The 57,790-nt window shown below is 35.1% G+C and overlaps 2 protein-coding genes across 2 annotated transcripts; both read right to left on the bottom strand.

Moving 5' to 3' along the window:
• Positions 1-5,004: 5,004 nt before the first annotated feature.
• On the bottom strand, positions 5,005-7,102 carry LOC124372636 (protein amnionless-like). The gene is made up of 3 exons (XM_046831039.1): positions 6,756-7,102; positions 6,154-6,414; positions 5,005-5,246 (listed from the first exon to the last, which is right to left on the bottom strand). The coding sequence occupies exons 1-3, from the start codon at positions 6,793-6,795 to the stop codon at positions 5,005-5,007; spliced, it is 543 nt and encodes a 180-aa protein (XP_046686995.1). The 5' UTR covers positions 6,796-7,102.
• A 14,553-nt stretch (positions 7,103-21,655) lies between these two features.
• Positions 21,656-52,667, bottom strand: LOC124372637 (polyphosphoinositide phosphatase-like; the record flags this gene model as incomplete). The annotated part of the gene is given in 13 exon segments (XM_046831040.1): positions 21,656-22,504; positions 23,666-23,848; positions 30,546-30,701; positions 31,674-31,877; positions 33,473-33,599; positions 34,020-34,245; positions 35,169-35,406; positions 38,561-38,759; positions 45,450-45,645; positions 49,768-50,038; positions 51,974-52,052; positions 52,566-52,626; positions 52,628-52,667. Coding segments are annotated over 13 exon segments (2,242 nt in total), but the record flags the coding sequence as incomplete, so codon positions are not given.
• Positions 52,668-57,790: the final 5,123 nt, after the last annotated feature.

The following is a 57,790-nucleotide window of genomic DNA, read 5'->3' as shown; positions in this document are numbered from 1 at the left end:
AACGCTCCGGACACCGCAACACATCAAAAGAAAACAGGGAAAAAGTGAATGAAATGATTATGAACAATCACCATATTACGATCAGAGAAGACACTTTTTGAACAAAAAAACAGCAGTAAATGAAAGTTGCTCAGGAGTCACTATAAATGAAGTTAACGACGATGCAGAATTACTGAAACGTGTTATAACAGGTGATGACACATGGGTTTATAGATATGACGTTGAAATCACTCCAGTAGAGGCATTTCTGGAGTTGCCAAGACCGAAAAAGACTCGACAAGTGCAGTTGAACGTTAAGGGTTTTGCTAACTGTGTTGTTCTTTATCGATTTTAATGACCAAGGTTAATAAGTTCAACAACGTTTGTGTGAAAAAATCTGAAAAAAACACCTGGATTTATGGCTAAATAATTCTCACTTCAACTTCGATTCTTTTGGGAATACAAAATGTTGAGGTCTGATGTGTAAAGTTAACATTGAACCAAGTCTACCGACTTCGTAGTTTGTCAGTCGACGTCTTATTTTAAGAAAAATGAATTCTAGTATTTTTTTTTTTAATGATTAAGTTTAATAGTAAACATTCGAGAGAACATTAGACCACTACGTCCACCTCGAGATAAAATTTGAGTTCATTCTTATTCTATTTTGGCAGCAAGGTGGCACAGTTTTATTTTTATTAAGAACTCGGAGTTGATGCATGTTAGTAACTTGTCACAATGAAACTTGCATGTGACCTTTCCAATTTCAAGTATTTATTACTACGACCTCAGACATCTCCAGCCCATGTGTTTCGTCCATTCATTACAATTTGAATTAGTATTATTTTATTAATATTACAAGTTTTTATTGAGGCTGACAGTGGTTTGAGGAGAGGGGATGGTTATTTTGTAGAAGTAAGGGAAGGAGAGCAAGCCAATTCAACTGTTTCAGTTATGCAGTGAGGTACTCTACGACAAACTGTCATAACTGTTGTTTATTTGTGCTTGGTGGCAGGCACAGTAACAACTCAAATCCTGACTTGTAACTGACAAATAGTTGTCTGTATAACATTATTAGCAGGACATTCCTGGCACTAAAACACACAACATTCATTCACCCTATAATAATACAAGAACCTTCAATGTATTGAATTTAATTTTTCTTTCTGAATAGAACGTATTGTAATTGTATTAGTCTCAACAAAGTTTTGCTGAGGTTCGGGATTGTGTGGTTAATTTCTTCTACATACTACAAGATTACCACATTAATGGCTGATTGCAGAACTATATGGTCAGAATCAGAAATGTATTGTCACGTAACGTAACATAATTGTAGTAGAAAGATCTACGATGAACAGGTGACTCATCAATATAATTTGAAATATACTTATCCTAAAAAAATCGCACAAAACAGTGATCCAGTATGTATATATATATATATATATATATATATATATATATATATATATAATTTCAATAAACATTGAATCCATTCCACCACAGAGCGCTTACTTTTTCCGGTTCAATTTATTATGTATTTGACCGTATCTGTCACATATGTGTTTAAATAAGCAAAACTAACATATGATTGGATACCTGTCAAACGACTTTTATTTACATTAAATTGTATAAATGGCAGTAGCCTTATTTAATTTCAATAAACATTGAATCACAAAAAGTACTTGCTCCGCCAGGAGTCGTACCCGGATCTGTCACTTGCCTGGTGAATGTGCTACCAACAGAGCCCTTACTTTTTCCGATTCAATTATTTTGTATTTGGCCGTATCTGTCACATATGTGTTTAAAATAAGTTTTAAATATATTAAACAATATATATTTATATATATATATATATATATAGTTTTATATATATTATATATATATATAATATATTAAACAATATATATATATATTGTTTTTGTATATATATATATTATATAATATATATATATATATATATATATAATATGTACCATTAGTATATATATATACAGGGTGTAACTGAAATACACCGACAAACTTCAGGAGGTTGTTCCTGAGGTCAAAACGAACCAAAAAGTTCCTATAAATGTATGTTCTAAAATGCATCGTTTTCCGTCTGTCCCGTCTGTTTGTGTTTATTACATTAATTTTTTTTTCTAAACAACCATTAAAGGTACAAAGTTAAACTTTTCAACATATGCTAATCTAGTAAAGATTGTCAATTTAAAAAAAATTGAAAATTTTTACTCCACAAAATTCAATATGGCGGCTAGTTAAAATCTTTGATGGTGAATTTCTCAAAAACTACTTTCTGTATAAAAAATTTACTAGAATATAAAAAAATATAAACTTATTTATAAAACGAACGGTACCTCATTTTTTGAAATCGCTCAAGAAATAAAAAAGTTATGGCATTTTTCTTAACCTAGTAACATATCACATTTATAAGTTTTTTTTCTTGTTTCAAAAGTTAATGTAAGTATTTAGGCAGTATAAAAATAAAACGATATTTTGGGTTAAAAACTTTAAACATGATATATAGTATTAAATTTTAAAAACGACATTGTAACAAGCAATCTACATGACTCAACTTTCATGGTTTAAACAGCTGAATATGTTTCATGTTGAGACACAGCTGATTAGAACAACAATGAATTCAGATAAGTAAGTCATTTCCTTGTTTATTTTTGACAAGATAAGATCTGTTACTTTCACTTGTAGAAACATTATTAGTCGACAGTGCTCTTATTCTATTGAAGATGGCAGGTTACCCATTTAGCCATCAAGTTGACATGATATTTATGTATGGAAAAGCTAACGGTAATAGTCGCCTAGCATCCCGCCTGTATTACGAATCATTTCCAAATCGACAACAACCTACTCATTCAACATTTGCTGCTGTTTTCAACCGACTTCATGAGACTGGCACTTTGTTACCTTCTACTGCAGACCGAGGTGTACAGAGACAGCGTTAGAATTCCTGATTTGGAAGAAAACATCTTACAGCGAGTAGATGAAGATCCAGGCGTAAGTACTAGGCAGTTAGGAGCAATACTCAACGTAGACCACATGACAGTATGGCGAGTTCTACATGAGCAGATGTTATACCCGTACCATTATCAGCGTGTACAAGCCCTTGGTCCAGCTGACTTTCCATTACGTTTACAGTTTTGCCAATGGTTTTATCGGCAAGCTAACAAACCCTGGTTTTACATCATTAGTTGTGTATACAGATGAAGCTTGTTTTAATCGAGATGGAATAACCAACTACCACAATATGCATCAATGGCTGATGAAAACCCACAAGCCATTCATGAAGGGAGACATCAACAGCAGTTTAAAATAAATGTTTGGGCAGGCATCATTGGAGACTGTTTATTAGGTCCTTTTGTATTACCTGACATACTAAATGGTGAAAACTACAGACATTTCTTACAACACGAATTGCCTGAAATTTTAGATGATGTTCCCTTGGGTGTGAGAGAGCACTGTTTGGTTCATGCATGATGGAGCTCCCGCGCATTTCAGACTAAATGTCAGGCAATTTCTGGACCAAACTTATGGGGAAAGATGGATAGGCAGAGGGGGACCTGTATCATGGCCGCCTCGGTCGCCAGATCTAAATCCAATCGATTTCTTCCTTTGGGGCCACTTGAAAACTCTAGTTTTATGAAAGACCAGTTAATACCAGGGATGACCTTTTATAGCGTATCACTGCAGCCTGTAACACTGTAAGGAATACACCAGGAATACTTGAAAGAACTCGGCAATCAATGACCAGACGTGTTAATGCATGCATCGCATCAAATGGAAGGCATATTGAACATTTGTTGTAAAGTGATCCCTAATATTTTGAAATAAATGTTGCTCTGTTAAGTTATTCCGTATTTCTTAATAATGACAGCTTAAAACTCTTTTGTTTAATGTGAGATATTTTTGTTTAATGTGAGATATTTTTGTTTAATGTGAGATATTTTTGTTGAATGTTCTAAACAATTGTAGGCTACTGTAGTTTTTTGAAACAAGAAAAAAACTTGTAAATGTGATATGTTACTAGGTTAAGAAAAATGCCATAACTTTTTTATTTCTTGAGCGATTTCAAAAAATGAGGTACCGTTCGTTTTATAAATAAATTTATATTTTTTTTATATTCTAGTAAATTGTTTATACAGGAAGTAGTTTTTGAGAAATTCACCATCAAAGATTTTAACTAGCCGCCATTTTGAATTTTGTTGAGTAAAAATGTTCAATTTTTTTAAAATTGACAATCTTTACTAGATTAGCATATGTTGAAAAGTTTAACTTTGTACCTTTAATGGTTGTTTAGAAAAAAATTTAATGTAATAAACACAAACAGACGGACAGACGGAAAACGATGCATTTTAGGACATACATTTATAGGAACTTTTTGGTTCGTTTTGACCTCAGGAACAACCTCCTGAAGTTTGTCGGTGTATTTCAGTTACACCCTGTATATATATATATATATATATATATATATATATATATATATATATATATATATATATGTATATATATATATGCTAATGTACTAATGGTACAGGTACAGGTATGGTACGTCACTCCTACAATTGGTTAATACTACTAAAGCTGGACACCACAGTTTAAGAGTATTCTCAGGATACACTCCACTAAATCATACTTTCTACAAGATAACATTTAATTCAGTGAATAAGATTATGAGAAAATTCAAAGGCAAAGGCAGGGAGCTTTCTTAAAAAGAGATATGGAAACTTGTAAAATGTCTTTTAGAAATCAAAGGCAAGCAGTATAAACCTGACTATCAGAGTACACCAACTGCTAAACCAGCCTCTGCTAAAAACATCAATAAATTGGTAGCAATCACATAACTTAGCAATCATAGAGCTGTGCTGATGATGTAAAAAGAGAAAAGATGGCAAAATCTCTTGAAAAGAAAACTGCTTAAGACCTTTCCAAGTGTATTTGATACAACACAATCATTTTATGTTATCTTAAAATATCTCATAAAATGATTTTTAATGTAGTGCCAAAAGTAGAACCGGATCATCTCTTATTGTAATAATTTTTATTTAACGTAAAATTGAGAAATCTTACCCTTCCGTCAATGCTGAAGCTTCCAACTCTAACAACATCAGGCATTATGACTCTGTAGGTGCCACCAGGTGGAAAGATCACATGATCAGAAGCACACGGTATCCTCTCCAAATCAGGAGTAGCAGCATTCCAGCCATCCCAGTTGTGTGGGTCTATCCAACTTAGTGATTTGGTTGGTTTGAACACCGCATCTTACAAAATTAAATGTTGAATGAGATGGGAAATATTTTATAGATAAGGCGGGAGTATGCCACACCGTGTCGTGTAACAGGCTTCGCTAAGGTTGCATGGAAAAATTCAAATCTATAAAGCTTATGTTCCAGAAGTCCTGCAGACAGACAGACAGACAAGCAATCATACAGAAAAGAAATGTTTACATACTCCCAGCAGACAAAAGAGAAATTGTGTTTCTACTGATTCATAAGCATCAATGATGCTCAGCCTAATTCAATGGTTGGACACGGACCATAACAGAACTCATTCTTGCCTATGTAAAAATAAATTTTCATGCAAAAATCAAAGTGTACAGATGAAATCTTTCTGAAGATATCTTGCCACATGATACATTCACATTTTTGTTCAATAAGTTAGGTTTTTGTTATAGCAGTGTTAAAATCAAAGTTATGGTAAGCTAATGATGTTACTACAACGTAAGAGTATTATTATAATAGTATAAATATTATCAATGACTTTTAACATTGACCTCATCCAGTCTATTATATTTTCTTTTTACTCTATGAGTAAAAGTGCTGATTGTTCAATTTCATATAATTGTAAACAGTTAGTTTACAAATTTATTTGTCCAACTATTTTCTTTTTTTCATCATTGTTACCAATAAATATTACCAATGTAAAATATTCATTAACGCTCAGCCAAATCCCATGTAGTGATATGCACCATCATTGAATTCAGTGTTCCTCATATACAAATGCAAAGTTTCAAGCCTATGGGTCAGTTCATCTTAGAGATATTGTCTGGGGAGGCAAAAATGAAATTTTTCTAGCCCCATGAGTAATAAACTTTGCTAAAGCTCAGCCAACAAGAAATAGAGGAAGAGAAAAAAAATTTAAGAACTGAAAACAAGAAAACTATTGTACCTTGTCCATTGCAAGCATCTGTATTTTTCTTCCCAGTAAATTGAAGAACTCCATTTGCGGGAAGCAACACTTCTGTGTAAGAATCCAAGATGAGAGCTTGCAGAGAAGTAGTGCCTACAGGGAGCTGAAGGACAGCAGACTCGAGGACAGCTCTGTCAGCAGCGCAAGGCACTCGTCCGATGTTCCAATTATGGGAGTTGTTATAGCTGAGGTTGCTCAGCCAGGTGCGGCCACACAAGCCACTCTCGGTAAGCAACAGTGCTGCAACAACATATCCATTGGGTGCACAAATTTGGAATTGTAATGTTATTATATTTATCTGTCAAAATTAAAACTGAAGAAAACACAATAAGTCTGTTTAAGATGATGCTTTTATTATTTTATTTGTCTTAAGAGATGAATTTTAAATAAATGTAACTAAAATTTGTATTTACCTGAGTTAAATTAAAATAAATACTATGAAAATTAATTCTTTATTTTTAACAGTAGTAAAGATTTTTTATGATAAATAAAACTGGTTTATCAATACAAAAATCTTAGTTTTTGATTATAATGACAAATTATATACCAGTATCTAAGACTGAAGAAACAAAATACTAAACTGAGAAACGGTAGGGTCCACAGCAGTTGTTTGGCTTCCATGACTGTTCAGACTGACTGTAATCAGACATCTGGATTGTTGGATATCACCCTGGGGAGTTACAGTACCAATCTCCACCAACATGTGGCAGTCAGGGAACTAACAGAGTAGAGATAGTGCCTTACTGTAACAGAATATCCATGACACCATTCCATCCCAAAACATGCTTATCTTGAATATGTTATGTAACCATTAGTTTGGTATGAGAAAGATCATTTAATAAGAACCCATTGCTAAAATGAATCATAAGACAACATATTGCACAAACTGGCAAAATTATGGTGGCCTCATTGTAATGGACATTTAGAAGTAATAGAATATCATATTACACATGATTTACTTTCCTTGTAAAAAAAATAAAAGTATATTCTTTAAAAAATTGATGAAGATTCAATTACTATTTTATTTGTTTATTGGAGTATAAATGGTGAAAATTCCAACAAATTCCCAAGAGCTCTTCTTAAAAAAATTTCTTCTTGACAAAAATACATGACTTTTTTGTCAAACCTTATGATTCATGAGTTCTAAAATCAAAATATTAACAGTTGATCTGGAGATATTCATAAATAATGTACATGCATGTTTAATGTTGCATCAATTAGCCAATGGCAATGGATGACACAAAACTATGATTGATACGAAAATGTGAAAACATGTTGCAAGCCAAAAACCAAAAACTAATTAATTCTAGGTATAATTTTATTTATACTTATTTTTACTTCCTATATCCCACATAATTTTCCAGAATATTTATTGATATTGAATCAGGTTGTTACCTATTATTATCAACCAAGGTAGATGTGACACTGCATAATCAGGAGTTGATTTTATAACAAAAATAAGTTTTTGTGTAAACATCACTTACTTTTAAGTTCTGACAAAACAAATGTCATTCTTCATTCATCTAAACAAAATAGAAGTTCAAATCAACCAGATATTTTTATTCACCATTTTGCGGTAACTCAAACCAACTACTAAATATTTTTGGGATTGATATCAATGAAAATCTTAGCTGGGACAAACATGTTGACCATGTCATAAAAAAGAATTACCTCAGGAATTTATACCCTCTATAGATTATTAAAAATTTGTTCAAGAGAAACATTACTCACACTATTATTTTGCATTCATACATTCTGCTATCTCTTTTGGAATTAGCATATATTGGGCAACCTCAAGGGAAACTTTAAACAGAATATTAATTTTTCAAAAATGAGCATTAATAATAATAATTATAATGAATTTAGATTATTCTACGTCTGTCAGGTGTCATTTTAAAGAACAAAGAATAATGACTTTTAGCACACTTTATATATATTAAACAATTTTGGTATCCCACAATTCATAACAGAATTTAACACTTCTGGGGAACTTCAAAAACTATCTTACCCAAAACAGGGAAGAATATTACAATAGCTTATCACAATTTATAGTTTTTAAGAAGAGACTTACCTACCACGGAAGCATATTTTTTAATAAACTGCCACAATATATAACAATAAAAAAAGGATTAAAAAATTACCTAATTTAACATCCATTGTACACCATTGATGAGTTTTTTAGTAGATGATAATCTAAAACATATGCATTTAGATCTTATAACACAACTTAAAATTATACAACAGTTTTAATTGAGAGCTTACCTATTAAGATAAACATGCTATGTTACCTATGATAAATATTTATATATGTCCGATAGTTTCTTAAATACTGACATTTAACAAAAGAACTTGACAACATTCTTGTAGATAATTTACTTCGATGAATAAAAACTTTTCCTTTCAATTCAGTATCCAAACAGCTTTCATAAATAATTAAAAAACCGACAATAGAACATTTTTTAATTTATATTTTTATATCTCCTGTTTTTCTACATAATTATGTCAATCAAGACATGTTTAGTACCTAGTAAAAAATGTTTTGTTTCATCATTCACAAAGAATTGACCTTCAAGATCATGTTTGAGCTCTGGGAAAACATGAAAGTTATAAGAATTGTTATACACATTCCATGCAGTAATTCTTATGGATCTCGGTCTTGATGATCAATGATATCAACAAGGCATAAGTTCATCGGCATACTACTATACTCTCATGATGCAATTTTACTCTTACCTCAATAAACAAAGCACACCAATTTGTCATTACTTCATCACCATAAATGCTACATATCTAATTATATGGTTTATATCACATTCAATCAATCAATCAATCAAAGAGAACTTTATTCATATACATCGAGTACAGAATATGTGTCAATATGTATGTAAAAATTTTATCTAGTTTAAAAACATAGATCAAGATAAAAATGTCATGTCCAGTTTAAAAATTCCTCGATGGAGTAAAACGTCCTGTCAGCAAGCCATGCACTGAGATTCCTCTTCAACGCTGACTCTCTTGTTATACTCTTGAGGTGTCTTGGTAGGAGATTGTAAAATTTTGCACCTGCTTAAGATGGCTTCTTGGTAGTCATGGTGAGTCGATGAGGTTGTAAGACGAAGTCTGTCACATTGCGGGTTCCATAATGAATGAATTTTCGCCCAGTCTATTGTAATCAGTGTTAAATACATGTAGAATGGTTTGTTGTATGTAAAGAGCCACCACTGTCTGAATTCCAAGGTCTTTGAAAGCACTTCTGCACGAGTCAAGATGATTTAGACCTGCCAATATTCTTACCGCTTTCTTTGAAGTTTTAGAAACTTTAGTCATATTTCCTATACTTGACCCTCCCATATTATCAAAACCATACCTCACAACAGACTCAAATAGGGCAAAATAAGCAACCTGGCCGTTGACAGATCTGCAACAGACCTTATTTTCTTTTTACAACATACAGGGCAGTACTCAGTTTCCTGCACACCATGTCCACATGAGGGGTCAGGGACAGATGTTGGTCAATGATCACTCCTAGGTATTTGGTCTCGTCCTCTACTTCCACCATTGGCAACCCCTCGGTTAAGTTTGCAGCTCTTGTAAACAGGATTTGTTTAGTTTTGCTGTCATTTAGTGCAAGATCGTTCTCTTGACAATATTGTTTTGCCATATTGAAAGCAATGAAGGCCTGACAATCTAAATCATTAGGGCCTTTTTCAGCAAGTATAAGAGCTGTGTCATCAGCGTACATTGTGGTGTGGGCTTGCTCCTTTAGGTAATCTGGGAGGTCATTTGTTACCAATACATACAATACTGGACCCAGTACTGAGCCTTGAGGGACCCCTCTTGTTATATTGAGGGGTTTTGACCTAGCATGGTAAAACTGTGTTATTAGCTGTATATTTCAGCTCTACTAGTTGAGTCCTGTTCTTCAAATAACTATTAAACCAGTTTATTGCATTGCCTTGGATTCTAAAGTCATCAGCTTAGTAAGAAAGTAAATTATGTCCCAGTGTGTCGAAAGCTTTACTTAGATCAAGAAAATAGCAGATACTATTTTCCAGTTTCAATTTGGTCAATTACATTCTCAAAGAAGTCAGTGATAGCTGTGGTTGTAGATTTAGAGGATAAAAATCCCGTGTGCTGATGTTTACTGAGCAAATTATTGTCCATGAGGTGGGTTTTTAATCTTGTTAAAACGATTTTTTTCAAATATCTTGGAGATGGTTGATACAAGAGATATTGGTCTAAAGTGGCCAGCTTCTGTGCTTTGTGGTTGTTTCTTAATAGGGATTATTTTTGGCAATCTTGAGGTCAGCTGGAAAAAATACCCTGAGCTAAAGGACTTGTTCATAATATCAGTCAGAGGCAGTGTAATTTCATCAAACACAGTGCTTAAGTAAGATAGATGAGACATCATCTATGCCTGCTGATGGGCTTTGATTTCATTGCCATGATGGTTTTCTTAACTTCTGCCTGTGTAGTGCTATGAATAACAAATCAGGTGCATTGGTGGTGCATTGAGGCTTCTTGAGATATCTGAAGTTTGACCTGCTTCTTTTAGTGTTATCTCAGCTATAGTTGTAAAATAAGTATTTAGGTGCTCAGCTATTTCGAATGGATTGTTTAAATTTGTTGCCATTGACTGTCAATTCAAGTGGAGTGTCCTGTTTCTTCTTATGGCGTTCATTATTAATTGTGTCCCAGACTGCTTTTGACCTGTTTTCTGAGTTGCTTATGCGGTTCTACTATTGCTTGCCTTTTTAGATATTTCAGTCTCATATCATAGGCTTTTTTCTTTTCTGCTGTTTGGGTTTTAGCAGCTACGCAACCTGTGGTTTCTTCTCTATTTAAGGCTTCTAAAAACTCGGTCTTCAGTCTTTGAGCTTCTGGATCATTAAAGTGACAAGCTCTTGCATTACGCTTTGCTTTGATTTTTTTATAAGGACATGTTAGGTTCATTGCAGAGTTAAGTATTTGGCTAAAATTTCTAAAAGCAGTGTCCACAGCTGGTGCATTAAGCACTAATCCCCAGTTTAAGTCCCTTTAAGTAGTCACTCAAGCTGTCAAGGTTATTTTTATTAAGATGTCTTCTAATTGAATAAGTTGTGGGAACAGGTGATTTCTTCAGATTCGTTGAACACAGTGAGCGGGGCTCAGTTTGGACAATTTATTTTTGTCTTTTATATTTTGCCCACCTCGGCCACTCTTGTCAGTCGGTGGGGGAGTCACTCCGTCAGAGTATTGATTTTCTGCCTGGTTGAGGTCAGCTGGTTGACCTTGACTAGTTTACCGACCAGCTGTTCACCGGCACCGGCACTGGCTCTGGCTACTGTTCGGAGAGCGGTCAGACACGTTCGGAGAGCTTACTGTGTTCTGGCTGTTCTCTGTTCTTCTCGTTTCTCCATGGCTGGCTTATTCACCGACTTTCGGCAGGTAATTGTCTTTTTCACTCTCTTAACTTATTTAGTTGGCGGTTTTTTCTCTCCCACCCAGACATATATTATCGTAGATTAGTTATAAGTAATTTATATATTTTTATTTTGTAACTTGTGTTCCTCGTGTACGTGTTCGTGTCGCAAAGTGTTTCGTTCCTGTCTTTCGTACGTTCTAAAATTTGTTAATTTATTTACTTGCAAGTTAAGTTTTTATTTTTGCTCTAGTGCTTTCTAACTGAATCCGTTTGAGCGAACGGAAAATTATTTATTCCGTGTACACACCTTGTTTTTTATTTAGTGTAAGCGAGACGGTACCAGACTTTGCAAAATTTTTGTTACCTCGTGTTTTGTGTTGCGTGCAAATTTGGGTGGCAACATCCATGATTTCAATTTTATTATTTAATTATTGCCTTTATAGTAGCGTGAAACTGATTAGAATTTAATTATTGTTATTTGGGAAATAATGTATTGTTTATTATTTGTAAATTATATAATTATTATTATGCCTACCTTACAATTAATATTTATAGCAAAATGTAAATTATTATAATATTATAATAGAATGATTAAAAATCCAGCGAATTATAGTTACAAGTAATTGTTATCACGCTTAATCATTTTAGTATGGCTGTTCTAGCCTATAAGTAAATGTTTATATATTTGAAAATTTGTTTTGTTTGTAATATTTAATATTGTCACCAAGTAAGTGTATCTTTTAAATACTTGGTGTCTTGAGGTATTTTTGGGAAATCGTCTTCTGATACTTAAAAGGTACTGTTAGTTACAGATTGTTATTTTTTTTTAATTGTTAAATTTTAAATATTTTATTATACTTTGTGGCAAACATAATTAAGTTTTTATTATTTCTCGGGTTGTAGTAGAGTTGTTCTGAATATCTACTGGTTATGTTGGGATTCTTTAGGGTCCCCGTGAGTGCCGTCAGCGGGACTGGTGCGGCGAGTCTGCCCGAACAACTGAATAATTGAATGCCCGCGCCCTGCCAGCGCTATTGGACCGGCATCCAACCGGAGTGTAGTGCTCCCATTCATTTCTTCTGGAAACAAGGTTGGATTAAAAATGTGTTTTTTACTTCTTATTACTGAACTTGCGAGGACTGGGGTGCAGGGAGCGCTGCCAGATGTTAGATCTGGAGGAGGGCCAGTACCTAGCCAGTATTTATTTTTAGTTAGTTACATGACCTGAAGGGGAGGATTTCATCTTTAATTCGGATTCGTGGAGGCAAACTAAGCCCCCCGCCTCCTTCGAAAATTGGCTTTAAATATATTTTTTTTAAATTTCGGCTACAAACTTGAAACAAAATTACTTTTCAAAAATAGTGGGCCTAGAAATTCTACAACCTTTTTCCTCCCCTCAGTTCATAAAAATTACCAGTTAAAATTTTGCTGCTACTGCCGTACCTGATATATGTTATTTATAGACCAAATTTCTATTATTGTGTTATTATTATATTATTTATTTATTATGTTTTTGTCATTATTGGAATTATATTTATTGTTGTTATTTAGTTTTTAAGTTACGCGGTGCACCGTGGTGCTGCATAATTGTATTTTGCATGGAAATGTTTGCCACCTACTAATTATATTTCTTGTACTCGAAATCTTGTCTCGTTTTTGTCTCTTCCCACTAGTGGCATGTGATTGTTTTTTTTTATGATTTGCTCCGAGTTTGGGAGGGGCACGCTTCCGAGGCCTCCTGTATTTTTCACTAACTCGGAACAACAGCTGTGCGTTGTGATCCGAAAGCCCTGTGGTCAAGACATCTACTGTGACTTCTGGTAAAGGGATGTTGGAGCAGACACAGTCAATTGATGTTGATGTAGTGCTGGTTACTCTAGTAGGTGGCAGTGATAATCTCCTAACACCATCTTGTGCAAGAGCGTCATTAAGTTTCAAACAGGGGACTGTCTTGAACTAGGTTGTCCACGTTTATGTCGCCAATTATAATGCTTTGTTGAAAGGGGATTGTGTTCAAGATCTCTGTTAAGTGATCGATTGCCTCATCCAAGTTCCAGATGGTGGTCTATAAAACACCCAACAAATAGATGCACTTTTGACCTTCTTTGATTTTGATAAGTTGGGTCTCACATATCATCTCTAGTGCTGGAATTGTATCAATCCTGTCCACTTCATTTCCCAGATTTAAGTGTTTATATATGGCTACACCTCCTTTTTGATGATGCATCCTAGAGAAACTTTCCTACAGTTCATAGTTAGGAATTTTGGCATTTTCAAGAGCATCATGTTTTTAGTCCGTGCTCTGTTAGCACAACAATACTAGGGAGGAATTCGTCTAACAAGTGGTTTAGTCTGTTCACTTTATTTGACATGGAGTTGATGTTCTGATGTAATATAGTCAGTTTTACTTGTGTCATTAAATTTCTCCCTGTGTTTCTGTGCACAGAGACTATTTTGTTTTTAGTTTTACTTTTATCTTTTGGCAGAGGTCTAAAAAACTTTGATTTGCACCATTACCACGTATAATGTTTAATGGGCTCTTGTAGCTCATTTTCTGTTGCGTAGGATAGAGAGTTGTGGTTCAGTTTTTTGGTAAAGGGAGTTTGGCTGACTCTCCCTATGTCTTGGTCGGGTATTTGTCCATTTTGTAATGAAATGTTGTAGTTCAGTTTTTTGCTAAAGGAGTTTGGCTGACTTCCCTATGTCTTGGTTGGGTATTTGTCCATCTTGAGGTAAAAATATCGTGGTTCAGTTTTTTGTTAAAGGGAGTTTGGCTGACTCTTCCTATGTCTTGGTCGGGTATTTGTCCATTTTGTAATAAAATGTTGTAGTTCAGTTTTTTTGCTAAAGGGAGTTTGGCTGACTCTCCCTATGTCTTGGTTTGGGTATTTGTCCATCTTGAGGTAAAATATCGTGGTTCAGTTTTTTGTTAAAGGGAGTTTGGCTGACTCTCCCTATGTCTTGGTTTGGGTATTTGTCCATCTTGAGGTAAAATATCGTGGTTCTGTTTTTTTGTTAAAGGGAGTTTGGCTGACTCTCCCTATATCATTTCCATAATAACTGTTGGAAAAAGAAGTCTTACTTAAGTTTTTTAAGTAGTCTTTTATGTTATTATTAAAGAAGTCGATGAAAGTTTCATCTTTGTCCAATTTGTAGGCTGTGCAAGGGGGCTGGAGCTGAGATGTACCGAAGGAGATGAATGCACTTTTTAGTGTTGGTTCAATAACATATTTCTCTGCTGTGGTGTTGCAATGCTGGTCCAATTCCTGTGGTGTTTGCTTATTACGTTTGTGGTATGCAGAGTTTTAAAAAGATTCTTGATTTCTTGCCGTTTTTGTCCTTCCCTATGGGGTTTAAGATTTTGTTCTGCATTTATGGTTTTTGGATGGTAGGTTTTTATTTTGCGGATTGCGGAGTTCCATTACTTCTTCAGCCCGAGTTTTCCTCAATTCCGTATATGTCCGCGGTTATTGCTTTGTGGTTATCTTCTAAGAAGTTTCCCCCCTGTTTCTTGTCCCTGAGCACTGGGTAGGATCCATCAAAGAGTAGCGGTTGTATCATGGGCTCAACTATAATAATCTTCTCGGAGACAGAGGTCTGAGAGTTAATTCGGTCTTCACTTTCTTTCAATAACACACTGTTGATGTTCCCTCATTGTCAGCTAAAAGTGGAGATAAGGTTTTAGGTTGGTTATCAGGTTGTTGTAGAGTTTTATCAAACTTCTCACCAGGTATTTCTTTGAAAAGTCCTTGGCTTGTACATGAAACATCTTCATCTGGAGGAAAGCAACATGAATGGTAGGTGGAAGGTACACTATTAAGTACGTTAATGTGGTTTTCATTATTGCTAGCTTCATTCTTGTTTGGCTTGGTGTGTAAGGATAGGGTGAGCTCAAGAAATTGAATTCTTGCCTCCAGTTCAGTATTACAAGTTTACAGGTTATCTTTTACAAGCTGAAAATTGGTTGATATTAAACTCTTTTTCTTCCCTTAACGATTTTACTGTATCTCTCAGGGTGTCTATTTCTTTCTTTTAATTTTTCAGTAATGTCTGTATGCATTTTTATCATTATTTCATTGGTTTTTGTTGCCTTATGGTAATCCTCTTCAGTTTTCTTAAAAGAGGAATGGTCAAGCTTACTTTTGTTATGGCATCTTGAAGGTCTTTTATCTTCCTTTCAAGCATGTTTTGGTCTATTTCTGATTGTTCCTCAAACATCTTTTAGCATTTGTTCTTTATCATTAATTTTCCTAAGAAGATAGGCTTTTTCTATACTATGGTCATTATTATTATTAAAATAAAAAACTAATTTCCTTATAAATCTCACAACTGGTGATAATGTGAAATAAGAGACTCCATTGTGATTGGTTTTGTACAGAACAAATCAGCTGAAAACCAATGATTCAATGATTTCAGTAGCACACCCTTAATAAAGTACCTCATTGTAGGGCAAGTACTTATTTTAGAAGAATGACTAAGGTTTACTGTTTAGATGACTCTTGCATGTTTTATTCATACGATTTTTAGAGGATCTAACTGTGTTAGTAATAATCAAATCCATCAGTTTCTGATATGATTTTAAAATTTTCATCAGTACTATTGACTTATACTGGTGGAGGGGGGTTTACAATCGTCTAAGTGAATGCAAATTTCCATTGTGTAAACGCAATCTAAGTTTTTGTGAAACTGACTGTAGAATTTACCTAATGGAAATTAATTAATTTTTAGCTGGTGGCTTTGGTGGAAGTTGAATTAACAGGGATTTGAAAGCATTAAAATACCATTTATTAAACAAGAATAAATTTTTTTTCTCAAAGAAATATTTTTTAAATATTATACACAATATATTCTTTACAAATCTGGTAAATTAAATAACAAACATAAAACTAATATTGTCTTAACACGTAAATTTACAAAGTTAATATTTACAATAAAAATGCACATTAATGTTTTTATTAATAATAGAGCCTCAGGGGGCAAATTCCTGTTTTGAGGTTCCTTAAAAAAATTAAATTAACTTTTAAGCACTAAAGAACAACATATAATTTAACTTAAACCTAACACCCGATTTTACTTAAAAATTAGAAACTAATACTGCTGTAGATACTCTAGCTAATCGAAACCTTCATTAACAATCAAATAAAAGTAGAGAGATATAAACCTAATTTCTGAATTGCAATTTAATCAAACCTGTATTTTAATAATTGAATAAATGTATTCAAAATTGGTTAGCCATAGCTTAACCCTCTTTGTAAATTGATATACACTTTTACAATTTTTAATGTTATTGGCAAGTTTATTATACAATAGACAATAGACAATAGACAATAGACAATATTCTTTATTTGCAATTTCTTTAAGAAATACAATGGCGTCAACATGTGATAATCTTGCTTTACAATTTTATGTATCTATTTGTTTATTAATTTTGTGCAATGTTTTGTCATCTTATAAAAGGTCAAAAAACTCCTTGGTCGAGTATAAGGGTCGCTCCACTAGCCAGTTCTGAAGTTCATTTTTTAACTGGTTTCCTCTCTTGTCCTTAAGGTTTTGTGGCAATGAGTTGATGATTTTGCGGCCAATGTATGAAGGTTTTTTTGCTAAATGTTGTTGTGTGGTGAATAGGAAGACTGTAGTCGGCTGCTCTCCTGGTGTTGTATGAGTGTATGTCTTCATTTCTTGGAAGGTCCAGCTGATTGGTGTAGATGACAACTGCAAGTATGTAGAGTGATGTGACGGTTAAGATCTTAAGTGACTTGAACGCTTCTCTGCAGCTATCTGTAGGGCCTAGGCCTGCAAGTGTTCTAATAGCTTTTTTTTGGAGGATCAGGATTTTGTTTAAGGTTGGCCTCGGATGTTGAGCCCCAAGAAATTAATCCATATCGAATGTGAGATTCCACCATCGCGTAGTAGGCTGTTTTGGCTAATTCCGGGCCTCCCATCCACATCATTCTTTTGACTACAAATATCCCAGATGAGAGTTTCTTGGTCAGTGCATTAATATGATCTCCCCAAGAAAGGTCAGCATCAATTGTGAGCCCCAGTAGTTTTGTCTTTTGTTCTGTCGAAATATTGGGAATATCTGGTATTTGTTCATGTCTTCTGCTAAAATTGGATATGTGTGGTTTTGGATGGATTGATAGCTAAGTCGTTTTGAAGACAGTATTGGAGTGCTTTGTCTGTAGATGATAAAATGCTAGTTACTAATTCATGTGTTGTGTCATTTGCAAATAGAAGAGTTGTATCGTCTGCGTACATTATAGTCTCTAACATTGTCATCATTGATAAAAACAGAAAAGTCGTTGGTGAAAAGAATAAATAAAAAGGGGCCCAATAACTGAGCCTTGAGGCACTCCTCTTCTCACTGGCAGTGGCTTTGATCTGTATACACATTTTTTTTCCATTCAGATTTTGTTGAATTTCAGTAATTTGTGTGCGATCTTTCAGGTAGCTAGCCACCCAATCTTTTGCTAGGCCGTCAATACCTAAAGCCAAGAGTTTTCTCAGGATGAGGTCATGACCCAAGCTGTTGGGCCTAAAAATTCAAAAGATTCTGTGTAAAATGTAAAATTAGGTTTAGGTTCATGTACACTTTCTGAACTTATTTTTGTAAATATTTGTTTTCTCAGGTAAATTACCCGACAATAAATAATGTAATTTTAAAACCTTGAAAATAAACATATTTTAGAGGAAACATTTTTTTGTTAAAAAAGGGTTGGGATGGCTCGATCTGCATTTTATTGCAATAATCAACAAATTTTTTTGCTGTACATAAATTGAATTGAAGGTAGTCCTCAAATGTCTCGCCCCAGCAAAACAGACCATATTCTATTCTGCTGTGAACAAGTGAGAAATATAAGGAACGCAATATTGCATTGCTACATAAATCTTTAAGGAAATAAAAATATCCAAGAACATTATTTAATTTGAATTTTAAGTTGTAAACATGTTTTTTTTTTCAATTGATTTCTTGATCTAATATTGTTTTTGTTGGCATAAGCATTTAACGCATTCATATGTAACTGAGTCACTTAAACTGACTTTTCTTCTAAGACTAAAATTTATAAATTTTGTCTTTTTCAGGCTCAGAAGCATATGAATGTTTGTAAACCACCACTGTAGTACATTTAAATCTTGTTGCATATCCTGTTTTACTTCTTCCCAATCACTTTTTATGTACTTAAAGCAGTGTCGTCAGCAAAAGAACACTAAATGTAATGTGCTACTAGATCTAAAAAAATGTTTGCAATGTAACGAATCAAAATTTCCTGGTTTATTGGTATTGATATTTAATTCATTACCAGCAGAAAAAAGTTATTAAACTCATTCGATACAAGTGCAGGGTCACTTGTTAGATCACCATTAATTTTTAGACGTATAATGGACTGTTTCTTTGTCTTTTGGTCTGTTACTTCATTGACTACTTTCCATAATTTTGTTGAGTTTCCTTTACAATTTTTAAACTGTTTAGAATAGTAGGAATTTTTTAACGAACGTAAGGTTTATAGCACACCTCCAACCAGTCAACGATATCCAGGAGCGCATTTATTGTTGAGTAGTCAATGCGATAAGCTGCAGGTTCAGTGTCAGCTGACCCAACCGCTCGCCAGGCACACCACCACACACATGCATACTCACCCGAGTCATTGCATGGTCAGTGATGTTTGTATGAATCACACACACACACACACACACACATATCAACCTCTGTCTCTTCCTTACTTACTACCTTTGGAAAAACATGATCAATACAAGAGCTCATGATATTTGTAACTCTTGTTGATTCTGTTACTAAACATTCTAATCCGTTAAGTGATAACAATAAATTGTAATTATCTGTCACGTTGTTGTCCAAAATATTAATGTTGACATCTCCAATCCAAAGTACAATAATGTACTTTGGTATAAGCTTATTCAATTGTTGTAATAAGTATAAAACATATTTAATTAATTTAAAACAATTTCTTTTGTGAAATCTATAAACTGCTAGAAAAATGAATGTTTTATAATCAATTTATATTTTAAATTTATATCTGCTGTTTGAAATTTTACAGGTTCACAATTTATGAGTAAACTTGGTTTTATATAAAATATAATACCACCGGCTTGTTGAGTCTCGATGGAATTGATCTAACTGAAATAATTTGGCATTTCATAAAATTGCTTTCATCTTTTCAAATCCACTCTTGTGTTAAAATAATTATATGTGATAAAAGTCATTAGTTCAGCTAGAAAACTATAGCATATTTGTTTATCTTTTGAGCAGAATAAGACTTAAAAGGTCCTCCTTAGGAGGTTAAAGACCTCTCCTTTTTATAAATAATTAAAAATATATCGTGTGGTAGTTTTTAACCATTTCCAGTGCTGCCATCTCAACCCCTATCAAAACTAACGTGGCTGACAGCTAAACAGATCTCATACAAAATTAAGGTTGTTCTTATACAATAAAAATTCTTATATACTCACCTCCCAGACTAGAATATCCCCTGTAGGTCAGTGGCCCAGAGGGGTGGGAAAAAAATGGTCACCAACCCATAATTATAAAAAATAAACAATTATATTTTCATTCTGTTTACTACAAGTACTTGTCTTTTCTATACCCCTGTGGAAAATGCCTTAAATAATATTATTTCCAACATAAAATGTGCTTAAATGACATACTGAGCATTATTTTAACTTGATCTCTAAAATAATACATCATTGCAATAAAATGATTAAAAATTGTATATTTTTAGACTAAAATTCTAAAAATTTGACTTAATTGTCTCAGTAAATGTAAAAATCAAAATACTATTGACTTATGACAATCTCTGATAACCCAATAGGCACCAAGACTTCCTCAGGTGGTTACTTACTTACTTTATGTGTCCAGATCTAAACTTCTGACTTTCAAAAATTAGCTACCAAGATTGATTTGTCATTTGCATCTAAAAGGTTTTTTCATGTTGCAAGGCTGGTCCAGCTGAGGGCAAACGAACAGGTGGCCAGTATACTGGACACACAATGCTCTCATCCACTGGCAGGAGACATCATCTCTGTAAGTTTGTCTCACACTTCGGTATTTCTACCCTCATTCTATTTAGTATCTTTCTTCCACACTATATAAGGTTGTTCTCCGCCAGGTGCCAGTTCCTCCTTGTGTGATATAGATAGGTTTGTAAGAGAGGATTCCCACCTCGGGTGGTTCAAATATTAAGGGTATTTAGATTCCAAAAAAGAATTGTTCGCATTATGTCTGCAGCAGGTAATCGTGCTCACTGTAAGCCTTTTTTCAGCAACTGAATCTCCTCACTCTTCCAAGCATCTATATACTTGAAGTTTTGACTTTCTTCAAAAATAACCCACATCTTTTTGCAGAGAACACTTTTAATCATCAGTACGATACCCGCCACAGGGGTAATATGGTCTACCCGATCCATAGATTGACAATTTTCGAAAGGGGCATGCACTATTCAGCTCTACGGCTCTATAACGCGCTGCCTCGGCACCTGAAAAAACATAACCAGCTCACAAATTTTTCTAAAAAACATTAAAACTATTTTGCTTGAAAAATGCCCATATTCTGTTCAAGAATTCCTGTCATATTGCACAAACATGTGAAATAACCTATGTTGACTATTTGATTGTTGATTTTATTTAATTGTTATTGTTATATTTATATACGTACTATTTTATCTATGACTTATTTCATGTAACTTTATGTTATTAACGAAATAAATTATTTCTGATTCTGATTCTGATTCTATCATTATTTTATGCAATGTAAAAAGCCAACAACACGATTTTACAAAAAGCAAAACTAAAATCACTATGAAAGTATAATTGAAAATACAATAAACTTTGAAGAGCCTAAAAATGTTTAAAGCAATCTTTATGAGTCCATATTTAACTGTTTTTGTTCATTTGTTCACTTTAAAACTTTCTCTTAGTTGTACATTGTAAGCTTTTGTATTGGCATTAATAAATTTCTTTAGACATTTTCGAGAAAAGTTTAATTGTCTGTGTAACGCTAAGGAAACTGCAGCATATCCTTTGAAACTAAATATTATAGAAGCCTTGGTAAAGACAAGCAAAACATTTATTTGTATAGCTTTATTTGTATAGTTATAATAACATTTTCTGCTTTGATCACAGATGTTGAGTACAGTCTATAAAAAATACATTATCACAGATTCATATAAAGAACACTCTGGAATGAAGCAAAAAAAGAACAACATTAGTAATATTAATAAAACCTAACTTATATAAATTGTCTAAAAAATAAAAACAAATATATCGTACGGAGTGCCCATAGGAAAAATAGGTTAATATAATTTTCTTAATGGAGCATTTACATTTGTAGGCTTCTCTGTTATTTATTCCTATAGATATAAATAGTGTATTTAACATGGTGGCCACTAATCGTAGCTTGTTATAATTGTATTATGCACAGATATCATCAACACTGGTAGCAATTCTATACATACTCTTGTTAGGATTACCTCATGATTCCCACGGATGGGTTCACTTTGTACTAAAAACAGTCACTTCTTTCAGAAATAAAATACTACAGTGAATAATATAGAATCAATATCAAAACTTACAGTGAGAGTGTAAATACATTAGTGTATACTCTGTGTCAGATTTAAAATTATATCACTCTTACAGATACAGGAGGAGATAGCTCAGTTCTCCCACCCCACGACTGGGAAGACACCTAGTTCACAGTTAACGTAGGCTTGGTATTTGTCCGTGTTCACAGTCACATTGCCTCTTGCCCTCTCCACATACTGGCTGTAGATGGCTACTGACTTCTCGCTCACCTCAGGAGGGGTGACCTCAAAAGCAGAAGTTCTCACGCTAGGCTGTGTCTGTGAAGGTGACACCATCCCGGTTGACAGAGGTTGCTCTGTTGCCTTGTTCGCCATACGGTACATCAACACATACCTGCAATATTACAAGTGTAAAACTAGTAAATTGATATGCATGGTTTGGATCGTACTCCATACAATGGAATGTGATATTCCCTATTAACGAATTTCCTTTAAATACACAACATGCATGATCAATGGTGAGAAAACGATTTCTGCTACCTTGTGAGCCTGAATTTATTCTATTTGCTGTTTCTCTTCACTGCATCACATACTCCAGGTTTTGGTGACTTTACTAACAACAAGGAATGATTGTACAATTTGCTTAACATACATTGTTTTAAAGCTTTAAACTTAACATACCTAATTTTTACACTATGGTCTTTTCTACCTAAGACTGTTTACAGTAACACCATAAAGTATAACTCTGCCACCTTGGCTACAGTAAATGTATATTTAAAGCAAAGATAGGGAATATAGGGGTAAGACAAAAAACTACTAAATGTGAGAGTTCAAGAAAATAAATACAATACGAAAAAAGGGATAGAGGAAAAGTCTGAAATTGCTCAACAGTGCTGGTCTGAGAATCATCATGTGAATGGAGATGAAACTAAAATAATATACCACAAGGAGAATTTTTTCAAACATAAACTTATTGAGGTTTTATATACAAATTAGCACATCAACAGTAAGCATAAAATTAGTACGACTAATTTCTGTTATCGTTAGGCCACTTCGGCGACCAATATCAAAAAAAGAATTAACAAGTAAACCTAAATGAATTGCAATGATCAAACAAACGTCAGTCTATAAATTTGGACCCACACTGTAAATTTGATATATAGACCAAAATGGTAAGGCCTAATTGTCTGCTTTTCTATCCCTCCCCCACCTTCCTGTTCTCTTTGTCTCAGATGATGTGCAATGATACTATAGGAAGTGCCTATATTAATTAACTCTACAGTCTCTCTCAGCCTCTGTGTGCAACACGGGTTGTGCAGTGCTCTAGTTCTGTCCAGTGACACGGTTTGGGTCTGGTGCACATCACTGCACATTGATTAGTTTTAAAACATTTTAATCTTTTGTGTATGCTTAAACTTGTTTTAATGTGAAGAAGAGAGTGAATTCCAACATATTATATTTTTAAATCATCCATTGTCAATAACAAATTTTAAACAAAGAAATACTTGCACATCTGTGTTATGTTCTTATCGTTATAGCACAATTAACATCTGACCTCTTGTACAGGTGAGTGTCAGACTTAGAGGGAGGTTGCAACTCCTGTCCGTAGGTCTGCTGGAAGGAAGGGAACAGAGAGTCGAATGTGACAAGACCTGAGGATGTCATGTCCTTGGCAGGAGACGAGTGGTAGCTCTCCGAATGGTGAGGATCTAGACTCTCTTCATCACTCTCTTCAGAACTGAAATTTTTGGGAAAAATACTGTGACCATATTCGTTACAATGTTCAACCACGAGTTATATTCCACTATTACAATTTATAAACTGTGAAAGAAAGGCAAATAAAAGTGTCTCAAAGAAAGTACATAATAGACTGTCAGTAAAATTTATGAGAATAAGTTTTAAAAGTACTCTTTATTCTGTAATTAGTGATGTAAAACCTTGGTACTTCCAAAACCCATAATTTTCAGTCCCACTGTAAAATATAAAAATAAATTATTATTTGTTTATTATTGGCTTTTACACTAAACAATGTGAATTATACAGGAAGCATTTTCATAAGTTAATTTTCAGTATATACAGTTGTAAAAACATTAAGATGATGTTCAGAAAAATATTTGCTGTGATGAGATTAAAACTCCAGACTACTGAGAAGAACTAATAAGGACTTTTGAAGAACATGATAAAAAAATGGAGAAATAATCCATAAACATGAAGGAAAAATAAAGCATCTACAGGGGGAAATTACACAACTTAAGACTAACAAGTGTATGGTAACGGATAATTTGGACAGCCAAAAAAAATTTCAAGAACATAGAAACGCAGACCTGCAACTCAGAGTCACCTACCAGCTCGACTCAAAATACTCTGCAATTAGCCTCAAATACATTCCTACTGGACAGAACTAGCCAAACTAAAATTAGGAACAAGACAATATAGAAAATATCATACAGTATCAAACTCCTCTGTAATTTGGAACATAGACCAGATAAAAATTAGGCAAGGCAAATTAGAAAGCCTGATTAAAGACATGAAGGATCAAACTCATCCTCCTGTTACCCCCAAACAAGAAAGAAATAAAAAAGTCTAATAAATCTGTCTTAAATCCCTATACCGCCTTCTCTTCAACACCTGGAAAACAAACACAGACAAGTGAAACATGGGAAGAACTACTTCAGCATCTCACTGCAGGCAAAAAGGTACAGAGAGAAATGTGAAATAACAGATAGTCAACCACGGCAACAGAGAGATCAATTCACCTCTACCTGAAACCATGGCTACACCTCACCACACTTTAAAATTTCATCACTATGTAAAGCCAGACAAGGCAAAAAAGCGCAACTTACAAAAACACCACCCCAATGTATGCAAAGGTGAAGCCTGAAAAACAAAGTGTAAATGAATTTTTTTACGAAAGAATATTGAATATTATCGTCAGATTATGACTCAAAAAAATTCTACAGCCACTAAAAACGTGACCCCAATAACCCTCCTTCTTCTTCTGATACGCTAAATCAGCTCTCACCAGCCCCATTTGAAAACACTGAGACAGGATTCAGATAAAGTGGCCCTGAAGACATCCAATCCCAACCACTCTTTACAGCCACCGTCCCCAACCAAGCTCAAACCAATTTTAAATCAAGCAACCCAACCATCCGAAGATCACCAAACTAATTTTTTTAGGCCACAACAACCTTATAAAACAGCAAAAATAAAAAGCAAAATTAGCTGATTTTACAATTATACACCAGAACGTAAGGGGACTAGCAAGCAAAGTTGACCGCATAAACCACCTAATACAATCTACAGAGCCTGATATCATCATCTTGACAGAACATGGCCTAAACGAAAATGAAATTACCATCACTAACCTAATTAATTATACACTTCTTTCTCACTTCAGCAGAAACTGACCACAAAATGGGTGGCGTGTCGCAATCTACTCGAAAGACTGCCTAGTGAAATTCATAGTTCCCATTGAGGTACTAAAGGAATGCAAGGAGCTAAATCTAGAGGCTTCAATGATCAAAATATGCCAAGCAGACAGTGCACTGTATCTGCTCGGACTGTATAGGACAACCGAAGGCTAATTTGGATGAGGTCCTGGTCCGACTTCTCCCGCAATCATAGAAGAAACTAAAGCTCATAAAAAAACCCCCTGATCATCATGGGTTGATATTAACGTGGACACTCTAAAATCTGACAACAATACAAACCAAATTAAATGAAATGCTTGCTTCATTTGACATTGAAAGACTTCACCTACCTCCTACCAGAGTGACTGGCACAACCGCAACATCCATTGACTGTGTGTGTACTAATCAGTATATTACAAATTTCAAAATTGAGGTGATACAAAACCGGAATTTCTGACCACAGGGCCCAAATATGTAGTCTTCAAGTCCTCTAGGTCAAGCTCAACTCAACCAGGTCAAATCACACGGGTTTTCCATGAAGAAAACTTGCTACACTTGAAATACCTCCTATCAGAAAACCACTGGCTCGAGGTCCATAATGCTGAAAACTCTGAGGAAGCCTACAACAAATTCCTTACATCATTGACTGCTAATATAGAGACAGCCTGTCCAAAAAAGAAAAAAAGACCAAGAAAGAGGAAGAAAAACACAAAAATCTACGAAAACAAAGACGCGCTTATGCTAAAGCAAGACTATTTGCAAGCCTTTTCAAGATATGAACAAACAGGAGCTGAAGAAGACAAAGAAACCTGTGCAGCCACAAAGAAAATTTATGACCTTAAATTAAAATCACTGAGAAAGCAGATATCAAAGGAATACATTGACAAAAGCACATAATAAATCAAAAGCAATCTGGAACATTATAAATAAAAGAGCGGAAAAAGCAAGGACAAGAAGACGTCAAATTCAACTAAGAGTGGATGGAAAAGTACTAAGAAAGCCCCTTGAAAATAGCAGAACAACTTAATGGATATTTCGTTAGTGCTGCTGATGAGGCGCTGGAAAAAAAAAACAATATATCAAGAACCCCACTTACACATAACAACATCGCTGGGTGCAACATATACCTCTCTGAACTAACTCCCTACCAACCCAGAAGAGCTACAAAGAATAATTGCCTCTTTTTAAACCTAAATGGTCAGCAGGACTGGATGAAATTCCCTCCAAAATAATCAAAGTCTGCGCCTATGAATTGATTTCTCCATTAGCAAGTATAATTAATAAATCATTTAAAGAAGGACTATTCCCTGGCACTTTTAAAATGCTCAAAAAGGTCTACCCCAAATACAAGAAAGGTGCTCCCACAGATCCCTCAAATTACAGACCAATATCATTGGTTTCAAATTTCTCTAAATTAATAGAGAAAGTGGTCCTTGCAAGATTATTAAAACACTTACAAGACAACAATCTGTTAACCGACAAGCAGCATGGATTTGTCAAAGGAAAATCTACCACAACTGCAATAACTAGTCTTATACAAAATGTAATTGATCTACTTGAAGATGGAAAAGATAGTTACTGGACTTCTACTGGACTTCAGCAAGGCCTTTGACTCCTTGGGACACGACCTCATTCTTTCAAAACTTGATGCACTTGGTATAAAAGGATCAGCTAAATCATGGTTCCAATCCTACTTAACTGGACGTAGCCAAGTGTTGAGATAAAATACACAGCAAACAACATGGTTCAGTTTGTGAAATCTAGTCCAAAGGAAATAACCCGGGGAGTGCCACAAGGCTCGGTTTTAGGACCATCCTATTTATTCTTTTTACCAACGACATGCCACAACAACTTGGTGACTTGAGCACATGTTTAATGTTTGCAGATGATACCACACTGATAATAAGTGGAGACACAACTGCCAACTTAAAAGAACGCTTGCTCAGAGCCTTCATAAGGCCTATAAATATTGTAAAGACAATGACCTAGTCGCCAAAACACAACAAAAACAAAGCAGATCTGTTTTTGGAAGAGCAACGCTGAAACAGTGGGGACTCGAAAACATAGTTCTTGAAGATAAGGTGAAACTGCTTGGTATGACCATTGACAGAAAACTTACGTGGACCCCTCATGTAGATAACTTATGCAAAACACTGTCATCTGGCCTTTATGCTATGAGAAGACTTAAACAAGTTTGCCGACATCAATACTGCAAGAACAGCATATTTTGGCCTATGTGAACCACACATAAGGTATGGACTAATTGTCTGGGGCGGAAACCTCTCACGGCAACAATGGAAAGAGTATTGATCTTACAGAAACGAGCCATACGGATTCTTGCGGATCTACAACCATTGGAAACCTGCCCGTAACTCCTTTCAAAAAGATCTCAAGATCAAGACAGTAGTCAATCTATATATACAAGAGGCAATTATGTATGCTGACAAACATGAACCTCTACGTAATGACAAAATACATAACTACAAATACCAGGCATGCATTCCTTCTTCGTGACACCTCAACATAGGACTCACCTTGTATGAAAGACAACCACTCTACATTGGCTGCAAGCTTCATAATCACCTTCCCGACAACATTAGAGGACTTAAAGGGCAGGACTTGAGGAGGGAGCTGAGCAGATGGCTTACAGACCGACCCCTTCTACAGTCTAGCAGAGTTTCTAAAACCCAATAACTGATACGGACACTTCACTGTACTGTTATCCATATGACTTTAAAATTTATGTTGACATATTGTTTACTGTTACTTTTAGTAATTTATAACATATTGACGCCTTTGTATTTCTCTACGAAATTCCAAATAAAGAAAATGATTGATTGATTGATTGACTGAATCCGATTTTGGTTATAGCAAATCCAGATCTGATCCTTCCAATAGAGGTTGGAATTCAATATACATAAATAGAGTCTGTGGTCACATAAGTTAGTTTAAAGTTAAATAAAATGACAGATCTGTGCATTTATATTCACATTCAAAATTTAAAAACCTACACATTTCAACTTGAAAAGTTATTGCCAGGCTATAATAGTACAAAGTATTCAAGCCACTTGTTAGTAACTTCATGATTTTCCAATTTATGTTGACCTAATAAAAATCAGGATAACATGTTGAGGATATGTGGAGTTAATGTGAACTTTATAATACTAATTAATTGTCCTATTTTAAATCAAAACACATTAGCACATTACAATAATTATTGAATTCATTAAGACTTCAAATAAACTTATGAGTGAGAAGTGATGGATCACTAAATTTTATAGTTCAATGCCGAGTTTTGGCCTCTGGAAAAACCCCAACTTGGCTCAAAAACCAGGATAGACTGCTTCCCTTGAAATCACTATTGGAGATTCACCCACATTTGAATCACAAATAAAATGCATCCCAGCCAAAACATATATTTAAAGAAAAGGACAGTATATAGTAGCAGATGCCAGACACTGATGCTAACATAACACAAAGTTGTCGCACATTATGCTGTATACAATTAGGTGCAAGAGCTTTATCTGAAACCAGTTGTAATGTCACAGAGAGCAGATGTTTAAACACTGATGAGGATATAAAATATATATATCTGACAATTGCTATTGACACTCGGATAGTGAGTGGAGCACCTGCGTGAAACGATTTGCATACCTTGGAAGTGGTTGAGTACTCTGATAGTCATTCATTGAAGCTATATCCCACAAATTAAGACGTAATGGCAGCCACTAGCTAAGTGTTTAAATGTAGGAAGTGTGGATAGAATGTTTATAAAAATAGCAGTGCGCTTATTTGCCAGGGTAAACATAAATTTTGTTACTATAGTGACTGTGTGGAGATTAATCAAGAAGAATACACATGTTTTATAACTCTAGGAAACAAAGTAAGATTGCTCTGTAACAGTGCAAGGTTTCTAACCCACATGAACCTATTCCTCATAATGTAGAAGTTAAAACTATGGGTAATGTTAAAGTTGATAATCTTGAACTCAAAGAGCAATTGAAAATAGTGGTTGTAATTAAGTAAGAATGAAAAAGATCAAGGGTTACTATATGAGTTTTTAATGAGGGAGAACTAGAGTTTGAAATCGGTTCTGAATAATCAAGCTGATGCCATCAGTGAACTACTGACATATTATTATTACAATAAGCCCACATATGCTGATAAACTGAAAGTTAGTAACACTGTAACTAATCGTAGGGACAGTGGAAATTTAATTTCACATTGAGAATCTCACAAGAAAGCTAACTTAAGACAGCAATTGACTCCAGCTGTATGTATACGTTCTCAGGAACAAATCAATGAAGAGTTAGTTCACCAGTCACAAAGAGTTGTTCATGCATTGAGGAGCTCAGGTACTGGTTCTGCAGGTATTGGTTCTGAGAGTACCAACACCATCTTGAGGAACAATGTGAGACTAGTGATGATATTGTTCTGGTCAATGACAATGATATGTTTCAAACATAACATTGTCATAAAATAAGAAGAGATAATTGGAAAAAAGGCAATAGCTCAAAGGGAAATGAAATTCTTAAGAGGCCAAGACGTGAATATAATAGATCTATAACCAAGAAATTAACTGGTAACCATAACCTATCTATAACTGACCAAAATAGGTTTTTATTTGTTTCAAGGTTCAGTGCAAATACCAAGTGTGAGGATATACATGTCTTTTTACATGAACAAAAAAGAGAAACTATACAGTGGAAAAACTTAATTTGAGATATCCTAACATGCCTTGTTCTAAAGACACTTTGAAAGAAGACTAACTATCCATCCAAGAAAAGTTCAAATTATCCAAAATATTTAATAAAAAGTTGGAATTATCCAAGTTTGACTCTAACAAACACTTTTTTTACTTTTAAAATGTCATTCAACAAAGAAAGGTTTTAATCGGAACATAGGTCAGCTGTTTCATTTTTATGAAATACTGTATAGACTTGAACTGACTATCAGTGATTACAACTGAACAGTGCATGATTCACATGTTTGATGATGAACAATGTTTGCAATGTTGCCAACCTGTCAGTAGAAGCAGTGCTGCTGGTAGAACTCTGACCAGTTAGGGAAGGATTCTTGCCTGCAGTGGCACCTCTGCCTGTCTCCTCCCTGCGTCTTCCTGGCCGTATCCTTACTGTGAAGGGGGAGAAGTCTGTCACACAATGAGGCATGAAATCACTGTAAAGTGCAGAATATTTATAACATAAAGTAATGATAAAATATATGTATCATCAATTAATTTATATCTTTATAATTTGGATAGTTTAAATTGGATAAGATTTGGAAACTTTAAATTTAAATAACTTTTATATTACGAACTCCACATTATAGGGTTATCTTTATGTTAGAATAATAAATAGTAAACTAAAACCCTTTTAAATTCTTTTATTTCAGACACGTGTTTCGGTATATAACTGAAGATGGTTTATACCGAAACACGTGTCTGAAATAAAAGAATTTAAAAGGGTTTTAGTTTACTATTTATTATTCTTAAATAACTTTATTCAACTGTCCAAATTTAATGAAGAGTTAACACCCAAGTTCAAACTGAGTTAAGAAATGCTGAATAATTTGTAATAAGCTAGTACTTGGATTATAACAGCTCACGATCAGAGCCATAATATGTTGGGTTTGAGCGAGAGATCATTACTGAAATTCTACAATAATATTTCAAAATATCTATCCCCTTGCCTCTGGTAAAATTCAACATAAAAAATTCTTAAAATAGAAAAAAGTACTTTCCAGCTATACACATTTTAGAAATAAATACTTGTATATACATGCTGATCCACTGTATTTATGATGACACTGTTTATGTATAAACGCTATTTGGCTTGTGCAAATTATTTTATTTTAGGATGAGACAATTTTAAATTACTGAAGAGTCATGTGTTAGTTGTAGAATTTATATATTACGTAACAATAAATTTATAATTTCTGATTTCACTTTGTTCAGAAAGAAAGAACTCTGGTAACAGTCTACATATAGTAGTTACATCTTGGGATTAAATTTTAACTGCTGAACATTTACATGACAATCACCGTGACAAATTAGAAGCAATAGCAAACAAAGAAAATTAATTAAATTAGAGTGCATTATAATATCAGTCTACAAAATAGTTTTTTATTAATCAATATATACACACTCACCGGACAGAATGGCTAATTTTGTTGGCATAAGTTTCATTAAGCTCAGTGAACTCGTGTGGTCTGTGAAAATCACTGTAGGCATCTACAAACTCAATGTCCAGAGGAGAGACCTTCAAGAAGTCCTTGCACGTTTTGTGACATTGGGCCACTGAGAGTGGCAGGCACTGCATCACCTCTTGATCCCACCACTGTGTCTGGGGCGTTCTGCAAATCATTCAACTTTAGTTACAGCTTTGATGCACTTGACTATTAAAGTGCTTTGGTACTTTCAAGTAGCAACAGCAAACCTGAACCCAGTGAAAAGGCATTTTGGGTATAGCAAAATGCACAAGAAGCAAAAGTTTGTAAAATACAAACCAACTGATTCTTGAGTTCACTTTTTAAGGGATTATTCTACAATGGCATTTTAAATAATCTTAATAAAACACTTTAGAGAAAAATGGTTCCAATACATTTGTACGTTTTTGTTGGCCTCACAGGGAATTGAACTTGTGACTTTCCACTCAGTGAGCCACAGCTTTGTATCTAGGATCAGTGAAAGTCAATTTTAAAAGACATTCTACACTTCTTTGTATAAGATTTACAGTGATTGGTTAGTTGGTGTTATTTGGTTAGTTTTGCAAGGTATAAAGCTGCATATAAATGTAGCATGGTACTCTGGTGCAACTTAAAATTATTTATTGATGGATGTTTTTGTATAAATCAGCTGAGATTTATTTCTAAAATCACAGAATGTTGCAGTGTCTGTGGTCACAAAAAAGGTTTTAAGAGTTTTATGAGAGGATCAGTTGAAATGGCTATTACGCATTACGATAAGATTATCTATCAATCTGTTGGCCAATGTTTGTATTTATGTATTTCAGAGATAATGCCAGAGGTCTCTGTAAATTTTTATATTACAGTTTGTTCAAAGAATCAAATAACTGTGTTGCGCCAAAATATTGATATTACGAGTCTAAAGATGCTGTGTTAACAGTTATTATCGGTTGAAATAGTTTACGTGTGAAAGCAAAACAAACAAAGGTACTTTTGCATTTATAATATTATTAGGATTAGGATGGTGAACATACATGTGTGCATGCGGGCTTGATAATTCCCATACGATTACAGTAAAATAATAAAACTTGGCACATTATTACTGCACATATAAATCTACTTTTTGAAGTAACTACCATTTTTTTGTTAATTCAGAGGGATGGCCTGCAAGGAGTCATAAGGAAATCCTAAATGAGAGCATAGGTCGAGTAGTACATCAAATTAAGGGTCTTTATTAGTAGATTACAATGCCATAAATCCGACCTCAAAGTGTTCACTCTTGAACTAAAAAATTAGTTCAAATTGTAGGTCTTGTTCTAGAGGGTTTAATATTCTTGTCTTAGCTTAAGTTGTGAATGTTAAACTTAGTAAATGAATACTGGACAAAAATAGTTTTAAGGTAGTTAGTGACTCTTCACATCTAATGGAGAATGGTCTACAAGGAGTTAGGCAAAAAAAAATTAATGTAAGTATAGCTCAAGATGTACATCATTATAAAGGGGTTGTTTAGCAGAAATGAATGATAAAGGGAAAAACCTGGTATCAGTGTTATTATAATAGAAAGTTCTTATTTTTAGATCGGCTTTGGACTTTACTTGATGTACATCTTACATTACACTTTTAAACTATGTACATCTTCAGCTATGCTTACGTTAAATCCTGTATATTAAAGGTATACAGAGTCTACACCTAAAAAAGTAAATACTTTAAACATAAAGGCTAAAAACATAAAAATGTAAAAGCTTTTAATCAATAACACTTACAGTCTATGTTGCACTAGTAGGCTATTGTGCAAGTAGTAGTCTGTAACCTGTTCCCACAGAGGAGAACTGTGCTCGTCAGGCACAAACAAGCCCAGGAACAGATTCATGGCATGCTGCTTCTCAGTGTCTATTGACAAGCATTACTTGGTAATAAGCACCCTTCAATGAGATTGTAATGTTAACTAGACTTTAGACCGTGACAAATGAGGTAATAAATAGAACTATAGCAGAGTCATGAAAATTCAAGCTAATTCACAGGACTTTCCTCAAATTATAAAGATCTCAGACTACAGAGAAATATTGGAAAATAATTGGTGCAGCACTAGTTTGGAGAGACAGCAATATTAAGTACAGATTAGATATAGAGTGAATGATCAGTACAATGGAAGAAGGCAAAACAGAGAGTATAGTAATAAATTACGTTATAGCTATTTGAATATTGTACACATACATATTTTTCTGAACCAACTCAAAATACTGGTATGGAATCTTCAGTTATAATCTTTAGTTTTAATAAATTAAAATAAATTGTTTGAGAGGAAATTACCAGAGAAGGTGTTGCTGTAGTATCTACTGAGAGTCTGCATGATGTCGTTGCCTTGTGAGGTCCAAGGAGCGGTCTTACGGTAAGTCTTAATCCTGTGTACCAGCTGAGAACCGCCGTACTGCAGTGCCAGAGTATCACCATGGTCCTCGTACAGGACCTCCAACAGCCGCACGCAGTCAGAGTCAAAGTCCAGGGCCGGCCACTGCAAGAGCCCCATCGAGCACAGCTGCCACAACACACTAATGTCACTGGTTAACACATACATGTTTGGAAGTTTACTAAATTCGGATGTCAAAACTTTCTATGCACTAAAAATAAAAGTCTCATGTCATTGTGTTGTGTAAGGTAGAGAGGGGTAATTATGATGGGAATGCCAAAGTCACACAGTCACATGTACATTAATGTAATGACCTGGCTACTCTGACCCTGTCCGTCGCTTTTGGCTAATAAACCTTATCAATGTTATATTTGTGTGGACTAAGCTTTTGTTGCATGTTAATAAAACTAAATGAATGATTTTATTCATCCACTACAAGTCTGTAGCCATATAAAAAGGATCTTTCCATAAAAAAAGCAAGCATGTAGAAAAATAGTCAAGATTTTAAGCTGTTACAAGTTAACTTTTTAGGATACAAAAACAGCTCTTAATTACTATAATGTATTTTATAACTAACAAAAATTTACTCTACCCAAAGATCTTATAAAACTAGATCGACGTTGTTTAATCATTTTTTTTTTAATAGTGTACATCTTATAACCTATAAGACAATGACCCAAGCTTTTTCGTGTTTATCTAACTATCACTTTCCAGTTACAAACTGTAATAGAATTATGTTACCTTTCCTCGCTTCACCTTTCTCACATCCAAGAACTCATAAACTCACGCTTTTTCAATCCACTTTTGAGATGGTCGTACAATCCAGCTACAAGTGTTCTACTATCTCTTCAAATGTTTTAGACTCTAAATTTTGAACTATGACCACCAAACATAAAATCTGAACTATAACAATACGTTTTGTATTACATTTAGTAATATGCTGGTTTGTAATTCAATTGACAATATTTACGAGATTCTAGAACAGTGCTTTCCGTATCTCATCACTATTTTCCAGGAAACTAATTCTATTGTATCAATCAATGCTCACTGACCTGGTAGCCTAGGGCACATTTTCCCACTGCAAACTGGGCAGTGTTGGTGCGATCGAGACAGTCGACACAGTTGACACGTATAATGCCTGTCTGGACACGTCCATCACTGGACTCTTGTCCCACCACAGATGTCAGATGCTGCTGGCTGCTGTATGACCGATAGCTTGTGTAGAAGCCTGTTTTGGTCACGGCTGATCGAGCAATATCCGCCAATCCACCCATCACATTCGCACCTTTTCTGCATGTAATTAATTGAATAAAATGTTTAACGTAATCAAATTACTTGTTCACTATTTAATGTTAAAATAATTCTAGCTAGAATTAATCTACATTCAGGCTACAATAATGACAGGAAGAGATATACTTGTTTTATAAAATATTTATTGATGTATACTTTACTAAAACTAATAATGTTTTATTTAATTACTTTCAAGTATTACAAGAATGCTAAAAATTATTGCACCAGTTATTGGCTGTACATGTACATAGCTGCATCACAACTTGACAAAACCTGTCTGGTTAATGTGTCAAAGATCAAATTATTAATGCAATTCTGCAATTCTGTTTTATACAATGCTTGCTAAATCTGCTTGGAATCAATGAAATGAAATGAAATATGCCTTTATTTAAGAGGCGGAGTTAGGGCTATTTAGCCCTCTCTACCACTCAACCTCACATAATATACAGATATATGTACAGTGAATGATCTTAACTAATAACAAATTTTAAATTAAAATAAATGCTTAAAAATTAACCAAAATATATACATACTATTTAACAATTAAAAATAAAATTTATCAGCTTAATATGTAGAAAAATTCAAACAAAGTTAAATTAAAACTTAAATTAACAGATTACTTTTTAAAGAATTTCTCGTTATTACTACATTCATTCTCTCAAACACACAGCCCGACCACAAGCATGCCACGAGCACCGCCACCCGTCACCCCCACAGACCGGCCAGCAACAAGTCCTTGACCTTTGCCCCAAAACGAGCTCGGCCCTCTATAATACGTATATCATCAGGAAGAGAGTTCCAGAGGCGACATGCCTGAACAGTGAACGACTTACTGAAGAAGTTCGATCGATGAACAGGAATTGACAGTAAGGTGGATCCCCTTCTCGTAGGTCGCTCACTTATATCGGAAATAAATTTGAAATGTTCGGACAGGTAAACAGGTGACTTGTTTTTGATAACTGAATGTAGAGTTGAAAGAATGTGAAGTTGGCGAAGTTGTTGAAGTTTCAGAAGCGATAGCTGTTTGAAAAATGGAGTCACATGCTCATAACGTCTGAGATTGAAAATAAATCTGATACAATGGTTTTGAGCACGTTGAAGCCTGTCCGAAAGCTCAACAGTCATGTCACTGATCACAGCGTCACAGTAGTTGAAGTGTGGCAGTATGAGAGTTTTAACCAGCATAACCTTGACACTGAACGGTAGATATAAAGCAAAACGCTTTAAACTGTGAATGCCAGCAAATATTCTATTACACGTTACCGTAACCTGGTCACTCCACTTAAGACTTGAGCTCATAGTAAGACCAAGGTTTTTCAGTTTGTTTTGAAAATTTAGTACGTGGTTATTGAGTTTCAGTTTTGGTGCAACGTTGAAGTCCAAACGGTCGATCAGTCTTGGGTTTCCCAATACCATTGCCTGCGTTTTGTCTTCATTTAATTTCAGCCCACGTTTATTTGCCCAACAAGCAATTGATTCAATGTCGTGATTGAGCAGAACCATAAACGTGTTCAGTTCATCAGGCGAACAGTGTACGTAAATTTGTAAATCATCAGCATAAAGATGAAACTTAGAGTGCCTTATAATAGATGTGACGTCATTAATGTAAAGTGAGAACAATAGGGGCCCAAGAACAGAGCCCTGTGGAAAACCCCGTGTTACGGTTTTCCATTCCGATATTGTTTCCCCTTCTTTGACACATTGCTGTCGCCCAGTAAGATACGATTTGACCCAGTTAACACAACCATCGGAGAAACCATACTTCTTCAATTTGATGAGGAGAAGGGGGTAATAAACACAGTCAAAGGCTTTGGAAAAATCAAAAAGCAGTAAAATGGTGATTAGTCTCTTGTCCATTGCCAATCTGATATCATCAGTAATTTTAATTAGGGGTTGTGGTGGTGCTGTGATTAGGCCTGAATCCAGACTGCCATTTAGACAAGATGGTATAGGTATTCAGATAAGATGAAATTTGTTGATGTACCACTCTTTCAAGGCATTTGGAGAGACAAGGGAGAATACTGATTGGACGTAGGTCAGAAGGGGATTGCGGATTAGACACTTTTCTCAACGGACGAACTAAAGCATGCTTCCAGGTTAAGGGAAAGACAGATGAATTTAAAGAATAATTGAAAATGACTACTAAAACAGGAAGGGTGATTGGCAATGTATCTTTTAGAAAGCGCAAAGGTATGTTGTCAGCCCCAACTGCGTTGCTGGTCATCCTCGTAAAAGCAGCAAGCACATCAGCCTCACTCACAGGTGTGAAAGAAAACTGGCGGCCAGCAGCTTCCTGAGGAGCAGCCTCCAGCTCAGCAAAATAATCGCTAGCTGCAGATATATTAACAGGGATATTAATAAAGTAATCATTTATAATATTGAGGTCAAATGGAACAGGTGGACTGATATTGGATTTTCCCACACCAAGGTCTTTAATTTTACTCCACAATGATTTAGTGGACTGAGGTTCTGAAAGTGTTGTGTGGTAAAATCTAACTTTGGCGTTACGGATTTGCTGCTGCGTGTGATTCCTAAGACGCTTATAGGCCTCCCAATCTTGAGTGGATTTAGAACGTTTAGCTTTTCTGAAGGCGGAATCCCTTTGCTTTTGCAAATTTCTTATGAAATCATTCATCCATGGAGAGGGGGCTTTGGTTACTCTTTTAGTTATGAAGTTAGTTATGAATCACTCTATTTCTTATGAATAAAATTAAAGCCAGAATCTTAAATCAGGAGTTACTTAAACATTTATCCACTTATTTATGCCAATTAATTGAAAGTTGAAATATTTGTCTAATATTTGGTTTATTAAAACATATATTTTCTTGAAAAGACATGTTGCTGCCTGTAATGATTTTAAAATACAAAAGTGGTAAAAAAGATGGAGAACTTTATTAGTTTGTATGTTAGCGGGTGCTTTGAAAGGTCAATCACATACTTAATGATCTTAAAAGTAGTTTAGCATCCATTCATTCAAATTTTGTTAGCATAAAAGTTCAGGGGTTACTTTCTTCAACAAAAATATTATTAATTAAGAATAAAGCTAATTCGAGTGAAGAAAACTTCATAAAAGATTTAATTTATAAACCAGATTTGATTTTCCACAGATAGTAGAAAATTTTAAATACGTTTCTTTAAAGATTAATATTCTCACCCTTTATTCATCCGTGCCATATCGAAGTGCACATACTGTATACGATGGTCTGGGGGTAGAAACTGGTTCAGATATGTGATAGCTGACAGATACTCTCCACTCAGCTGTGATTCATGCTTCTTCTTCTCTCTCTCCTTCACCAGGTTCAGGATTATGATGGGAGAACCGTAGCGCTGTAGTAGCTTGTTGAAATGAGCACCTGTTTCAATATTATACAGAACATATTATAGAATCAAAACAAATTTATTTTTAAATGATTACATGTAATTTTTAAATACTAAATTACTAAAAAATGTTTCATTGTGTTCTTTTGCCTACTACTGGTTTTGTTTGTGATTTGAAGTTAAATTAGTAACGTAATCATTCTCATTATTCATAATAAGAAACAGTAATTGATAAAAATGTTCATCTATGATATTTTTTGTTTTACCTGTTTCTATATCTAATTAAAGATGTGTTTAAATTCAGATTTATGCATCTCTGTGCACCGATTCCAAGGTTATTGCACAGTTAACACTTTCCCTGCAGCTCTATACTGAGTGATTTTGGCCAGTGCACGGGACTATTACACACTAAGGTGTCTGCCATAGTCAACACGTTAAACAATGCTTTATTATATTACAGTTCAAGAAAACTTTACCAAGTAATACTTATGTAATTTCTCCAAAACTAGAAAATCTGTCTGAGAGTGAAAATTATGTAGGCCAAGGACTAATTGCATTTTATGGCCTTCATCCAGTGAAATGTTTTAATACGAGAACAATCCAGAAAGTAATTACATATGTGGGTTATCTTTAAATGTTATATTCTATGTTACCATTATTCCTTTTTACTGATATGCAAAACTTGTAATGATGAATATGTTTTAATTTCAAAAGTAAAAAAAAATGTAATAAAAGACAGTTTGTTGGGCAATTGGAAAAATGTATATCTAGTAGTTATTAAAACAACTCTTTTCCAAAGATTTTTATTTTTTGGATGAGGCCTTAAGAAAACTTAGATTTCATCTTCAGACGACTCCACAAATGGAAACCTTTGGTTTCAAAAGACCTTGTCCAAATGTTGTAAATGTCATATACTATGTCACCATTATTAAATTTTACTAATACAGCTACAAATTGTTATAATGACTTTGTTTTAATTCAAAAGTATATTTAATAGTTAAATAAAATAAATTTAACTGGTTAGTGTAGTTTTTAAGATCTTGGTTTTTTAAATGTGGTAAAAATATCATCAACATAACATAACCACACACTGGGGAAACAAGTCATATTTTGTTTTGATTTATATTCAAGATTTTATTGGAAAATGTTTGCAATCAGTAGCGTAGCCAGAAATTTCGTTCGGGGGGGGTCCGAAACCGGGAGATCCGGGGGACGTTTTGTGTGTTATTTTCCAATGAGTTCACTGGTAAAAGGTAAATACCAAAAATATGGGCTTTAGTAACTATGCCTTATAGAAAGTGGAAAGATGTAATAGGCAAATTCAACTCTCACAGCAACTCTAGTACCACAAATTTTCTTGTATAGCTACAGAAACTTTACGAAGTTCGATTCTGGCCGAGTATAAGGCACCAAAGTGATGTTGGATTCACTGGATAAGAAAGAAAAAGAACAAAACAGAGTTTCACTCAAGCTTATAATTGACACAACTATATTCTGTGGAAAAAATGAAATACCCCTTCGGGGACATTGGGCCACTGACGGTCGAAACCCTTTAGAAAAGGAGGGCAATTTTCGAGCGTTGCTCGGGTGCAGATCAAACTAACGGTCGGAAAATGCACCGGAAAAACTCTACTGATTAGAAGTTCGGCTACTTTGGATTTCACTGATTAAGGTATTTATGAATGAGTTATAATGACGATTTTTTGTATCATTACACTGTAGACGAGTATATAATTATCGGAAAAAAATCTAAAAAATCATTTCGGTCGGAAATAAAATACACCTGAAAAACTCTAATGATTAGAACTTCAACTACTTCAGACTTCAGTTATTGAGGTAAACGTGGTATTTTTGATTGAGTTAGGACGACGATTTTTTTTGTTATCATTAAAAACTGTACTCGACTACCTATATAATTATCGACAAAAAATCACTTCCGGTCGGTAAATACCGAAGAAAAGCTTTGAACAGATTCAAGTTTTGACGATTTTGGATTTCACTGGTTGAGTGGTTGAGGTAAAAGTGGTATTTATAATTTTGTTAGGACATTGATTTTAGGTATTAATTCAACGCCGACTAATAAATATATAATTATCGAGAAAAAAACCAAAAATAATCACTTCCGATCGGAATATACTAAGGAAAATGAAATAATACCTCAGTCAGTGAAATCCGAAGTAGTCGGAACTTCTTATCAGTAGAGCTTTTAAAGTGTATTTTCCGACCGAAAGTGATTTTTTATATTTTTTTCGATAATTATATACACGTCTACAGTTTAATGACACTAAAATCAACGTCTTGACTTAATTCTTACGTCCCCAAGACGAATTTGAACGAAGTGGTCGCTAATTTAAACTGTCCAAGTCCAAGTCGGGTCGCTAGGATTGCCTCTGGGCGCTCCTCCTGGTCTGTGGGCAGTATCTGAGCAGTTGAGCTCAATGATTTGCCTGTCAACTGGAACAATTTGCTCCTGCAGCAGTCTAGCAGCTGGTCGGTGTGCCACTGAGGGCCACTGCTTCATTGAAGAGCCGGGTGAGGGCGGTCAGCTGCGCAGCTATTTCAAGACGGCTTGTAGGCTGCGCTGGGCGAGGGCGGCTGCTTCTGCTGCTGCATCAGCTGCTGGCGCCTCCGTTTGTTGCGGCGGAGTGGCTGGTGTATTTGCCGGCGGGCGAGGAAGTCGGTTGGCTGGGTTCTGGGGTTTCCTCCGGCGCTTCTTCTTCTGCGGCATGTCGTCCTCAGCTTCACTCTCCGATACGGAGTTCGCTGGTGACTCGTCCCGCGCTGGTCGCTTGGGCGGCTGGGCCGTTGATCGCCACGCCGCTGGTTTGGTTGGCCGGGACTTGCGGCCTAACTGAACAGCTGCCGCTCTGGCCTCCTTGTAGGCCGGACACCCACGATAGTTGGCGTTGTGATCGCCGCCACAATTGCAGCAGTGACCCTTCTCCGTCGAGACTTTGGGGCAGTTCATCTTCAGATGATTTTCCCCGCAGCGGACGCATTTTCTCGGCCTCCCGCAGTTGCCGGAGCCGTGGCCAAAACCTTGGCACCTGTAGCACTGCGGCGGGCCGACCGGCTTCTTGTAGACAGTGACTGAGACTCTGACATGGAGCAGGCTTTTCACGTTGTAGATTTGGCAAGCCCTCTTGGTGTCAGGGTTCTCTCGCTCACTGTCCCTGGTCAGCGTGATCAGCCAGCTTCTGGTAGGTCCCCTGGCAGTCCGATGTCGTGCAACCTCGTCGACGGCGAAGCCCTCGTCAGTTAAGACATCGAAGAGCTCCACATCATCGGTGTCGGGCAGTCCGCTGATCACAACCTTAAGCGATCTTACACACCCAAGGTTGTGAGTGTAGAAGGGCAGCTTATTGAAACATAGGTACCGCTGAACCGCCCTGAAGTCCTCCACGGTGGTCACTTTCAAGCGATAGTGAGCACCGCGGAATGTTGTCGTCAGGCCGTCCCGCGCCAACTCCTGCAACTTCTTGGCGTGGGTAGGCCAGTCCGGAACACTGTCCAGGAACAGCAAGGGTATCCTGGGCGTAGAAACCGAAGCCGTAGGTTGGTCAGATGTCACAGTAGCAGTGGTGACGTTGTGGCCTTTAAAAAGGCCCTTTGCAGGAGCAGCGACCTTCTTAGGCGCCGAGCCGGCAGGTGGAGAGCTAGGCCTCTTAGCTGGCTGCGCTTCCAAAGGCACGCTGTCCCATCTTCTTGAAGATGTCACTCATTTTGTTTCAGGAGTTGTTGACACAACGAGCGCTGGAGGTCGAATGTTTGCCGTGTTACAATTTAGGTTGCTTTGCGACGTCACGTGACCGCTCTCTATAGCAATACCGTGATTACACTACACTATCCGAAAGGCCGAGCCCATAAGTATCGTTTGATACTTTATGATTTAAACGAAAGGACAATTATATTTTTAACAACGGTCACTTTAATCAATTAAATCAATCAATTTAATTTTTGTAAACAAGAGTAAATGATAACTCTCCTTTTTTTTCTCCTGCTCCATGCTTTATTTTTTAATATGTCTTAAAATTTCGGGGGGGGGGGTCCGGACCCCCTGGACCCCCCCCTTTGCTACGCCACTGTTTGCAATAACACTTGATAAAGGTTCCCCGTTGCTGTTCCCTCAATCTGTTGAAAAAACTGGTTTTGAAATTGAAATGTGGTTTAATACATGCATAAATCAGTAGAGCATTAAGTATTCCTTAACTTCATCTTAAGTTAAGTCGATTGATATTAATCATACCTTGATCATTCAAGGGCTATCCAGTAAGTAGCTTACATTTTAATATAATAATAAAAAAAAAATATATATACATTTAAAAGTGACTAAAATACTATTTTTAACATAGTCACTATACAAATTTAGGCACTTATCATAGCGGTGAACTAGTTTTGAAATTCCAGTGTTATAAAATTCTGCCACCTGAGACTTCAACCAGGTAGTCACACCCTCCCGCAGTTCCACGTTGTCATCAAAGTTCTGTGTTACAAGCCAGGTCTTCATTGATGGAAACAGATGGTAGTCGCTGGGTGCAAGGTCTGGACTGTAAGGCGAATATGGAAACACCTCCAACTTAAAAACATTCAGGACTTATCGAGTCCGATTTGCTGTATGTTGTCGGTACCCATCTTGCACTAAATTTATGGTAACCTAACATCTACACAAAAATTTCGTGTAACAAACTTCTTGAAATTTGAGGAAAACTATGTGAGAGTTCTGTTGTTGTGAGTGGTGGTCATCTTTAATCTTCTCATCGACTTAAGAGACAATTTCATCGGTCACAATGCTTGGCCATCCACTTTGTATGTCATCATGCATACTAGTTTGGCCATTTTTAAACCCAATGCACCACTGACGCACTCCACCTTTACTAACATTGTTCCCATAAACTTCACAGAGTTATTGATAAATCTCAATTGGTTTATTGTGCTTAGGCAACAAAAACCGTATTAACAACCGCACTTCACAACTTGCAGGATTTTCACTTGTGTTACACATTTTAAACTGCTATTGTAAAAAAAAAGGAGCAACAGTAACCTCTCACTAGCACGGATGGACAGCCACTGAAAAGAGAAAAACTCTGACATCAAAATGGCAGTGATAGCGGGACGCCCCTAGCGGCTACAGAGCGAAACATAATCTACTTTCTGGATAGCCCTCAAAGATAGCACACCATAAATGCAAACATTTTTAATGTGATTATCCTTAAAACTAAAATGGTAATATGATTATATTTATATCTTAAAATAAAAATGGTGATTGGAATCCAAACACACCAAATGTAATTTTCTTTATAAATGAATCCCAAACTTGTTATACTGTTTATCTTCTACTGACACACGACATACCAAAAGACGACATGCTGTCTGCAGTAAAATGTTGCACCAAAACATTTGTTGATTGCAGAATATCTACAGTGTGACCGTAACATTTAAATATTTGAATTGTCTTAGCAATTTTGAACATAAACCAGAAAACCTTGATAATAGTCAATATCAATGTATAATTTTAACACTTAACATTTTGATTTCATCTCTGTATTTGATGTCAGATATAATGCATTATTCCAATTCTAGTCTACATTGAAAATTTATCAAAATAAAGATGAGCTGAAGAAGCAAACAGATATACAGGATCCATGATCTTATCCAGGCTTAACGTTCTAATGCCTAACCTTAAGAATTAGAGCTCCAACAAATGTAGTTACCCTCATTTGAGAACCTTCTGAAACATTACTTATGTGGATTTTGTCTGATCATGTCTGAATTAGTGAACTGAGATAATACAAGGGCTATCCAGACGTTTTGAAATAAAAAATTAACCAAGTGAAATAGGAACATTTATTATATGCATTTAAAAGCTACACTCTTAGTCTATTTTTCAATATAATCCCTGTTCAAATTGAGACATTTATCATAACATGCCACAAGTTTTTCGATTCTCGCTGCCATGAGTTTGGAGACATTTTCTAGGTTTTTTTTTCGAGAATTGGTGTGCCCCCATTCCATAGACATGCCTCACCCATGTTTCATCACCAGTAACGATATGATCGAGAAGTTTGTCATTAAGGAAAGTTAACGATGCAACAAGTCTTTGTTTTTTGTGATCTTCCCTATGGATTTTTGGAACCCACCTGACACAAAATTTGTGGTATCCAAGCTTTTCTACAACAATTTCATAAAGTAAACTTCATGAAGTTTGTGGAAAATGTACTGAGAGTTCAGTCATTGTTAAACAGCGATTTTCACGAACTTTGTCATTGATTTTCAATATCAAATCTTCAGTCACTAGGCTAGGCTGACCACTACGACTATCGTCATGAACAATGGTGTGGCCATTTTTGAAGTCAATACACCACTGCCTTACTCTGCTTGCACTCATTCCATTTCCATAAACTTCACAGTTGGCGATAGATTTCAATTAGTTTATGGTTTTTTCCGACAAAAACTTTAGAACTGAACACACTTCACAAGTGGCAGGATTTTCAATTGCAGCACACATTTTAGTAATCACAGTGAGAAAAGTAAAAGAAATACAGACTGCGCATGACTACAGCTTGATGCATACTGAAACGCACAGTGTTTTGTCACCAAGATGGCGGCTGTAGTCCCACCCACTGCCACACCATTCAAAACGTCTGTTACTTTCTGGATAGCCCTTGTACATAAAAAAATCTATTAAAACCCTGAAAAAATAAGTTTCTTGGAATGAAGTATCTGACCGGCAGTTTGTGCAAAGGCGTCACTGAGGTCGAAGGTGATGGCAGGCTTTGGCACCATCTTGCTGATGTCCTGGCTCCAATGGGCTGGGATAGAACCTCGCATCTGCACAAAGGAGCTCATCCGTGGGTTCTCTGTGGATGAGATACCTATGTCCTCTACCAGCTGTTCTGTCTCCACCTCATTGGCTACATCTCCCTGCGTCAGCATAAACACCACACTTTTTAATAAAAATAAATATCAAGCACTGCTCTTAACAAACTATTTATGTTGTAACAATTTAAAAGTGTACAGTTTTTTAAATACAGTGGCACTTGAATAGTTCAAACCTCAAGAGACTGGTAAAGAGATCTTATGGAATGAGCAAATTATCAAGCAGGTCACACGAGTTCAATTTGACACATGCATCATGACAATGATGGCCAAATAAAGACATTGCAATGACAGAAGGGATTATGAACTGGAGTGGTAGGGGCAGGGTACTGACACTGACAGGTAGGAGGCAAGGCAGGAAACATTGAAATCACTTTCATAGCAAATGCGTGGAGGTTAAATAGAAACCATGAATAACGAGGCGAGGAGGCGGCTCTTTCTTATATAAACATCCTAATTAACCCTAGAAGTGTGTCCATGTTACCAAAGATAAAACGCCAGTCCATTTTTGACGTGTTGCAAGGGTTTTTTAAAAAATTCGTAAAAAATACTTAGTATCAAGAAAACATATATTGTTATATATCGTTTTACTTCTCAGAAGTTGTACTATTTGAAATAGGAATAAATCTTTTGATATTCTTTGGTTTAGTATATATTTTCATGAAAATAATGAGAAATTGCTAAAAGTTTTATATGAAAATTTCAAGTTTGGACATCTGTAAGGTATTGAAATATTACAGTAAGGTCAAAATGTTAAATGTATAAAATGTAGAGAATTTTATGCCAAATGAGAAAATATATTAAAAATTTCTATTAAACAAAAATTGTAATTTTGCAATTTTTTTTTACAAAAGCGAAAATGTACAAAAATATACAAGGGTTTGGGCTTTTCATTTTTTTACCTCCAAATGTGACTATATATTTATATAAAAAATAGTTTTCTATTGTAAATTATACATGCTATTTGAAAACACTAAAAGTAAACAACAGCAAAATAAACTGTTATTTTATTATAAGCTTAAAAAAATTTTTTTTTTTAATTAAAATATTTTGTAACAAAATTCAGAAACAAGCTAAAGATTTTCACTTATACTTTATGTTTATGTAATTTTTGAATATACCCTTAGTAATTATGTTTATTTGGCTAAAATAAAATATAAGATATGTTCAAATACTTTGAGAAGGAACTGAGTTATGACATTTTTTGTTAACAGTCGCACGTTGAAGAATTTACTCATAAAAAATAATCTGGTTTGCAACGAAAAAAAATATGAAAATATTTTTTTTAATTTTTTTACTTGTTATATTATGTTAGCACATAATGTTTTGAAAGAAATACACTCAATAATTTTTGAAATTGAGTAAATAATAATTGTTGTGCGTCAAATATTGTAAAATTTTTGACAATATATAAACAATAGATATTATAGTTCAAAATAACATTGTTTTATAATGTTTTTGTCATTTCATGTGCATTTATGCAGTTGAGTATTTCAACCTGAAAAAATAGAGACCTAAATTATGAAAATCGGTAAAAAAATAAGCTCGTGGTGAAATAAAATGGTCAACAATGGCCGACAGGGATGGGTTGGGTTGGTCTTGATGCGACGCCGTGATTCATCTCTTTCGTTTCGCACTGCCGGAAACCTACTGAACTAAATTTACCGTTGAAAGATTGTACCGGTAGATCGTTTCTTTCAATTTACACTGTTTTTTTTATTTTCTTTATTGACAATAAATAACTGTGTGAATGTTATTATACTAACCAGCATAAAATATGCTGGTTTACAACTTTAGAATTGTCCCTTTTTAGAATATTCATAGTAAATCAACTATTCGTTCTAATGACTTTCTGTTTGCACTGGAAGAAAGAATATTTCATTCCGCGTCTATTGACATATGGCAGCACTGTTTGTAGGCAATACGTAACTTGCTGTGATTGGTTTAAAATGACGTATTTCTTTGACCCGGCCACCCGCGAAATTCAACTCAAATGATGACTTCTTCAGAAAACATTTCACCACGACCGTAATATTGAAGTTAGAAAATAAAAGTTTATATGAAAATTTATTGTAGAGTGGAATCTCATAATTTCAATGATACCAAAAACATAGTAATTGTTTGAAGATAAATAATTATTTTTAATTAAAAACTGAACCGACATACAATATGCTGGTTCCGCACAACACACATAAATTACAACCGACATAAAATATGCTGGTTCCACACTTCTAGGGTTAATATTATGAATGTGAAAGTGCCTTTGTTTGATTGTTTTGCTTTCACCTATAAACTATTCAACCGATTGGACTGAAATTTTATACGGACTTCCTAGGATAACATAGGCCTATTCTTATATCATAAATCCTTTTGGGGTACACTCCATTGGTCTTTAAAGCAGCAAAACTCCCCCCTAAAGTTGTGTAATGTGAATTCAAAGGGCCAGTTAAATTTACTCATCTGTTATGTGTAAACGTTGTATTATGACAGCACAACCATATACCATATGTTTAATTATTTTAACCAATATTTTCAATTTGTTAATATCTATAGAGTGAAAGCACAACAAAATAAACAACACTTCTTATTTCAACATCGTGCAACAAGGCAAATCAATTCAATTTACTTATTCTGGGTCACAAAGAAAATCACAAGACACTAAATGTGAATTTTTAGAAAGAAAATCGTCGAGGAGACATGGCATCCATTTCTCATTGATAAGGTATACCAGATGCTGCAATAAAAAGGTAGGTGAACTAAACTCATCATTCGAATTGAAATAAGTCTTCCTACCATAGCTACATTATGTGAAAAATTGTTGTGTTCATCATACATAATTTCTAAGCTACAATTCCTAAAACTAAAAGAGGTAACATTACAATGCATAATCCAATACAATAGTTAAATAAATAATAAAGATTTTATAGGTGGTTTATATTTCTTTATTCTACTAAACAATTTTGGAGACTACACTACAAATATGAAATAAATTAACTCTTTTTTAGCATGGCAATTAAGAACAAAATTAAGACCTACAGAAAGAACCACAATATTGATCAAAACAATGTTTTGTGTAAATAAATTAATATTCGTAACATGATTTTCAATTCTAAAGCAACAATTAGAACAGTTAACGATTATGAAATATTAAAATACTTCGTAAAGCTCTCATTTGCTTTGGTCATAAAATGTTTATTTGTATTGCATAGTTATTCTCTTACACAGAACATTTTAGTTATTCACAATTGAATTTTAGTCACTAATTTAGTAATAATACTACATTTATATTAGCTGATTGGTTTTGCACATATTATTAACAATGTCTGGTTTACAGATAAGTGCCAAATCAAATATATAGTATTACAAAATTTCAACATTCTATCTTTACTTCTACAAAGAAAAATTACAAGTAAAACATAATTTGAAATAAAAATCAAAATATAATATTGTTTATATTTAAAATTGTTCTAATACATGGAGGAGGTTCTCCAAAGCCAACTATAAACATGCTTGTTTTTATTGTTTTATAAGAGTATTTATTATAATAGGTTCTAGAATGTTGTAAATTTCCAATGAGACTACAATATGACTATTTAGAGTTTTCACCAGACAATACAAATGTATTATTTTTATTTTAAATATTGTTATTTTTTTTAATCTGAATGTTTATAACGTTTTTGTTTTTTTAAAGGAGAGGCTGATCCCATTTAAGCCTTATTCTGCCCATCCTCATGGGTAAAACATAAATAGCTATAGTGCACATAGCTAAATCATAAATATACCAAGTTTTTATAATTTGAATTATTTACTAATAACAATGTTCCAGAGATCTGAGTTATACTCACAATGCCTTTTTATAGTATCAATGATATGTGGTTTGTTACAGTTTCCAGAGAAAATCAAACCATATATTAAGTTTGAAGTTTGTTTTTGACAATGGAAGGATTGTGAAGGAAACAGGATTTTTCTGAACATTTGCCATTGTTTAGTGATACAAACACTATTTTTTGAAATCTGCAAAACATGCTTAACAGTAAATATATGTTTTCAGTTTTATCTGGATTGAGCAAAACGCCATTGGAATTGAACTACTCCATAATTTGAGTTTGAAATCTATTATTAGTTTCTTATTATTACTATAAATTGTAATTATATTGCTTAGCTTACATCAAAATTAGCCCCTCTCTTAAGAAATCGAGTGCCTGCATATTTATTGGATCTCCTGGCAATGAGAGCAATGTAGACTGATCTGCCGAAGATGCTGACGTTCGATTGGCTGATGAAACCATGCATTATATAAAGTATCCAATCCGGATGGAGTTCCTTCTCCACACGAGACAGAAGATAGGAGTTCCAGACGTATCTGCGATTTGGCTCTCCCCTCACTCCAAAGTGAACCAAGGACTTTATAGCTGAAGATCCCTGAGAGTCTTCCTCCCTGAGAAAACACATAACAATACCTCTTGAATAACTGAAAACACAAAAACTACAACATACTCACACTACAGTAAATTTACTAAAATAAAGAAATGAAAAAGTCACATGTTCAAAAAAGGTAAAAACACATACTGTAATTCCATTGCCCAATAAAATTAATAATCTGTGTAGTCTAGATGAAGAGGTATCCTAATTGTTTCATCAGGTTTACAACTGCCATATTCCAAGAGTAAACTATGACAGTGTCAGATCTGCTTCACTTAATCTAGACTACACTGAATAGACTGGGTAACCAGACTGAGGTTCTTGTAGACTAGATGTCTGTTGTTGAAACGATTCAAGGAGTTCGTTTTGAATGTTTTCGTCAAAGACTTTTTATGAATCCCTTCAGAGAGAAGTAGACTTCAGATTCCAGAAGTCAATCTGTACCAGAGTTGATCTCTTCAGACACTGCACTTAGTAGAAGGTTAAATGGAGCTTAACTCAACATTCGTAATCTCACTATATACTGGGTCCTAGGCCAGGCTTGAATTAGAGGTAACAAAATTGCTGATGAATTGGAAAATACTGCATTATGAACAAATTTCATAAGACCTCAAATTCTGTGACATATCCAGGAGTAACGTGTGTACCTGAAAAATAGACAAGCACCAAAGAAGATGGGCCGGAACTCCCAGGACTAAGGATTAGTAAATTTGTTTTACATTCACCTTTCAGAAAAGTAACCTCTGAGATACTACAGCTGGAATTTCTGTGTTGAATAACAGGATTATTGTGTGTTACAGGGCACATTATCAGAGAAATTATCTTTAAAGGAAGAGATTCTTCAACACAGAATATGTTAATGGGCTATGTGGGCAACATGAGGAAACAGCTATATACATATATTGTGTGTCATTAGTTAAGCATTTAACTATTTATATATATATATAATATATATATATATATACCGGGTGTCCGAAAAAGAATTCCCTAGTTTTGGATTCTTTTTATTTATTGTACAATATACAAATTACAATGACTGCTACATTAAATGAAAGGTAATGAAATAAATTTTTTTTAACACTAGTACACCTCGATATGTGAACCATTTGTAGCCCTACAGATATCCAAGCGATATTCTAACTCTCTCCAGGTATTAGTTAACATATTAGGTGTGACCGATGCTACTGCTGCTATGATTCTCTGGTGAAGATGGTCAATGTTACGTATCTTCTCTGAATACACAAAGTTCTTGACATAACCCCACAGGAAATAATCTAATGGTGTTGTGTCGGGCCTTCTTGGAGGCCATGCGATTGGGCCACCTCTACCCATCCATCTTCCTGGGAAACGGGCATCTAAGACTGAGCGCACACATTGTTTGTAGTGGGGCGGCGCACCGTCTTGTTGGAATATGACCAGTCCCTTTTCCGCCTCGATGTCATCCACCTGTGGAAACACGTACAGTTCCAGCATGTCACAGTAGATATCACCAGTTATTGTCTTCTCTGCAAAAATAAAAGGTCCAACAATTCGGTCGTTCATTAGGCCGCACCACACATTAACCTTAGGCGAGTCTCATTGGTATTGAACGATCTCCTGTGGTTTCTGAGACCCCCAAATTCTGCAGTTGTGGCGGTTTACAACCCCATTAACGTGGAACGTCGATTCATCAGTAAAAATTACATTGTTTAAAAAGTCTTCGCTATCATCAATTCTGCACTGACAGTACTGACAGCGCTGAGTGCTGGATGCGGCGTGTGGTAAAACTACGCTCAAGGTCAAACAGGTGTACCAAACTTATTGCCAACGTTCGAAACTAAAACTTACAAATATACTCTACAGCACCAAAGGATTATTACTCATCCATTTAAACTAATACTAGTGAAACAAATTTAATTTTAATTTTGGACAAAATGGAATTGAAAAAAACTGTGACAAAAGTTTCACTTACCTACTTTTAGCATTACTTGTACTGTCTTCATCTGTAAGAGATGCAAATAAATCTTCTGCCACTGCATGTTCAATTGGGCCTGGAACATTCAATAGATACAGTTTAAACTGACAATACTGTTTTGAAAACATATAAGCTACAGTTTGTTTTTCTAAAGAAGATCCCTGACGGAGCCGGGTCCTGGATCTAATCCTCTTTGGCCAAACATTCGCTAGAGCTTCACTGTAGGATAAAGCTACTCCAAACCCCGGCTTTGCTCCTACCAAGAGGTTTTCAGAGTTAATCTTGACAAGAGCGTCAGATGTTTCATTCTCAGAAATGCCTTTATAGCCTGACACCCAGCCAAGGGCAACTTTGTTCTCCTTTACCGGTTTCATTAGTGTATTCTTGCATTCCCATATTGTCTTTGAGTGAAAGGAACAGGCGTCAAGTAACTTTGATGCTGCCTAACTGTCAGAAAGTATTTAATATTCTGCACCTATAGGCCTCCTTTGTGTGAGTCTTTTGGCACATGTTTTGACATGTAAGAAGTGACCTTACAGTAAAGATAGATTAACCTACCAATGGTTAAATAAAATAATGAATACCTGACCTGGTGTTTTATGATGAAGATTGGAAGAACTCTGAAGATGAGAAATATTTCTTGGAACTGCCCATATTAACCTGCAGTGTGTGTGTGATGTCATAACCGTAGCTGGAACAATTAAACATAACTGTAAGTCACAAAAAATATCTGAATTGTTCAATTTTCAAATGAAAAACTATAGATTTATGAAGGGCTTTTGGTCAGAAGGTTTAATAGCTGATGTACTGGTGGCCACTTGATTTTAACCATGTAATATATGTAACAACCTCAAACACTGTCAAAGTTAACTTCTGGAATCTGGAAATTGTGTAGCTGATGAGGTAAAGAGAACACCCCTTTATTTAGATTACACTGGATTTATTCTGGGCAAAATAGATGGAGCTCTTTTGTACCCTGGGAGTCTCTGATATTAAAACGACACAACATGAAAGCAACAAACTCAAGAATCAAGAATCTTTATTGTCATCCCACATAACAATGTATTGACGTCAGAATAGCACTAGTAGGCCTAAATAAATATATAAATATGACCAACATATAGGAGCACATAAATTAAAATTAAAATAGCCTACAACAAAACAGTTTATAAATCACATGACACATAAAAATCAACATAGCACAATTTACATGAAAATGCAATCACTTATACTACAGGAATAAAATTCTTCTACAGAATAAAAAGCTTTTTCTTTTAACCATTTAGTCATTGAATTCTTAAAATCTTTACATGAAATGTCTCTTACAACTAATGGTAACTTATTAAAGAGTTTTACGCCTAAATAAAGATATGCACCGTGTGTTTTAGATAGTCTAGCAAACGTCTGATCAATAGAATGTTGGTTTTTAGTATAATGATTGTGGACTGAGCTTCTTAAATTAAATAATTCTAAGTTTTCTTTTACAAACGATAAAATTTGTAAGATAAAAATTGAAGGAAGCGTAAGTATATCATATTCTATAAAATATGGTTTACAGGTGTCACTATAGGTAATATTAAAAATTGTATGCACAGCCCTCTTTTGGCACAAGAAAACCTCTTTAGCACCACTAGATCCACCCCAGAGAAGGGTGCCATACGGAAGGTGAGAGTGGAAAAGAGCAAAATAAGCCTTTAAAACTAAATTACAACTAGTACAAAGTTTAAGTTTCTTAAGTAAAAAGATAACTCTACATAGACGAGCACACAAGGCATCAGTATGTGCTCTCCATGTAAGCCTTGAGTCAAGATGGAGACCTAGCAACTTAACAGACTTATTTACAGAGTTAACACCTAGGTTAAATATTATTTCCTCTGACTTATCCTCATTAACTCTTAGACTATTTGCAGTAAACCAAAGGTAGGATCTCTCTTTCATATAGTCCATCATAACAAGATTAAGCTCAGGAAGTTTACTAGAACACATCAAAGTAGTGTCGTCAGCATATAAGTACTCTTGTTTGGTAGAAATTTTCGGAGGTCATTAATGAAGACGACGAACAAAAAGGGGCCCAGGACAGAGCCCTGGGGAACCCCCCTAGTCACTCTCTTGAGATCAGAGTTCTGGCCACTTAGTTTGACAAACTGGTACCTATCAGACAAGTAAGAACTAAAAAGAGATAGTTCAACATCTCCGAGTCCATAATGGTTAAGCTTTCCAATGAGTTCTGAGTGAGGTACAATGTCAAAAGCTTTACTAAGGTCCAACAATAAAGTGCATATCTCTTCTTTGTTTTCAAAACCATTAATAATATAGGAGACAATGTTTTCTACAGCCTTAACAGTGGAGAGGTTTTGTCTAAAACCAAATTGCTCCGATGAGAGTAAGCAATTTTGCTCAAAATAATGTTCAACCTGGAATTTAATAATGCTTTCGATTATCTTGGACACAACAGGCACCAAAGCAATTGGTCGGTAGTTATTAACATTTAATTTATCGCCTTTTTTGTATATCGGCACAGTTACAGTCGTTTTTAAACATCTAGGATAAACACCAACACTGAGCATCCAATTAATAAGAATTGTCAAGGAATACAACATTTCCTTTGTAACTTTCTTTAAAACAAAATTGGATAATCCAAAGACATCTTCAGACTTAGAGTTACTTAGCCTACATACAGTGTTATGAATATCAACAGGGTTAACATAACTCCACTTAAAAGGCAAAACCTGAGGACTCTTGATGGTTGATTTTAATATCTCTATGGCACTAGCTGTATTTACATTATCATTACTACTATTTACATTATTACATATATTAACAAAATGGTTATTGAAGTCATCAGCAGAAAAGGGAAGTTTAGACTGACTCATTGTGTCATCAAGAGTATGTTTTGAAGAACACTGAAATCATGGCAACTACTAAGTAGTATTACAAAGGCTACTTTAATGTTTTGGTCTTCCTAGATCCCTTGAGACGGAAGTGGACTCCTGATTCCAGGAGTTAAGTCTGTGATGGTGTCAGATCAGATCAGACGCTGCACTAAGCAGAAGTGAAATAGAGCTAAATTTAACATTCATATTTAATTAATCCTCTTTACCATAGCTGTGATACTTGTATTATTGCGAACTATGTGTAAGGTGCAAAATGGTAGAGTCTTCATACACTAATACAGTTGCCAAGTCAGTGCGTCCAAGCAGCATTAATTTCTGTGTGCACGCAACTGGGGGGGGGACTACTACTTGATCTACTTCTCATCTTCCCATTATAAGCAATCAGGCTGAGCTGAACTAACTTGCTTTTTTCCTATCATCTATCGTTCACTGAGTTTTTTTCCTTCTACTCTCATCTATTGGGAAAATCTTCATCCAGAAAAGTTGGCTTCAATTCTTTTCTCAACTTTTTTCCCTACTTTCCTGGTCAAGAGAGAGATTGATCTCTAATATGCAAACTCTAGATACCTAGAGACCTCCAGTTTACTGTAGTTTTCTCCAGGTAGAGCGTAGTGCTGCTTGGGGTGATTTTTAGTTCCCCGCTACTCGTGGTAAAACTATGAGTAATGCAGAAAAACCAAAATCTAAATCTAAACCAGACAACTCTAGTAGCTTTCAAAATGTGGATGAAAGCTCACAAAAAGTAGAGTGATTAGTAATGGGCATATCTATGCAGTTCTGGAACAGCGTTCTTGCTCAATGCTGCTCACCTGTGCTTCTGTGAACAAACTAAAAAAAGAGGATCCCTAGATCAGTTACAAGTTAAGATAAATTCAACTTAGATTGAAGAGGAAATCTCAAAGATTATCGAAAGACCCAAAAAAAGCAGGGCGAGGGGAAAGAAAAGCCTGAGGCAACCAAAAAAGAAAAAGCCAACACTGAAGAGATATAGAGGAAGCTGCTGTGGAATCAATAGTTCCTGACAAAACCAACACAGGGAGGTCTGCTCCAAAAGTTAAAATTGCTGAAGACAACAAAAATCCTACCTGTTCTCTCTTCTTGAAGAGAGGTCTCTTACTTGAGGAACCATCAGTTTTGGTTAAGGAGAAAAAAGGGAGCCACAGATCCGAAACAAACTAAGAAGATTAGAAATCCTGGATCATCTGGGAAGGGGGAAATGAAAAGTTGTAAACATAAAATTCAGAACAACTTTAAAACAGTTTAACTGACGTCTTGGGTAGGAGGTTTATTTCATCAGGCCTGAACAATGCATTGCTTTAATCCAGAAACCTTATGTCAACAAAGGAATCATCAGAGGTCTCATGACTCAGATTGGTAATCTAATATTTGATCAAAATGTTGAAAACCCAAGAACCTGTGATTCAGTCTCAAAACAAATTAATGATTTTCCTGTTACAGAATTAATAATGAGAGACTTGGTGGCAGACAGTAGAAGTGGCTGCCCAACAAAGGAAAATAGAGGTAATTATTGGCTCAGCATACTTCCCTAATCCATCAACAAATTGTACACCCATAGAAGAAGAAATACAGTTGGAGTACTGCAAAGAAGAGAGTGGCTCTAACCCTTGGCTGTGACAGCAATGCATACCACACCTACTGAGGCAGCTCCAGTATTAACAAACATGGTGAGGAACTGCTGCTATATATAGTTTTGTTAGATTTGGGTGGCGATAAAGACAAATGAGATATAGGGTTTCTAAATCTACTAACTGGAGGGAATAAAGGGAGTTCCTAGCATAAGAGTTACTAGATATCCCAATCCCTATCAGAAAAATGAGGTAGAACTAGGAAGGTCAGTCCAAATGGTAGAAAATGCCATAATAAAAGTCTATGACAAAAACTGGCCCCTCAGAAGCGAAATAGATTTAAGAAAGGCATGCCTTGATGGACAAGGAGGCTGGAAATACTTAAACCTAAACTAGATAACTCTTCAAACAGGCAAGAAGAACAGACAAATAGTACCTATATCAAAATGCCCTAAATGAGTACAAGAAATAAATTAGAAAGGAGAAACTTTTGTACAAATATTAACTGTTTATCAGAGGCTGCTAAGCTCCATAAAATTCTCCAATTCGACTACTCAAACTTTTTAGGGTCATTGTTAAAAGGCAAATAGTAGCCTAACTGAGAGTAGAAAGGTGACGTTAGAATTGCTGCTGTAGATGCATTTTCCAGACAGACTATCACCTCGAGATGATGATTCTATTCTCTGGCGGAGAAGAGAACCAACTGGGAGGTTGCTAGGTCCACATTGAAATCAAGAAAAATTTTTTTACAAGAAAAGATTAAATGGGCTATTACATCCTTCAAGCACATCAAATCACTGAGGGCGGATGGTCTTTCCAGCCCTACTACAGGGAGGGTTGGATATTTTATTAAATAACTTAATAACTCTTTGTAACAATTGTTCAGGAGCAACTTTGCTTTAGGATTTATTCCGAAGAACTGGAGGAGAGCATTGGTGGTGTTTGTACTGAAAAAGGTAGAGAGACCTGTCTCAGCCTAAGTCACACAGGCTGATCATTTTAACTTACTTCATGGTGAAAACCATGAAAAAATAATAAACGGACACATAAGAGATGAAACCTCGTCAGTATCCACACTCAGTTTATATCAACATGCACATGTCGAAGTTAAGTCAACCACTTTTGCTCTCCAGAGCTTAGTGGAGGAAGACACATTCAAGGAAAAGAAAGCCCTAGTTAGTGCCTTCATGGACATTGAAGGAGCTTTCGACAGAGTAGCATACAGAGCCATGGAGGCAAACACATATGGTTAAACTGTCTTGCCATTTGCAAAACCAGGAAAAACGTATAGGAGCTTATCCCATGATCCCAAAGAACATAAGAAATCAGAAGCT

The sequence above is a fragment of the Homalodisca vitripennis genome, unplaced genomic scaffold, assembly GCF_021130785.1.
Source record: "Homalodisca vitripennis isolate AUS2020 unplaced genomic scaffold, UT_GWSS_2.1 ScUCBcl_3668;HRSCAF=9337, whole genome shotgun sequence".
Lineage (NCBI taxonomy): Eukaryota > Metazoa > Arthropoda > Insecta > Hemiptera > Cicadellidae > Homalodisca > Homalodisca vitripennis.
The sequence above is the reverse complement of the archived record's forward strand: the minus strand, read 5'-3'. Positions and strand labels throughout refer to the sequence as shown.

Coding starts and splice junctions, on each gene's coding strand:
- LOC124372636 (XM_046831039.1), bottom strand. CDS start 6,795: ATGGAAGCCAAACAACTGCTGTGGACCCTACCGTTTCTCA. Junction 6,415..6,755: donor GTGGACCCTACCGTTTCTCA/GTTTAGTATTTT, acceptor ATGTTGTTGCAG/CACTGTTGCTTACCGAGAGT. Junction 5,247..6,153: donor AGATGCTTGCAATGGACAAG/GTACAATAGTTT, acceptor TAATTTTGTAAG/ATGCGGTGTTCAAACCAACC.